Source organism: Crinia signifera, chromosome 2 (assembly GCF_055691185.1).
Source record: "Crinia signifera chromosome 2, ASM5569118v1, whole genome shotgun sequence".
Taxonomy (NCBI): domain Eukaryota; kingdom Metazoa; phylum Chordata; class Amphibia; order Anura; family Myobatrachidae; genus Crinia; species Crinia signifera.
In genome coordinates this window covers 385,410,737-385,482,825 of record NC_139218.1, presented here as the reverse complement: position 1 = coordinate 385,482,825, position 72,089 = coordinate 385,410,737, and the positions used below count along the sequence as shown (strand labels likewise).

At 46.2% G+C, this 72,089-nt stretch overlaps 2 long non-coding RNA genes across 2 annotated transcripts; both read left to right on the top strand.

Moving 5' to 3' along the window:
• Positions 1 to 21,828: 21,828 nt before the first annotated feature.
• LOC146059245 (uncharacterized) lies at positions 21,829 to 26,266 on the top strand. The gene is made up of 3 exons (XR_014470205.1): positions 21,829 to 22,027; positions 25,214 to 25,333; positions 26,017 to 26,266. It is a non-coding gene; the product is annotated as an uncharacterized LOC146059245 (long non-coding RNA).
• A 14,604-nt stretch (positions 26,267 to 40,870) lies between these two features.
• LOC146058172 (uncharacterized) lies at positions 40,871 to 49,443 on the top strand. The gene is made up of 3 exons (XR_014469825.1): positions 40,871 to 41,858; positions 47,136 to 47,189; positions 48,927 to 49,443. It is a non-coding gene; the product is annotated as an uncharacterized LOC146058172 (long non-coding RNA).
• Positions 49,444 to 72,089: the final 22,646 nt, after the last annotated feature.

Here is a 72,089-nt window from a genome sequence, read left to right as displayed (position 1 = left end):
CACTGTACATAAGGAGGCCTTTGAGTTAGTCCTCTATGGTGACTTCCTCTGAAGAAGTCATTTGTATAATAAGAAAACGCATCACAAAAATCTCCAACTGATCTATTGAATCTTTATGTGACCATTCGCAATTAAAGAAAACAATCACAGACACAGCTCATCAAGCATGGTCGTACTGTGCGAGCAAATATTCATTTGATGTTTTCTTTTATCTAGGAATTGACTACTTTTTTGGTTTTGCATATTTATGGATATTTATTATCATTACCAGGACTCTAAATCTCTTTTGTTTATGCAATGAAATTTCTGTGCACCATTCTGCATTCCCTCCCGGATTTGCTTTGGATATATGAACAAGTTGTGCGTAATATCTGCTTAATTCATTTGGGATAGTTGTTACATAATCGCTAAGCACAGGAATTTGCATCTTCTTAGGACGGTACGTTCCGTTTGGACTGAAGATATACTAGCGCAGTCTTGCATAACATCTGATATTGTGCATCATTCAACAGATGGGCCCTACACAGTATATGGAACTACACTAAAGTACATTGAGAGAGATAACAGATTAATATTAGTTATCCTGAGCTCTCTGCGTTTTTGCAGAGTCCTAATGTAATTATTTGGTCCTACTTAATCTGTGCAAGCATTTAACAGCATAGGATGGTGCCATCATTATCTCAGGTGCTTGTGCTGTATATTTACCAATACAGTATTACCTGACAGGGCCGCCGCTAGTAATGTTGGGGCCCGGGACTGACCTTCAGCCCGGGCCCCCAGCGGCAAACACACCCCCCCTCGCGAGTGGCACCCCCCCTCGCGTGCTGACACCCCACCAATTACTATTACTTACCTGCGGCAGCGCAGCATCGCAGCATCTTCTCCCTCCAGGCGTCGGGACTCGGACGGAGCACTCACTGCACAGTGCAGCCTGCAGAGCGCCGCCGGGGCCCAGGACAGCTGTACCCCTGGCACCCCCCTGCCGGCAGCCCTGTTACCTGATTCCATGTGTTCAGGTTTTTTTTAACCCTGTGATTTTATTAGATGCATTGCTAGTTGCTATCAGTGTCAGCATTATTGGTTTACTACATTTTGCTTTCAGATATGTTGGTATTATTTAATATCTATTATAATTATTAAACCATCATTATAGATCTGTTTGATCCGCAGATGTACAGTCATTATACTATAGATTAACCATTATATTTATAAACAGTTATTATTTTCCAGCTTGCCTTGCAGTCATCTGTATAACTGTTCGTGTTCTGATTATATACCTTTTTCAGGTCCGTTCGTAGCAGCGCTATGTTCGCACGTGGACCGATGTTGTCTTACGGCGCATGCACATTTCTGCGGATGTGCACACGCACGGTTCGTGCACTCAGGACAGCGGTCTGGGGGCAGCCCCATAACCATATGGGAATGCCCAGCGTTTCATGGACGTTCCCATGAGAATGCTCGTTCTTCTCATGCTAATAAGGCCATGGCGCGAGTGCGGGGGCGGGCGGCTGACCACCGGATGTCAGCTGCCTACCCATTTCCTTGGGCTTCTTACTGCATTATTAGGAGAGGGTTCTACTAAGATCCCTCCCAGTGTCCCTCGTGGCTTGATTATGGGCTGGCCAATGTTCATAAACCTGGCAGTCCTCACGCCACCAAGGACAGCACTTATTGTTAGGTTTTGTAGTTTGCAACTCTTCCTGCATATGGGAGGGTTGGGGGGAGCAGGGGGATGGGTAATATACTTACCTGACCCCTAACAGATTCCCTCCTTCGGGATGGTGGTGTTGGTATTCTACATATGTATTCCATCTGGCAAAGCGGTGGAAGAACCTAGTACCTAACCTGGACATGTATGAAATACACTCAGTAATAATATTTAATATTATAGATGGTCTGTATAAAACATATTCAACTAATATGTTTTTGAAAAGTGGTCATGAAAAGGTTAAATATCCCATAATAAATAAATACAAAAACATAATAGAACCAGTTGGAGACAGAACTACACTTTCTAAGCTCACATTCTCCCACCTCATGGTAAGGCTCCTGCGTCTTCCTCCTAGCAGCTGCTCTCTGGTCCAGTGCACTGATTGAGGACTCAGATCCACATGCACAGCAAACATGGTAGAAGAAGCTGCAACCACTGGGCATGTGCAGTGTAAAAAAAGGATAACAAATGATTCTCTTTTCTTAACATCTCACTTATTTAATGCAATGTCATAGATTAATTGACCACAGGATGTTGTCCCAATGTATAAAAGGAAATATAAGTGTGTTATTTACTGTGGTATTTTATTTTTCTATTTGACATAATGCGTGGGAAAGTAGAAGTAATAAGGACAAGAAAAGGAAATTGGAACGCTCGAAGACACAACATAAAGGATGACCCCAAGGTGAGTCCTTTCTGAAATTTATATATAAAACGTTGGATGTAATTTAGCAAATGGTGCGAGAACTGGGAAAAGGAATCTCAGGGAGTTGCTCTTGGACCACACTTGGCTACCTTCCCAGAATGGCTCTCAAAAATCGGGTGGCCCTCCTGCCCCACGGAAAGGTGGGCAAACCTCCGGCATCCCCCTGGATACACCCCATTCCCTCACTTACAAGGCACCAAGTGGATAGCAGAGGGGGACCCGATTCATGCTAAATCACATCATATCATGCAGAAATTCTTTTATGGCACTGTATGTTGGAGGCGGAGCCACAATGACGTGATCATTCAGCCACACCCCTGACTGGCCCACATTCTCATCAGCCACGCCCCCAAATTGCAACCAGGCTTCCCGCAGGAGGGAGAAGAAAGGTAGGTAAGCTTGTGCTGGATTCTTTAGCATAGGATTGCCATCGTTAGGGTGTTCATATTATTGCCTGATTAAATAATTCCCTGCAAATATGTTTGGCCTGAATTGAAACATGTATTTTATTCTCTGAAATTTTGTTTAGGTGCACTTCCATTATGGATGCAAATAATAAAAAATGTCAAAGTGCCTAATTTGTCATTAAGGGGGGTGTCCAAGGAGGTTTGATTCCAACATTTTTGCCCAAAAATAGGGATGTAGCCCAACTTTTCACCTGCTCAGAGTAGGCAGAGAGATGTTTTTGATAAAATAGCAGCAGGGTTTTTGAGCGCTAGGGACAGGTGTGCTGTGATGTGTACAGATAGCTGCCCTCTGGTAGAGGGATGCCGCCCTCAATACAAGGTGCACAAAGGAAAAGAACCAGTAGGCGCCTTCTGTACACTTAAAACAATTTATTTACCAAATATCACAAGAAACCATAAAAACATATGTAAAAATAAACAATAAAACAATGATGCATGCATGCACAATAACCACAATTATTTTAAAAAGCCATTCAGATGCAAGTGCATAAGGTTTGTAACTATAGTTACCAGTTCCTTTTTAGGACAAGTGGGGCGTTGAGGTTGGCAAGTGTTTCCAACAGATCACACTCAGTGGTGGTGTAATTAGTGAAAGAAAAAGTCCTTTCCAGCAAGCCTTAGGTTAAGTCCTTTCCTTAAATGCTGATGTTTTTATAAAGGTCAGTCTTTTATTGGGCAACGCAACCTCCTGTGACCATCTGACATGTAAATTGCCTTTATAAAAATATCAGCATTTAAGGAAAGGACTTTACCTAAGGCTTGCTGGAAAGGACGTTTTTGATAAACCCTTATTGCATGCAAGCAATCGGATAATTGCGATAAAGCGTCGTAAAAAGTGTTTAAGTGGCCAATACAGTAGGATTCCCCCGAGTGTTCTCAACTTCGCTGACTTCTCTGTGTTTGTTTGTATAGTTGTTTGTGTCTTCTTAGTTCGATTGCCCTAGAATTGGAAAATGATAAAGATGTGCGCGGACCACCGTATTTTGGCTTTGGTTCTAATTCATCATTGTGTTTTGGGAGGTGTTAGGTTTAGGCAGCGGGGGGTTGGGTTATGCACTAGCGGCAGTGGCGTATTTATAATGGGTGCAGTGAAGAACCTGTTTTTTAATAATTACCCTCTGAAGTCCAGCAGCTTTGACAGAATCGCTGCCAAGATCGCACACAAAAGTAGCGCGGCGGCCATTTTTCGGGTGAACTGCACATGCCGATGGCAGCAGCGATTTGAAAATCGCCAGAAAAATTGCCACCACCTCAATTTTCCAGAGATCCGCACATGTGCTGTAGTGCTCATTCCCTACTACACACTGCGCTGCTCCCGTTAGAGAGGATCGGGATGCTGGCATCGGTATTCTGACCACTGGCATCCCCCTGCGGCATTGCTCCTTGCATCCTTAGCCTGGGCACTCGGGGTACTGCATGGGAAGCCTGCCCACTTCTATATAAGTCACAGGGGACTAACTAAATAACCTAACAATAATAAATAGTTGAGATTTAGGGGGTAATTCATACCTGCTTACTAGGTTGCATATATTCGCTGATGAGAAATCATTTGATGGTTCCGACGGGCCCGCCCAGCTGTTCTATGGGCGCACCCACCATTTTTGTGGCCATGCCTATGAAACACTGGGTGCCCACCCCGTAATGCCCTTTGCCTGCTAACCAGGTAGCGAGCACCCCAGTAAATGAAAAGTTTTTATTATTGTTGGTTATATAGTGACTGCAGAGGCCCTGTGGTTTCTACATACCTCCCAATATATGGAAATCACGCAGCGGATCCCCTTAGCGCATCCCCACATGTCCCCTGTCATGTCAGCCTTACCTATCGCGCTGGTCCCGGCGGCTCCGTTCTTCTGCTGAGGACCACCAGAAAATAGCCGCCCCCATACAGCAGACAGTTTCAGAGAACTGTGTGCTATATGGGGGCGGCCATTTTGTGGTGGTCCTCAGCAGAAGAACGGAGATGCCGGGACCAGCACGATAGGTAAGTCTGCGGGGGATTGAGGGGGGGTTTAACTATAGCACCGCAGCCCCCGGCGCCCCCACATGCACAGCGCCCCCCGCGGTGGCGGGGGCTGCGGTGCTATAGTTACGCCGCTGCCCTCCACCCCCCGTCACCGTGCATAGATTTATTTCCAAAACGTGGTATTTACCAATAGGTAAATGAACCGGGCGCTGATGTGAGGTGTTTTGATTGATATGAAAAAAGAGAGCAGCTGCCAGTTAGTGGTTAATAGTAAACCATTGACATGATATGCACAACAACAAGAAAAAATGGCAGCGCTAAATAAAATTAAACATATGGGATTGCCTGTAATTTCATTATTTAATAATACAAGTAATTAATTATACACAATAAAAATATTGATTAAAAATTGACATTCAATGTACCCTCCCCTGTGGCTGGCGTGCTGATTTGGGACAGTCCTCCTTGAGATAGAGCAAATTGGGCAATTGGCAAAGTCAGAATTTATGAGAAATTATATAGATTGGATCTCACCACTTTGAAAAAGGGATTTTTCCGGGCTTGGGTCCGTGGTCCTCACTAGTTGTGCAGAATTTGTAGATGGATGTATAATGACCGCTGGAGGATGTTCAAGAACCTTGTGGAGCTTTCCCAGTTCGTGGTTTTCAAAGAATCTTTTTCTCACATGGATGACAGCTTGCCAGATGGATTGGAGCGATTTCTCTGAGAGTCGCCAATAGGAGCGGAGGATGATGTTGTCCTTGGAGATGTGCCGGGGGGGGGGGGGGGGGAGAGAGAGAGTGCAGAGACCCACCGACGCGTTTCGCTGAGTGTGCAGCTTTTTCAACACTCAGCGAAACGCGTCGGTGGGTCTCTCCACTCTCCCTACCCCCCGGCACATCTCCAAGGACAACATCATCCTCCGCTCCTACAGGCAATCCCATATGTTTAATTTTATTCTTGTTGTGCATAGATTTATTTCCTGCTGCTCTTCTAGGTGGAAGAGCAGTGTCAGGGGATACTCCCAACCGCCACTCACTCCCCGAACCACTACGGGACACTGGCGGCCCCAGCTGGGATGTGGGACAGTCACAAAAACATGGTACTGTCCCATGGAAATCGGGACAGGTGGGAGGTATGCATCGATTTAATCAATGTGGTCACATACTGTGTTGTATCACAGATCTAGAAATAGTGAGTGCCATTATATAATGTGGCAGGGACAGCATCTTTACACATGAAGGTAATGTGGAAGATCCGGTCCAGATTTTAGAGAGGCAGCAGCAAGAAAACTGATGAGATCAAGGTTGGGCTGGTTAGCAGCACCTGTTCTCTCTTGATATAAGTGTTTCCACGCTGATGGAGACAGGAGAGGGGGTCTTGATAAAGGTCTTGAAGAGACCGAAACGTTGACCATCAAACCCACTGTCATGATTTGATTGTTTCTCATGTTGTGATATTAAAGTGCAAAAAGAAAAAGAAGACCGGTGAGTGCGTCTGTTTTCGGACATTTTGTTGTATTACCTGGAGCACCTACTGAGTAGGCCTTCTGGACTGACACCCCGGCTGTTGTACAAAAGGAGCAAAGTGTTATCCAATGTGGATGGATATATATATATATATATATATATATATATATTACGTGCTACAGTGCAAGGTCACTTTCATGCATAGCTTATTCCTCGGAGGGGACGCCGGGGAAGGTGCTAAAGAAGCCTTTTCACACTTGGTTACATAAGCAGTGGAGATATTTCCAGTTCTGCGTCTCCTGGGCTCTTACTGTTTCATACATCAGAAGAAATAACTGAAGGATTTTTCAGAGGCGTTAACCCCTTCACAGCTTCCCATTAGTGAACCTTACTTGGTAAAGGCTCAAATTATAAAGAAAGCAGCTTTATAAATGCCCATCTTATATAATTAAAGGCTAATGCTGCTCCTCAACTCTATGGGGGGGGAGTTAAGTGTTTTTTTTTTCAAATCCAGCAGCCACCAGATGGTGCCGGGCCTTTAATCTGATACAGGCTGGTCCATATGGGTTAATTGGTTCTAGAGATATTGCGGGTAAACCAATTTTTTCATTTCTGAAATGTAATTTCATGGCTGTTCATGTTGTTGAGGGCAGATTTCTCTGGAACCAAATGGCGCAGTTTCATGGGACCAAACTCATTGGAAGCCCACTGAAAAGTTCTTCAGTATGATACGGTCTCTTGTAAATGGGTCAGTTGGTTCCGAAGATACAGTATAGCCGGTTGGTTAAAGAGGGGGGGGGAGAGGGGGGTGGTTTTTTTTCCAGAAAATACAGGGACTAGGCTGTAAAAGGGACCAGCCCGGGAATACCCCTGCATGATCCTGGGACCATAGTCCTGGGTAAATCCCTGCATTTTAAGGTGTGAAAGCGGATTTATTTCAAATGGCCAGGACTTGCATTGCTCGGAATAAAGCCGGGCAGCCCCCTGCTCTCTGCCCGGCTGTCACTTCTGTCCGGCGGCGGCTGTCCCCCAGTTACCTCGGGCATGTATTCCCCCTTGGCAATGAGCATGTAATCCCACATGGTGATGAGCATGGAACCCCTGGCAATGAGTATGGAACCACTGGCAATGAGCATGTATAGTGTTCATGCTAGCACCCGCTATCTTAGAAAACCCATGCAGTTCCTCTTCCCTTCCTGGGGTGTCGCTGTCTACTGTTGTGTTCTAGCACAGTGTGGTCTGTATATCAGCACTGATATGCAAACCAGACCTGTGCTAGAAACACCACAGCAGACAGTGACACCTCACATAGGGAGGAGGAACGCAAGGAGGAGGGTTTTCAAAGATAGCGGGTGCTAGAATGAACACTACATGTAGGTAAGCAGCACATATGTAGCATCATTTTTAATAGGCATTATGGTGTTTGGCATAATAAGTAATGGACATTATGGTGTGTGGATTAACATGTAATGGGCATTATGGTGTACATTTTTAATTCACGCACCTTTGGCACGCAATGTCCCTGTTTATGAAGCATGTTGTGTATTTTGGCTCAATCCATGTGGCAAAATGTGAATTTTGCCTTAATCTGTGTGGCATAACGTGACTTTTGACTCAATCTGTGTGCCATAGTGTGAGTTTTGGCTCAATCGGTGTGAATTTTGGCTCATTCCATATGTCATAATATGTAAGAGGCAAGTACAGTATAAGGGGTTACTATTGTGTTGCATGATTTGTATAAGGGGTATATGGTGTGGTAAACTTAGGTGACCACATAAAAGGTGCTGACATATTGTCTACCAAGTTTCGGCTTTCAGTATTTTTTTTATGACTGTAGTGCCGCCTCACCCCGCAAGTATCTTAGGACATCGGCATCCTGCGGGTTCACCTTTAGAGGGCACCCGGCAATATATCTCCCTGCATTCTGTGAGTGTGAATTGAAATTTGGTACACCGGAGTGCCGGGGAAGATATTGTGTGTGCGTGTGTGTATGTATGCATATAAATGTGTGAGTGCGTGTGTGTGTGCGCATGTATGTAGGTAGGACGGGGGGTTCGACTTTTTGACTTTTGACCTTCCCCATGTCAACCTAATGCTTGTGTCAAACTGTCTGACCTAACCCCATGTTGACCTTCTTGTATGTCGACCTAGTTGCTGTCTACCCAATGATCCATACCTCTTCTATGTAACAAAACCCCTTCCAGGAATTCATTAATAGAGTGGGACTGCGCTGCTGTCTGCTATACTCTGCAGACAGCAGTGGCGGCAGCGGAGGAGGTGAATGGATGCCTGTGTGTGTGCCATCCCTTCACCTCCCGGATGACGGCTGGGGGGGGGGGGTGCACGGAGGCAGCCCAGCAGCTTACCTTGGTGCTGGGCTGCCCCCAGCATGGCGATCAGCGGTCCCGGCGCTTGGAGATCATATCATCTCCAAGCACCACCTCCGTCTACACTGCGGGTGGGCACCGCAGTGTAAATGGTGTAAATCCTGGATCCGACCCGGCTTGGATCCTTCATCCAAATGCCGGGTCGGATCCTGGATTTTTGGTGTAAAAGGGGTATCAATCATGCTGCATAGGCACATCATAACTTAAATCCAACCTTCTTAACCTTCTTTGGGGATACAGTCAGGGCCGGCAACAGGGGGGTGCCAGGGGTACAACTATCCTGGGACGACCCCAGCCTCTGGAGGGGCCCGGGAAGCTGCCCACAGTGGCACGGCACCACCCACCCCGCACCCGCACAAATGCCCCCACCCGGCGCCGGCAGCCAGGCTCGCACAATACACAGTGCAGCCTGCAGAGCGCCGAGCCTAGGATACAGAGGGGCTCGGCGCTCTGCAGGCTGCACTGAGCAGTGAGTGCTCCGAGTCCCGGGAGAAGATGCTGCTGTGCGGCCGCCGACACCACCGCTGGTAAGTAATTGGGGTGCGGGAGGCGGGGTGCCGGCGCGTGAGGGGGGGTGCCAGTGCGCGTGAGGGGGGGGGGGTGCCGCCTGTACTAGTGGCGGCCCTGGATACAGTCACTAGGAAGACAAGCATTAGGCTGACACCACTAGGTCAACAGGCATAAAGGTCGACATGACTGAATGTCGACATGTCGACTTTTTGACTGTTGACCTTCCCCATGTCAACCTAATGCTTGTGTCAAACTGTCTGACCTTCAGTCACATCGTCCTTCATGCATGTCGACCTAGTTGCTGTCTATCCAATGATCCATACCTCTTCTATGTAACAAAACCCCTTCCAGCAATTCATTAATAGAGTCATGTTCAATTCAAAATGGAGTCATGTTGTTAAAATGGCTTCCAACTCTATCACTGAGAACAGGTGACATCACTAGGCACTCTAATTGTAATTGTAAATGTGCACTCTTGCAAAATCTAAAAAACTCATCTGAACGCAATGCATGCTACTGTATGTTTCAACCTCATATTTCATTTATTTTCATTTTAAGGTTTTCATTTTAAAATACTGCTTATTTGAAAACAACTATTCATGCAGTGCTCATACATACTGGGTGACTTTGAGCTGAAAGTCGCTCAAAACAGCAGGTTTGAGCGGCTTTCAGCTAAAAGCCGCCCAGTGTGTATGGCCCGGCGTTGAGCGGTGAGCATTGCTGCGCGCTCCCACCAGCAGATGGGCGGCTTTCAGGATGGCTTGGCATAGCGCTCCACTATGCAACGCCGTCCTCCCCCTCCATCGGCGCCGGGCAGGGGTAGAGCCGCTTAGTGTGCATGCACTGTGCGGATTTCCCCCCCAGTGATGAACGTTATCATCGCTGTCCATAGTCGCCCAGTGTGTATGGACCTTCAAGGTGCTTTACAGATGAACATAATCAGAGGCGTAGCTAGGGCGGAGCCGGTGGAGTGTGAGCTCCGGGCGCCGAAAGTTGACAGGGCGCCGGAGCCACGCACCACGAACAGCATCCCTGCCCTTCTGTATACCGCCTGCCTTCTTCTGAGTTGCTCAGAAGTCAGAGTCTAATGGACACAATCTATAGAAAAATGGCCGCTGGCCTCCTGCACTGAGGACATGTCTAGTGCAGGAGGCCGGTACAGAGGGTGGGGTAGTGGGTTTGTGGGCCGGATGTAGGCGGCTAGCAGGAAGTAGCTTGTGTCGGACACAGGCTGTGCTTCCACCTTAGTTCTGGCCTGTGCGTTCCACCTACTTGACTGCTGCTCGCTTCGGTGTCCACTGTCCGGCGTCGAGAATCAGGTAAGCCTGTGGTGTCCTGTTAATAGACAGGGGGAGCAGCCAGTGGGGTCCTGTTAATATACAGGGGAGTAGCCTGTGGGGTCCTGTTATTATACAGGGGAGCAGCCTGTGGTGTCCTGTTATTATACCGGGGGGAGCAGTCTGTAATGTCCTGTTATTATACAGGGGGAGCAGCCTGTAATGTCCTGTTATTATAATAAGGGAGCAGCCTGTGGGGTTATGTTGGTATTATTATTATTATAATACAGTGGGATCAGCCCGGGGGTGCATATATAATAATGTAATAGCGTGGAGAGGGGGGGGGGGGGCAAAGCATGCCCTTGCCCCGGGCACTGTGGCACCTAGCTACACCGCTGAACATAATAAAAATATGGAGCTGCCATTATGGGTTATTAGTTCCCAGGATTATTCATCCTATCCACAAAAGGAAGCCATTTTCTGTGTACTCCATACAATTTGACTGGGCGGAGCTTATGCAATGCCTAAAAGAGATAACACATAATATAATTAAGAGACAACAAATACCAGGTGAGATAAACAATCCTTTAAAGATTATCAGAACTATGCAGTAGTCATTCTACATCACAGTACCAAGTGAGGCAGCCATCTTGGTTGTACTACATGGGGAGCATAATCAATTGGCCATGAGATTTTTGTGGTAAAATATCCCAGTGGAACTTTTGAATTTCTACTGCAAAAACCCACGGATAATTTTTGTACCCCAGAAAAATAAATAACTAAAAAGTTGGGTAACAGTAATAATATTTATTACTGACCTATAGAAAATAGTTTGATATAAAAAAATGCAGAAAATAGCTTATTTTGTGCATTTAAAAAACAAAAAAAACTTTTTTAACCCTTTTAGTGCCAGGTGAATTTGGCAAAATAGCTGTGAAAGTGCCAAGCAAACATTTTAATGACCTTATACTGGAAATCGAATCTTTTTTTGCACAATATTTGTAATTTAAATTTATATAACAAACAAAACAAAAAGTGATGCTGGAATTTTTAGTGGATGTTTTGGACATCTCTCACAGCGATGTTGGCCCATACACACTAGAAGATAATCTATCTAATCTGGCTGGTTGGAATGAAAATCTGGAAAGTTTGGGAGCAAATGACAATTGACCATTTGCTCCTAAACAAGGAAAACAGGCACAAATTGGTCCTACAGACAAATTGGTCCATTTAAGGCCCATACACACTAGAAGATATGAAAGACAAAAGATATTGGTGAACAATTTCCCTTGAGCTGATCATGAAAGATATTGTGCATCCACACTGAGCGATGGGTGCAAACGGCATGAGCAATATTGGCAGATTGACCTGCATGTCCCGAAGATGTCAATATCGTTAACAATGAGCATTAATGATATTAGGCATACACACTAGAAGATATTGCCATCAATATCCTTCAGAAGCCCCTTTCTGAACGAGATTGATGCCAATATCTTCTAGTGTGTATGAGCCTTTATGCAGATGTTGTCCATTTTCCAGCTCTTTGGGAGCAAACATTTGGTTGTAATTTGTTCCCAGAAAATTCCAGATTTTCATTCCAATCATCCAGATTGGAAAGATAAACTTCTAGTGTGCATGGGCCTTAAATGGCAGCCATCTTGGTACAGGTAATGAAGTCTCTACCAAGAACCATCCAGGGAGACTGTGCAGATGCACTTTCCATACTTCCGCAGAAAGCACAAGACTAGGATTCAACTCAGGGTTGCCGACCCTCCCGGAATTACCGGGAGGATCCCGAAAATCGGGTCCTCCTCCCGGCCCCCCAGAAAGGTGGGCAACCCTCCCGGATTCCGGGGGACCCCCACGCCACCCCCCGATTGCGGCGTCTTCCCCATACCTTTTGGATTTAAATCGTCAATCCGCGGGTCTCAGAGGAGGGGGCGGAGCTAAAACCGCATCATTTTAGCCCCCCCCCCCCCTCCACGGAGATCCGTGAATTGGGGGTTTTACCATCCTGGGGGCGGGGCTTAATGATGTAAAGATCAAGCCCCGCCCCCCCGACCTGCAGCTGGAAAGTCTCCTCTCCGGGCTTCTCCCGGAGAGGAGACAGAAAAAGTCGGCAACCCTGATTCAACTTCATTTGGTCCCCAGCGTATTTGCTTCCGGGGACCGATGGCGCGGCTATGCGCATGTGTATAGGCAAATATGCGCATGTGCAGGGCCGCTGTACGAATGCCTTTGGCGACTATCACAGTAGCCAAGGCATTCTAACAGAAGGGGCCGGGCAGTGGGCGAACAGGAGGCTGGTGCATGGGGATTCCCAGCATTTCCTGGGCATACTCACAAACAAAAAAACGGTGGGTTCCGCCCAGAAAAACGCTGTAGTCTACACGGACCGGGCGGCTGAGGTCACATGAAATCAGGCCTGTCCCCCTGTTCTGCCATTTCCGGCCCAGATACCGAACCAAGCTGAATCATCCCCTAGATATGTGTCCAAGAGACCAGGGGAGAATTCTCCCCCACCATCTACTATGAAGTTTCCATCTGAAAGTAAACCCAGCAATATGCAGGCTATCTAACAATGGCATCTGACGGCAAGGGTTACAAAAATGCTTCCGATCCATTTCTTTACTTTGGATTTAAATGCGCTCTGGAGGCCAGTACAACATCAATGCGCAGAAGATGCAATGCATTTAAATTCCTATTTAGTTTGTTCTTCATTTCCAGAGCAGATCTCTCAAAACCAAATACCCTCCCTCTAAAAACTTCCCATCCAAAATAATCTGAGCACGGAAGTAAATTGTTAGCATATGCAAAATAATCTTTTTATCACTCGACCCATACCAGCACTTACCCTTTTAAAAAATAATACCATTTTGATAGAGAAACCATAAAAATGAGAGATTCGCAATCATATGTGGCAATGGCGTGCTTGCAAATGCTATTAAAGTCTATCATTTTGTATAAAATGCTGTTTAAAATCTAAAATATGCAAATTGAATGGTCTTTTCTGCATATATTAACAATCAAACGATGCCAGAGGATATCACGGAAAGTGCCCAAACGCTTACATAAACATAAACAAATAATGAATTTGAAATAAATAAAATGAGCAAAAAGCGATTTTAATATTTTTATATTTTGTATTCTACAGTAACCAAAATATTGGCTGCCGGAGACGTAACAAAAGCATAACTATCCATTCAAATGTAACTTTACGAACAAGAACAGACATTACACTAGCAGCGCTGATTGACACATTGCTGACTGTCCACCTAAAATATTGCAGAATCCATACTCGTCATTACAGCCTTATTATTCCTCCTAATGTCATACTACAGGTCGAGTATCCCGTATCCGAATATCCGTTATCCGAATTATTCCGAAATACGGACATTCCAGAAAGTGAAAATTTTTTTTTTTTTTGCTAAAAACTCACTGGGGACATATGTAACAGCATCACTGGGGACATGATATGTAACTGGCACTATATATGTGCAAGACAATGATTGCTTGGCATTCAAATTCAGTGCTGAGATAGTACACACATTTTGTTTCACGTTTTGAAACCTTGTTTTTTGAACAATTAAAATATGTTTGTGTGTATTTTATGTGGTAATAAAATATATTTGTGTGTATATTATGTGTTTATACAGCATAAATGCAAGATACTTCAAAATACATCATTGAAATATTAAAATATTCCGAAATACGGAATAATCCGTTATCCAAAATTCTCCTGGTCCCGAGCATTTTGGATACGGGATACTCAACCTGTATAAGCAATAAATATTTGTAAACATTCCTATCAAACGGAATCGTTCTAATACATCTTCTATTTTTACTATTTAACAGAAAACATTCTGAAGGTCGGAAAAGATGTGGATCAGCGAATACATGTTTTTTTTTAGGTGGTAACGGACACTATAGCTGGTTTCACATTGCAAAAACCTGCTTTCAACCCATTTTTGCAAACGAGTCTTAAAATGGGTCAAAAGACAGTTAAACCCCTTTCATATTGCATGTTGTAAAGGTATATTGCAGTTTCAATACTGTTTTTGTACCTTCAGATTCAAACCGTTTCACCCATAGAAAGCCATACAATGTCATTTTAAATGTTTTTTTCCTGCTTGTGGGCGGGGTTCATGTGTGGTGATCATTTGTAGCAAATACCGTTTCTGAGCTGTTCAGACTACAGGAAAAACGGCTCAGAAACGTGTAGGATCCTGCTTTTAACACGTTTCAAAACACCGGTATTTTGTAACCGGTAAACTGATTGTGGAGCTTTCATGTTGCAGCTGGTACCGTTTTAAAGCAGTTAAAAATCGGCAATATGCCGTGTTAAAACTGCAATGTGAAAGGGGCTTAATTCGACAATGTAGCAGACATTTCCGCCTAGGCACATTTTGCTTTTTAAAGAGCTTGTACTGTACTTTTGACTATTGGAAATTTTGGCCCTTATTCAGATCTGATTGGAGTACAAATGTGTTCTCAAAATGGCCAAAACCGTGTGCACTGCAGGTGGGGCAGATGTAACATGTGCAGAGGGAGTTAGATTTGGGTGAGATATTTGGTTCTGTGCAGGGTAAATACTGGCTGCATTATTTTTTACACTGCAATATAGATTTCAGTTTCAACACACCCCACCCAAATCTAACTCTCGCTATACATGTTACATCTGCCCCACCTGCAGTGCAGCATGGTTTTGCCCATTTTGAGAACAAATTTGTACTGCGATCAGATCTGAATAAGGGCCATTGTCCAGGATTGAATACCACCCTTAGTTCAAAATGTCTCTCAAAAGGCCCTTAAAGTAGAGGTATATAGACCATAGGGACAGTGGTTATTAATAGATCCCGCTTCCTCTGGAACCATAAGTAATATAAATACGGAGAAGATAGTGTATATAATGGTGTCTTAAACTGGGCTCCTCAAGGTCCCCACTGGTTTAGAAAAAGTTAAATAAAATAAAAAGAGATAAAACACAATTAAAATCGAAGTTAAATTTGAGTAAAATATAAACCTATTTGGTAGCACTACATGGAAGGACAAATAACATCAAGATACCTTTTTAGGATCACCTTGGGGCAGATTCTCTTGTAAACACAATTCACACTTGCCCACTGAATTGTGGGTGGTATTCCCATCTGCCACAAAAACAGTTCAAGTCTCCCGGATCCTGCCCATGTCTACATTTTGCCCACACTGAGTCGCATTGTGGTAGCCGCACCCCTTCCCTTTACAATGCCAGTAATCTGCCCATTGTATAGCATGGAGGGACCGCAATAACCTACGTAATAGTGCCATCATAACCTCACTGATACACAAACTGTACATCATTAATGCTGACTGCTACCTCTATACAGTATAATAGTGGTTACACAAATGTATCACTGACCTGATGACAACAGGCACAGCTACCATGGAATAAAAATTTTAAAATAATTTAGCTTAAACTTGGTGTATTTTATGGACTTGCACTAAACTTACAAATCAGCAATGCTCATGTGAGTTTCGGTTATAACACTTTTGTGCCATCAATATATCATGCATGGCAGTGATATAGAGCAGTAGGTTGTGTTGAATCAGTTATTATGAGTGATAAAGTTTAAAGCAAGCCTAATTGCAGACAACGGTAAGTTGGTTTAAAAAAATTTCAGAGACAGGGCTCCTGATGCTGGTCAAGCTGGCCAGGTGATAGGCCTGAAGGTGGTTAGTGTTAGGGGTTATGGAACATACTGAACTCTGAACCATCGAATGATTTCTACAATAATAATTCTAATGTGACTGTACCTTTAAGAAGCGTCTCCGATAATGTTATTCCCATTGCACCCGCACAATTTAATAGTTGTTATTTTGTACCACTTTGCATTAGCGCTATATATTATATCTGGAAATGCAGCGCAGGAGCTGTAATCGAATTTAATGGCCATGTAATTTCCTTTCCGCTTGGAAGATAAATGATGATCTGGCAGATAGTGATAATTAAGATGAAATAAATAGTAAATATGATTGATCTACAACATTTTTGGACTTTGCAAAGTTGGTAAGGGGTTGGCTCAAGCTGCTGCCGCGGTGCCATTGTGAACTTGTGACAAAGGTCATATTCTAATGACATATTCCAAAATGCTCACAGATGGCTCCGTGCTGTCAGGGTGTTTATTTAACTAATGCAGTCTGGCTGTATGCAATGAATTAAATGATTTGTGTGGCTGTCATGGGGTAAGTCTGCTCACTGCCTACCAGCTCATCACACTTTAGTATTGCATATATATATATATATATACTAGGTGATTCATCGAGCCCTACGGGCGCTCTTCACACCGGCGTAAGGGGCTGCGCCCCCTTAATTTGTGAACATTTGTATATGAGAAAGATGGTTAGAATTGTATGACAGATGCCTGTATTGCAACTTGAGTTATAGGTGAAATGTGTTACATAGAGAGCATATGATTTGGAAGGGGGTGTGTATTGTTTTGTGTAATTAAAAAGCGGTTACAGAGAAAGATGTACATTGATAGTGTGGATGGTACAGTGACATTTGTGGGTGTGGGGGGGGGCTGTGTGTGCGTGTTGTTGAGGTGTGTGTGTGTGCAATAGTATAGTAGGGTGTTTCTGAGTCAGAGGCTCCCCACTGGCGGAGGTCACGACACAGGAAAACAGGAGGCTGGGTAGTGATAGGGGTGTGTGGGCATAAGGGGGACTAAAGAGGAGGGTGGGGGATACTGTGCAGCTTCTGCCAGTGGGTGAGGGTCCAGTGTGGCAGTACAGGAGTACAGGATGGTGGCCCTGAGTCAGTGTCTCCTCCTACTGGGTGGGAGTTAGGGTACATGAGAGCAGGAGGCTGGGCTATGAGGCATGATAAGGGCATGTGGGCAAAACAGCGTCAGCAACTCCCCAGAGGTGGAAGTTACGGTTCAGGAGACCAGGAAGCTGGGTAGTGATAGGGGTGTGTGTGTATACGTTGAACTAAAGAGGGACTTAGGGGTGCCGTGAATTGCGGGAGGGGTGCGGGGGGTGCCGTGAATCAAGGGAGGGAGGGGGTGTAGGTATCCGCGAATCGCGGGAGAGGGTGGGGGTCTGCAAAGTGTGGGAGGGGGCGTGAATCGCTCGAGGGGGGGATGCGAATTTCGGGAGGGGGGGTGCGTGGGGGGTGACGTGAATCGTGGGAGGGGAGGCACGGTAGGTCCGCTAAATGTGGGAGGGGGGGGGCACGGGGCGCAATGAATCACCTAGTTGGTTATATATTCTTGTAGAAGGATGGTAGGATGTTGCTGTCATTCAGAATGCATTTACATAAACAGTAATAGTAGCAGTAAAAGATCTGACTTAAAACACCTACAGTAAAACAGAACAGGTGTTATATATTATACAAAGAATTGGTTGATGATGTCTAGGTTGACGTGCACATAGTTGTCACTGGAAAAAAATTGGCACAAGAAAAAATCAACGCAGAAAGGTCAACACATGTAAATGTTGACATAAGTGTGGCACTTCATTGGTGTCCATGTTGACACATGAGAATGAATATGAAAACATTCAAAAAAAGAAAAATAAATCTTCAAAAACTCATGTCAACCTTTTTCATTGTCGACCATAGCCGTGTCAGTGTTCTGCATGTGCCATTTAATCCTGGGGTTGCCGTGAAGCGCGCGGGGGGGGAGGAGGTGAGGGGTGTCCGCGAATCACGGGAGGAGGGGTTCGTGGGTGGATGCCGTGAATTGCGGAAGGGGGGGTCGGGGGGGGTGTGAGTGCCGCGAATCGTGGGAGGGGGGGGGCGCGGGGGTTGCAGTGAATCGTGGGAGGGTGGGTCGCGGGTGCGGGGGGTTGCCGCAATGACAGGAGGGGGGGTCAGGGGGGGAAATCTCGGTAGGGGGGGTTGCGGGGGGTGGGGGGTACCGCGAACCGCGGGAGGGGGGGCCCGGGGGGTTGGCACGATTCGTGGGAGGGGGGGCGCGGGGTAACGCGAATCGCAGGAGGGGGGGTGTCACGGGGTGGGGCCGCGAATCGCGGGAGTCGCGGGGGGTGCTGCGAATCGCGGGAGGGGGGTCGCGGGGGGTGCCGCAAATCGACAGAAGAAAAAATCAACACAGAAAGGTCAACACATGTAAATGTTGACATAAGTGTGGCACTTCATTGGTGTCCATGTCGACACATGAGAATGAATATGAAAACATTCAAAAAGTGAAAAATAAATCATCAAAAACTCATGTCAACCTTTTTCATCGTCGACCATAGCCGTGTCAGTGTTTTGCATGTGCCATTTGATCCTGGGGTTGCTGTGAATCACGGCGGCTGGGGGGGGGGGGGTGTCCACGGGAGGGGGGCTGTGTGCCATGAATTGCGGGAGATGGGGTCACGGGTATGGGTGCTGCAAATTGCGGAAGGGGGGGCGGGGGTTGCAGCGAATCGCGGGAGGGGGGATCGCGGGGTTTGCCGCGAATCACGGGAGGGGGGGTTCAGTGGGGGGGGTGCCGGGAATCGCGGGAGGGTCGCGGGGGGTGCGAATCGCGGGAGGAGGGGGGTCGCGGGGGGGTGGGGTGCCCCGAATCGCCGGACGGGGGGTCGTGGGGGCTGGGGTTGCTGCAAATCGGGGGGGGGGGGGGGTGTGCCGCGAATTGCGGTAGGGGGGGGTTCGCGGGGCGGGGGAGCGCGCGAATCGTGGGAGGGGCCCCGCAAATCGTGGGAGAGGGGGTCGCGGGGGGGTGCCGCGAATCGCGGGAGGGGGGGTTTGCCGCGAATCGCGGGAGGTGGGGTCACGGGGGGTTGCCGCGAATCCCGGGAGGAGAGGTCGTGTGGGGGTGCCGCGAATCACGGGAGGGGGGACCGGGGGGGTTTGCCGCAAATCGCGGGAGGGGGGGTCGCGGGGGCATGTGCCGCGGATCGTGGGAAGGGGGGTCGCGGGGGGCTGCCGCGAATCGCTCGAGGAGGGGCGGCGGGGGGGCGCTCACCTGGTGTGTCTGGTGAGTAGCTGTGTCTTTGCTGGGTAACATGGGGAGGTTGAAGGTGTCTGGCACTGTGACTGGTTCTCTGTCATGTGAGTCAGAGGCTCCACCCAGCGTTAGAGAGTCAGACACACTTTGAGTGACAGATGTAGCCAAATATATGAGATATATATATATGTATGTATCTACAATCGATGGTTACCATCGGTGGCTCCCGACTTTGCAATGGATGGCCATTGCTGGTTTTACCAACCGGTGGTCATCCCAGTTCTTTGATGTTCTGGCCAGTGGGCCAATTACAACCTTTGAGCCAGGGGGCGGAGCTTATGTTTAGTGTCCTAGCAACGTTCAAAAAACCCTGTTTGGTTAAGCTGTGCTATCAATGGAGGTAAACCATCAGGTCCCCCCTACAGATGGCAAAAGCTTACAACATTGGCCAACATTGGCTTGGTGAGACCATTGATATTTGATGACCACTTAAAAATCTTCATCGATGGAAACCATTGATGACCACCATCGATGAAATCCACACTAAAGGTTATCCATAATATAGTTTTGTTTTAATCACATAGTATGTTTCTCATTACAAATAGCAAATGCACCAGAGTGGAATCATAACAATGAATATTACAGACGTAGCCGCACTTATCATTGCAGCGAAACGGGCGTTCGTGTTTGCTTGTCGGCCCAAATTCGCACCCACAGCACAGAATCACCACGCTGCGATATCGCCACTCGATTCTATGAGCCACGGGAGTGAATTAGATGCGCACATGTGACAATGGGATCACACCGATTGCCGCAAGAGACGCATGTGGAGACTGGCGCGGCAATGAATATGATCAGGTACATCTGTACTTTGGGGTCAGGGTCACGTCTGCCCCAGTGATGGGCTGGGATTAGTACTTTCTCCAAAATGAAACATATGTTTCAGCTGCCTGTGTCTGGGTTTGCATGGCAGATTAGGCCCATACACTTTACATGATTATCTGTCCAATCTGGCTGGTTGGAATGAATATCTGGAAATTTCTGGCAACAAATTACCATAGAAAATGGACAATAGCAGTCATCTGCATAAAGGATCATACACACCAGAAGATATTGGCATCAATCTCATTCAGAAAGGGGCTTCTGAAGGATATTGATGGCAATATCTTATAGTGTGTATGCCTAATATCATTAACGCTCTTTGTTAACGATATCAACATCTTCGGGACATGCAGGTCAATCTGCCAATATTGCTCATGCCGTTTGCACCCATCGCTCAGTGTGGATGCAAAACATCTTTCATGATCAGCTCAAGGGAAATTGTTCACCAGTATCTTTCGTCTTTCATATCTTCTAGTGTGTGTGTGGGCCTTAAATGTACCAATTTGTCTGTAGGACCAATTTGTGTCTGTTTTCCATGTTTAGGAGCAAATGGTCAATTTTCATTTGCTCCTAAAATTTCCAGATTTTCATTCCAACCAGCCAGATTGGGGAGATTATCTTCTAGTGTGTATGGGCCTTTAGGTTTGAAAGATCAGGCTGAATTAACAAATTGCTGTTAATTAGAAAATACAAACTTTCTAATATTAATCAGCACAAATTCCTGATATAAATGAAGGGAGATAATAATTGTAGGCAGTACGTGAGAGGATGCATAGCCCATTACTATGGTATATACCAATGGTTCCCAACCCTGGTCCTCAAGTACCACCAACAGTGCATGTTTTCAAGGTCACCCAGCATGTGCATAGGTGCACTCATTTTTCAGACACATTTTAAAAGATCCACAGGTGGAGCTCGTTATGTCACTTGTGATTCTGTATGGAGACCTGGAAAACGTGCACTGTTGGGGGTACTTTAAGACCAGGGTTGGGAACCACTGGTATATACTGTGTAGAGCAGGGGTAGCCAACTCCAGTCCCCGAGAGCTACTAACAGTGCACATTTTCCAGTCAACCTAGCTGCTGCACAGGTGCACTCATTACTCACTAACACATTTTAAAAGATCCACAGGTGGAGCTAATTACTTCACTTGTGATTGTGTGAGGAGACCTGCAAAACATTAACTGTTGGTAGCTCTCAAGGACTGGAGTTGGCTACCCCAGGTGTAGAGTAATGTAAGTTTGTATATGACACCGTCTGTTGGCTGACTTAAGGGGGTATTTATCAAGGCATGGAAAGAGATAAAGTGGAGAAACATAAAAGCACTAACCAATCAGCTGTCATTTTACAGGCAGTGGTTGATTGGTTAAAGCTTTATTTCTCTTCATTTTATCTCTCTCCAAGCTTTGATAAATACCTCCAGATAGTGATAGTCCAACCCTGATAAATAGCTGGAGGCTACAAATAAAGTCATTGAGGCTGAGAGATGTCCACCTCCAAATGGGTAATAATTAAGGTGTAGCCACCTGCAGCCTCTCTCACCTGGGGAGAAGCTGATCAGTACACAGGTTCCCTGTAGCTATATAACAACTCTCTGCAGCACTTGCTGTGAAGGCCGTGTGCACAGATGCTGGGTACTGGTGCTGCATTATGGGTACGGCTGAAGTCCAGATGTCTACAGACCTAGAAGCTGACCAGTCCAATGAGCTGATGGGCACCTCAGTGAGTGATATAATACAGTCGTTTGCTTTCTATTACCTCTTATATTTCATTTTTGAGCCTTAAACTTGCCATAAACTAGTGTGATTTGGGCTTTTAAAATATTTTTTTTTTACACTGCTTACGCATTGATAAATAGTGGGAACCGGCAAATTGTATGTTTTTGACCTAATAATCTGATTCTGTGCGCAGTCCTAGGTGTTGTAAGTTGTATGAACAGGTTGTCAATGCTCCAATAAGGATTTATTGTAACTGCAGGTGAACTGGTGCCCGTCGTGTGTGTTGATCCTGCTGTACCAGCAATGTATTGTAAGCTATAGTTGCACTTGAGTGACTTGATTTTGTCCGGTCCTAACTAACTTGAGTGTAAAAGCTGGACAATCCCTGTAGGCTAGATGCAAAAGCAGCCAGTACAGTATTCACCCTGCAAATATTGTGTATTGCACACCTTGCATTGCAACATGGCTTGTTCATGACAAAGTTCTTGGTTTGCTTTGCTGTCTAATTTAGAGAATCTACTGATGTGATTGAGAAAACTGATGGCTGACTGCGCACGGAGGTTCCAAAAACCCCTGAAGGCAGTTAGAATGAGGCAGGGAGTGATCTAACCGCCCTCTCTGTGTGTTTCCCCTCGCTCCCATCTCTACTGTATGTTCTATGTTGGGCGGCGGTAAAGAACGGTCGCTTGTTATATGTATTAGTTATTTAGCTGGGCTCTTCCGACATTGCTATGTCATTAAACCCATCATCCTGGACCTCAAATGGGTTACACCACCTGCACGGCTGGGTGCATACCCTCCAACTGTACCAATTTAGCCGGTACAGTAACGTTTCTTAACGGTCTGTAACTGCTAAAATAAATTGTACTGGTTTTTGCTTCTCCTCCTTGGCTTCACAAGTGTTGATGATTGATCAGGCCTGGCGGTACTTGGAGAATGTAATGCGGCCCTTCCTACTGGTTCTGGACCCGTTCCCAGGGGTGCATTTCTGGTTACGGTACGTACATGTACATGGCCCCGAACTGACCCGCTGCTTCCGAAATTCCCGGGCCGTTGACCGCGTTGCACATGTGATGACTTCCGGCGAGGGGCGGGCCCCGGTGTGAGAGAGGAGGGGGCTTTCGGAAGAGGAATCGTAAACAATAACACACGTGACATGGGGGACCGGCCAGAGCCATGAGCACCAGACACGTGACATGCCGGTAAGGGAATGGGCCGGTATTATGTAGGACAAGGGCCGTACGTGTCGTGGTCTGAATGGGAAGGGCATGGTAATGTCGCGCATGTGTGTGCGGGTTCCTGCAGTCTGCGTATGGGGCAGGTGAGGGCGCTACTCGGGCTCCTTTGTGCCTGGTGCAGAGAGCTGTTGGTGACCTGTGTGAGAGCGGGGGGCAGGGTGCTGTGGGTGTCCTATGCGAGAGCAGGGAATATTGGGGATCACTGGTGCAGTATCCACTGTAGTGGGGGTGTAGGGAGCTGCCCTTTGTGAGAGTTCATTGGAGAAAACTATTGGCAGTGGGTAGGTGGGAGCTGGTTATTTTGTATTAAATGCCCAGCCAGTACACATACGGAAAGAGGGATGACCACGCCCCTTTACCAGTGGACACACCCACTTTACTCATGGTCACCACCTTTTTGGTTGTGTACTGATTTCCACCCTTCAGATGTTGGAGGGTATGTGGGTTGCCAGTTAAGAGTTGTTCACCAGTGGCTGTTTGGTGTGTCTGTTACCTATGACCGTTCTTTAGTGCCGCCGAGAGGGTTAGGGCGGGTACTAATGGCCTGGGCCCCCCTTCCCCCTCCAACCCTCCTGGGCGGCGGCAGCAGCACACACCTCTACAGCATGTGCTGTTCTGACAGCAGGCTCAGCATGAGCGTCTCACTGACTGAGGCTTTTTTTCACCCCGATCTAAACACTTTGGGGCGTGACCTAATAGCAGGGGTGGCCATGCCGCAAAAATTTTACCGGGGCCAGGCATATCTCTTGGTGGCCCTGGCTGCCACCACTTATAGTCAGAGCTAACTTGTCAATCAATATATTTGACTTTACTTTGCAACGCCAGCACTTGTGCCCGTGTTGTCTTTTAGTGCTTAAAGTTTTTAAAGTGTTAAGTTATTTTGAAGTATCATGCATGAAAGATACTCGATGGTGAGTTTATAGCATTGAACCCCTGTGTAAGCAAACCTTCAATAATAATTGTAAAGATACATACTGTAGTATGTATGTATATATTTCTCCATACCGCTGAAATTTGGGGGCGTGGCCTTCAAATTGCGGCACTTGCACAAGGCCATGCCCCTGTTTTGCCGCTGCTGCCTGCGGGAATAGATGTCTATTCACGGGTGGCAGCGGGACTCCCAACCCCTGGCAGTGCGCAGGTCATTTAATGCCTGGGGCATTACTGTGGAATGCAGATGGCTGACAATGTGTAAGTCAACGCCGAAAGAGCGACACAAGCAATAGGTTGACACCTACTTTACTGTCCATGTGGACTGATTGATTGGGAACGGTAAACCTGTCCTGATGCATGGGATGTTGTACTCTAATTGAGGGTCCACGGTCTCGGGTGTCCATATTAATACCAAAAAACGTATGTCCACTTTTTGGCGTAATGACTGTCTACTTAGACATGGGGTGTGGTATACCTCACAGATAATTACTGTGTAGGGCATATTATAGTGCCCCTTGCAGCGAGGCAACACACCCATTAACGCAGGCAAGGTTGGGTGGTGGGAGGAGACACCGTGCTGTCACACAGCGGATGATTGTGTAACATCACAGGGAGCATCCCCCCCACCACCATCACTCCAATCCGCCAACCAACTACTTCTATGGGTGACGGGATTCACACTACATTGCATTCGGCCTGTTCCTGGGGTTATATCAGGTTTGTGACTTGTGTTCATGTCCCAGCTGACACTCCATAGGGTTTTTAACAGGAACTGGGTCACCGGTTTACATTGCACCCGTAACCGGGTCTGACCCTGGAAGCTACCCGGGTTAGATTCCTGGGTAACCTATGCCTGGAATATTTTTTTCAGGGACCCTTTTTCACGTCGAGTCATGACCCAGCATTAATGTGGGTTATTGCCGCAGTGGGAATAAAAAGGTTGCTAATTTGACCCAAATTGTGAGTTGGTCTCCTTATTGTAGCACTTCGTCTTCATGTTCACATGTTGCGTTTTCTAGAAGGAAGATGAACCTATGACATTACTGTGCTTGGAGGCCCGGCAGCAGATCTTGCTGGAGAACATGGTCACCTGTGATCAGATGTTGGTTCACCTGTACAAGCTCCGCTCCTCGCTGAAGGTTAGTAACCTGACATGATGGGGAAAATGCTCTATAATTACTGAGGAACGGCCCTTCCCAAAACTGTTGTGAAAATTTCCCTACTGTTGGTCCCGGCTGACGATCCTTCCTGTGCCCCGCTGTTCAGTGATGTTCAAGACCTCGGGAGTGTGTTCCGAACACATGAATACCTGAGCGGCCACAAACAGTTGTAGAAGAAGCAGTAGGTGAGCAGGGGTTCTGCAGAAGGCAGTGACTGCTCCTTCTGTGGTATGTCTGGGTTAGGACAAACCTGCCCTGATAGGTTTGCCCTGCCTCAGGAAAACCCACCACTCAAGGGGTTCCTCCTACCTTAGAGATAATTATTCTGTAGAAAGAGTGTGCTGCTGAGTTATGAAACCTTGCTACACTAAATAAGCAGTGTGCATGTAACAGTGAGTACAGGTGTATCTGTTTTACTTCAGAAAGCCAACACAGCTGGCTAAGTAGCTGAGCTTCTCATAGTTGATCATCCGGTGGTGTGTACCGATACAACTCTGCAAATACCACCTGACCACACAACATTCCCAACAAATTTTATTGGTAAAAATTTTTGGTTAATGGTGTCCAAAATGTGAGGAACTATTGGTCTTTTATAGATGTAGCATTTGCGAGGCATAATGTACTACTCACAATTTTTTATTTTCCTCCTGTTATGACATCAGGAAAGGCCAGACATGGAGGCTGAACCTACAATTGCAGAGCAAGATGAAGGCCAAGCAAGAGCAGGAATCGTGCCTGATGGAACATTGTGTAACTCCTGATCTTTGTAGGGTCGGTCTCAATCTGGTGTTGTCTCCTATGGATGGATAACTACTGAATGTGCTATATGAATTTGTTTAAATCTGTCTGAACTAAGATTATCTTTAACCAGTGTCCTGTAATATTTATAATAAAGACCTTTCTATACAGTAATGTGCACAGTCTTGCTGGAACTCAAAAATTGGTCTTTTTTGGGAAGGGTGACAGTCTGGTATCACTATAGCAGACCCCTATAACTGCTCAGAAGTTTAAAGGAGGACTTCGCATTGTAGCTCCATAGCACAGTGATTAAAATTTCATGATGTAATAAAGTTTTTGGGTGTAGCAGACAAAGGGGTGGGAGAAATTAAAATATAATATTTATATTAAAAAGTTGTTTTTCTTTCTTTGTAGCAGGTAGACAGCATACAGGCTTTACAGCTTGACAAGTAACAACATAGCAGGTTTTCCAGCAGGCAATGCACAGGCTTACCAATGTGCACTCCATAGGTCCCTAGCATAGTCCACAACCCTATTGCCCAGCCACTAACTGGTGTTGGGAACTGTGACTACTGTATCTTCTCTGAACAGATATTTAACAGCAAACACAGGTGGTGTTAATTAGCCAAACCATGATTCACATCCCATCTTGGATAAGCCTGTACTGGATGTCATCAGTACAGCTGCTGGTCTAAATCCTGATCCCGCTGTTCCACATTTCCTGTGGAATTATTGTCACTTCCCCACACACACACACACACACACACACACACACACACACACACACACACTTCACCTGGGTGAACTTTTTAGGTGTGCATTCTGGGTCTCCTTGTGTAATCCGTCCGGGTACACAACCCTCCACCAATATTCAGAGTTCACCTACCTCGCTCTCTTCCTCTTATCTTCACCAAAGAGTTGCTTGGAGGATCAAGACCTACAAACCTTCTAAAAAGGGGCATCCACATTGAGTTACTGTTTACCCGGATGATGCACCTCAAAATTAAATGTCTGTAACCAATGGGTCACACGAGCAAAGACCAACAAGAACTCTCATACCAACCAATTAAAATGTTAAGCACTCCACTACCCACTTAATTGCCAAGCATTCCTGCTCTACAGTTGAGTACTTGCGGTCTCCAGCCAAAGTTGAGGATAGGCTATACCTCCCCATCTACCTCTTTGGAAAGGACTGCCCCGTATCTTGTCCCAGGTGCATCTGTCTCTTGAAGTCAGGAGCTTGCAAGACAGGCTCAGTACACAAAGCTTGTCTTAAATCCTGCCAGACAGTTTCTACTGACCTAGACCATGTTATCTTGTCTGGGGACTTTTTGATCGGAAGCCATTTGATAGTGTTTTCAGACAATATTACTTGGTGTCATTTCTAAAATGTCAAGGTGGTACAAGGAGTATGACCATAATGGAAGAAATCTCAAATATCATGGTCTGGGCAGAAAGGCATTTGAGGTCGTTAGCAGCATTACGTGTTCCAAGCAAAGAAAACTTGGCTGCGGATTTTCTCAGCAGACACCAGATCTGTCCCTACCCGTAACCACTTTCAAAGGCCTGTACCACATTCCTATCCTCCTGTTGGTCTCGCCCAAAGCCCTCAATGATACTTTCTCATCAGTGGAGTTCCACTGGGCCTCAGTCTGTTTCCTCAGATTCAGTGGCTGCAGTAGCTTTCCTGAGCACCAAGCTTTTGATTTCTCTGGTCTCTTGCTCCTGCAACGCCTCCATTAACATCATGCGACATAACCAGCTCCAGGGCCCATTGTTGCACTGTGTGGTTTAACACCTGCATAGCGTGATCCAGTGCGACTATCTCTACAATTTGCAATGCAGAATTTTTATCCAGCTGCAACCAAGCTTTAGCCAGCCGGACTAGTTTACTCAGCTGGATCCTTGGAGGCTCAGATGCAATAAGCATGTCATGAAATTCTTGGGCTTTGCTTGAGCCTGTTACCCCAATCCTGATGAGTATAGCCTTCTTAAGGTCAGGATAGGAGCGTGCCTCAGCCACAATCATGTCCACACAGGCTCTCTGTGCCAACCTTGTTAAACAGGGAGACAGCCTATATGGCCATTCCTCCACAGGACATTTTAAATGTGTGGCAGTGCTCTCAAATTTGCAAAGGAATGCCTCAATGTTTTCAGCTGGGTGACTTTTGGTAACCTCTGTCTCCTGCTCCCTTTTCTCAACTCCTTCATCATGCAGCGCCTTAATTTGCACTTGCTGTCCCTCATGCAGCATCTGAATCTGAATGAAATTGTCTTATCCGGGGTCTTTGCTGTGTGAGGTTTCCAGCTAGGGGTTCAGGCGCCAAATGCGACTGAGATCACTGGATGAATACGTTGTTTTCTTTCTTTGTAGCAGGCAGACCACATACAGGCTTGACAGCTTGGCATTTCACAAGTCACCGCATAGCAGGTTTTCCAGAAGGCAATACACAGGCCTAACAATGCGGGTACGACACTCAAGAGGTTCCTAGAGTAGTCACCACACCCCCAAGCCTTTTGCCCAGCCACTAACTGGTGTTGGGAACCCTGACCCTCTGATCTAAACAGACATTGGTACTTGTGAATTATCACGGCACCCATTGCATCGCATAGCACTAAATGGGGTATGCGATGCGATTTTCGCGTGAAAAAGCCTGAATGTACAATAAAGCATCGCATAGCATCAAATGGCATTCGATTTTGAATTAAACAAGCACCCTGATGGGTGCATACAATGTAAAATGCCTCCCCATTGTCAACACGACCCCCACTATCTATGCCAACCCGAAGCGCAGCGAGCACGCAAGGGGCGGCGGTACGCGTCCTCCGACCTTTTCATACCCCCAGTATCCATTTCGGCGTGCAGTTGATTTTAGATAGTGTGGCGAGCGCAGCGCGGCGAGCGGACGCGGAATACATGTAAAGTAACCGCGTCCCCTCGTGGGGCTCGCCACACTATCTAAAATCTACTCCACGCTGACGTGGATAGTAGGGGTATGAAAAGGTCGGAGGACGCGTACGGCCGCCCCTTGCGTGCTCGCTGCGATCGCCGCGCTTCGGGTTGCCGTTGATAGTGGGGGTGGTGTTGACAATGGGGGTGCATTTAACATTGTAAGCACCCCTCGAGGGTGCTTGTACAATTAAAAATCGGATCTGATCGCATTGAAATCGCATGCGATGTGCTGCAGTACGATCAACATCGTGGGCACCATGATAATACACAAGTACCCAGACATTTAACAGGAAACCACAGGTGGTGTTAATTAGCCAAACCAAGATTCACATCAGATCTTAGTAAAACCTGGACTGGATCTAATCAGTACTGCTGCTGCTCCCAGTTCTGGTCCTGCTGTAACACATTGACTTCCTGTGGATCTATGCTGTCACAATATAAAGGTGCATGCACTGGAAAAAGAGGATGTCCTCGTGGTATGCCATTGTTGCATTCCTTATGGAGATGCTGGGCATGCGCACAACATCTATTAGGGTGTGCTCTCACCAGTGGCAGTTGTAGCATTTTCTACAAATGGCTTCTGCATCCAAACGACACAGCAGCAGTGTCTTATGTGTCAATATCTACAATACTGTAAAGCCATCTGTTCCAACAAACTTAAAATGTATATATTTTTTTTAAACATATAAGCTGTAGACGAGTCTTCAGGTTTTAGAGTATTAGATCTTATTGAGCTACATCAAGCTAGCAGACATTTGATAGTAATCCATTGGCGTATTTATAAACGGTTTAGTGCAGGCGTTGCACACGGGGGCTGAGTCTCAGTGAGACCTACGCCGCACAGGTTGAAACTTTGTATTTAAAAAACTGTTCCTCTCGCGGTGAAGGCAGCAAAATGACGTAATCACTGTAAAAATGGCCGCTGCACCATTTTTCTGGAGATCTGCGAGTATAGTCTGAGTTCAGACCCTATTGCGCTGTGCTGCTGCTGCCAGAGAGGAGGAGTCTGCACAAGGGCCACCTCCTCTCTTAAAGCGCCCCTATAGTGATGATAGCATGGAAAGTAAAGAATACAGTAGATAGGAATCAAATAGAATCCAAAACATTCTGAAAATTCTAAAATCTAGATAAGCGATGCAAGTTTTTATCAATATTACCAACTTGCTTAACTTCTACTTCACTGATTTAAAGTGCAGAAAAGGTCACTTCATGGACAGAAGGGATTTTGGCTCTTACCACCGTTTCTTAATGAAAACTAATAAGTAAAGCGCACTTATACGCTTACCTAAGATGAAATATTGATATCTAGGCCCACGCTGAATGCAAATGTCTGCATTAATCATTTTTTTTCCCCTTGCTGGATTCTTCAGACTGTAGTAGTACATGGTTTGATGGACTAATATATCATTGTTATGTCAACGGTACAGTGTTTAGCTAGGACTGAATGCAAATATATCTTGGCAAAGTGATTATAATTTGTGCATTAAGAGTAAAAACGATTAGATTTGTGTGAACAGAAAGAGGTTTTGTGCAAATGAATCATTCGGATGTAAATTGGTTGCACTAAGAGGAGTTCCAGTTAGAGGTGAAGTTTTCATAAAGCTGGGACAAAGAGATCTCTTCTGCCTCCCGCCGCTAATGACCAGTGGCAGATCCAGGGGAGGGGCTGCAGCACAGTTCAAAATTCAAATAGGGGAGGCACACCCACTGCCAGTGAGTCAGTTTGGAATGGCAGTTGATGGCTCGGGGTGTGGCTCCCCTATTTGAACTGTGTTGCAGCCAGGGCCGGCGACAGGGGGAGTCAAGGGGGACAAGTGTGATAGGTCCGGTCACCACCTGTACTAGCTTGCCTGTCAGTGACCCCCCCGGGCCCGGCCGTCTACAGTTCACCATCTATGTGTGGCTGAGTCTGACTGTGTGCCACTGGCATCTATTGCGTGTGCGCCCTGCCGCCTGTGGCCGCTCGGCACTCTGAGCCATCTACTATGTGTGTGCGCACAGCCAGGGCCGCATCCGCTTGGCGCTCGGAGTCTGTACTGCGTGCAGGCGCACAGCAGTACCCACTGCTGGTGCTGTGGCCTCTCTCTGCCTCCTATACTTTTAATGCGCATACGCGGGTCGTATGTTCCACACTCTGCGAACGGCCTGCCCTGCCTGCTCACAATGCTCTGCGCTCTTTTGTGCAAGTGACAAGTCAAGGCAGGCAGCAGGCCAGTAGGAGCCAGTGGCCAGCAGCAATCAGCAGCCAGGAGCCAGGCCAGCAGGATGGAGAATGAGAGAAGTCCGCACCTGAAAGAGGTATCTGGAGCCGCGAAAGGTTAGGTGAAGCCCATGCTGAAGAGGGTTGTGTGGGTTTTGGATTAGGTGGGGGGGGGATGGGGGGCCCCAGAAATATCAGTGTACAGGGCCCCAGATCCCCCCCCCCTCTGTAGCCACCCTTGCTAATAACTACAAGACTGTCTACAACTATTGACAATTACGTTGATGCCTTAAAGGGGAGACTACTACCAACAAATTAAAGCTCAAACCTCTCCTGGTTTAGTGTTTTTAGCCATAGTTGGGTCTAGTATAATAGAATGCATCTTAATGTAGAGTGTCTGGGACCGGGGCCTGATTTACCAGGAGGCTGTTTTAGGCTGTAACCTGGTGTGCAGGATGTGGGAGGGCCGCACCGCCGGCATACTAGAATGTGCTTGGGCGGGAGTGCTTCCTAGTGCTGCTTTAGATGAGGCCAAGCAAGGCCTTGTGAGATCTGTGAACTGTGAAAGCAGCGGTACCTGCTGGGAATGCCGGCATCACCGAGGAAGGGATGCCGGGAATAGAAGATGCCCGTGAGAGCCGTGGCTGGCTCCACCACCAAGGCTGTGATTATTGCCACTGACACAGTTTCCAGCACTACTAGGGCAGCAAGTGGCGATGTTACATATTTTTAGCTGAATACGACTGAAGACAATGGTGGTGGGTTGGCGAGCAGCCACATCTGTATTTGTCTAGGGCGACTGGAACCCTCACAGCCGCTTTGTGAGTCTTTAGATCGAACACACCAATTTAAACTTGTACTAGCCCTACAGCAAATGCAGATTTGAGAATGGGCAGTTACGCGATATATCTGCGACACTACCATGCCATGCCTATGATGCCACCCATCTTGTTGCATATAAATATATCCACCCCCAATCACTGCCAGGGAATGCCCACACATTTCCAAGACATTTCTAATAGGGTATCTGGATGATAGGTCAACAGTGTCTCAGTCAACATTGACAAATGGCTGAAAAAAGTCAAAGGTTGACATGGTCGACAGATGAAGAAAAAATATTTTTCATGATTTTGGGATTTTGGCATACTTTGTGAGGGTACATGCTACAGGGGGTTGACGTGCTCAGGGATCGACATTGACACAAAAAATTGAAAAACTCTTGTGACTTGATGTTGACCCACTGTATTGACATTTGACCTAGATACAGTTGGCCAGAAGCGGCTACAGTACTGACCGAGGAATGCAGGCGGGATCACAGAACACATACTGTGTATATACAAGCATGTGATCCTGGGGATCGCCAGCGCTGCCTATGAATCTGATTAAGCTATAAGTGTATTAAGCTTCCCCCCCCCCCCCCCCACAACCAATAGAAGTCCGGGAGGCGGGCTCAACATTTCACTAGTTTATGCTGATTCCCAGGCAACTTAAGGTCCCAGACGCAATCAGAGGTGACAATTCCCATGGGATCTATTTAGCAAATATATTACTCTCTCTATACTGTACATGTTACATCTGCCCCACCTGCAGTGCACATGGTTTTTCCCATTTTGAGAACAAATTTGTACTGCCATCAGATCTGAATAAGGCAGATCTGTGTAAAACACAACAGCATTTTTTTTTTTTTGCTTTTCAAAGAAGTAATTTGCAAAAGTGGAATATTTTTTTAATTGAATGGCACAGCGGCCCTCTCAGTCTGCGGAACAGTTGTTAGGTATTCAGAACATTGTAAATTACAGTCTGATTGCTGATTTATTTGTGAATTATTTTTTTCTACCCCTGAAATTGTCCTCCCATTTCACAAGCGACTTTTCCCAGCACCTTAATAGATCATTCGATACTTGGACTGTTTCACTGAACAGATTGGCTATTCATTTAACATAAAGTACAATCCCATTGCTGTAATTCAATGATTTAAACTGTGTCCAAGTAAATGTTTTTCGGCATGCTGTTACATAACTTTGCTGCAGCCAGTAGAGAGAGATTATGCTTTGTAACCGAATTTCATCCTTAAACTACACGCCGGCCAAATTTAAATGGGGTTGGGAATGAATCGCTGTTGGTGTTACTTACAAAATTTGCATTGAAAAGTAACTAAATAAATTAAAGAAAATCTGAAAATAAGCAAAACCTAGGCGTAAAGTAATTTGTGTAGATAAAAATAAAGTATGTTTTAGGTAATACGCGTTGCCGTAAAATGTAAGCGTTATTAGTTTTTGAAGATCTAAAGCAAGATGTACATTCTAAAAGACCCGTCCTATATTCTGATCGTATTTAGCAGGTCTACTGAATTATCTTCAAGAAAAGAACCTTTCACAACTTCAATTCTAAGTGCCATCTTTTATCACTGACTTGTCTAAATACCCCTTATGCACCATTGTGTGGGGACTTGGACTGTGTTGTCCAAGGTTGGGAAGATCTGGTATAGTAGGTCAAAGTAAAACAGAGGAGGTCAGGGGAAGGAGGTCGAGGATGGTTAAAGGAGGTCTGAGCTGCTGTCATCAGGGGCAGATTGGGAACTAAAAGTGGCCCTGGAAAAATGTATAGAAGTGGCCTCAAGTGGGCGGCACCAAATTAAATGAAGGTGGAACCAACACAAAAATAGGCAGGATTAACTACATCGCTACACCAGTGTGGAAGCTGTTGGTTCCCATATGGTTGTCAGTCTAGTTAGTGGTCTTCAGGCCTCTAAGCTGCTGTGACCAACAATAAACCTCCATGTTTCTAATCATTCCCTACCTACCCCCTCTGAGACTGAGCACAGACCCCCAACCTCCGTCTAGCAGACAGACAACTCATTGCCATAATCCACACGAATATGACAACTATCCCCACCCCTCTACCAATGGAGCCAAGAAACACCCCAGGAATTTACACCCCAGATAACACCCACTCCTCTTACTGCCCTGCGGGGAATAGAGAATATGGGGAGGACAAAACCATGTGCACTGCTGGTGTGGCAGATGCAACATGTGCAGAAAAAATTTGCTATGTGTCAGTTATTTTGCTTCTGTGCAGGGTAAATAATGTCTGCTTTATTCCTACACTGCAATATAGATATCAGTTTGAACACACCTCACCCAAATCTAACTCTCTCTGCGCATATTACATCTGCCCCACCTGCAGTGCAGCATGGTTTTGTCCATCTGCAAAAATTGCAGCATTGTTAACAGGTCTGAATCAGGCCCATGGTGTGGCACTCCAGGTCTTTTGGTAGCCATGTCGGACTGGGGCACCACCAGGGAAAAGCAGTCACAGGGGTCCATCGAGGGGCGTGGTCATTTTCTTGAAGGGGTGTGACCACCTGACCAGAGAGGAGAGGCTAGTCATTATAGGTCCTTTTATGTCCTTTTAATATGGACCGGTCCCCTTTAACGGACTGAATTCCGCTAGAACGCTCAGAACGCTTCAGCAAGATCGCTCAACAGGCGCACAACTCTGTAGCTGCATGCTACATGTGCGGAATTCAGAAGTTAAATGGGACCTGTCCATATTAACTTGTATCAATGCATCAATGTTCTAGTGACGTTGTTCACTAATATTAATTTATTTATTATTTTTTATTATTTTTTTAGCTTTGATCCTATTATATTTTTATATTGTGTTACTTGTTTGATTAATTGTTATTTTAAGATTAACTGTTGTATAATTTTGTATCTGCCTACAGTGTATTGACCCTGCTTCTTCTATTACTAGCGCAGAAACATATACAAATATACAATTCAGAATGCAGTTATACTGATTAAAGGAAGTGGACACTGGCCAAGTGGGAGTAATAGTTATTAACACTTAACACTGTCCCTGTCTGTACTCGCAAGTAGCTCGCAAGTAACAGAGAAGCCACCACGGCGAATACACACCCCCTTCCTCCACCATTGTAACCCCTCGCAACCATACGAGGGGGTGTATTATGAAAACACATTCCCCTCGCATGCCACGCAGCAGTGGAGACTGACTTATATTTGCATGTGCCGGGGGCGTAGACCGCAAACTCATGGCCGCAAACTTATTCCCCAGCAAACTCATGGCCACATTTACATGGGAATGCCCAGCGTTTCATGGGAACCCCCTTGAAACGCTGGGCGTTCCCATAGCCCACCATCGCCCCCATCCGACCCCTCCGCGAAGGCGCCCGCACAGAAGCCCTGCACATGTGCATATGAGAATATGCGCGTGCGCAGGGCAGAACCATCGGTCCACGGTGCGAACACGCCGGGGTCCGAATGGATTAGAATTGGCCCCTGTGTCTCATATTATTATGTGCAGCAGGGAGGGAGTACACCTACTTAGCCAGCCAGCCACCGGTTAGCCGCTCACCTCCCACCTCCCCCCCTGCCAGTGTGCATCCTGAGGGGGGGGGGGGCCTCTCCTGTGCTGTGTCCTGTCCTGTGCCATGCCCCCTGCTCCCCGCTCCCCACTGTGTCCGGGAGAGAGACGTGCTACTATGTAAAATTCATATCTCCCGCTGTAACACTAGTCAATAGGCGCTCACGGTCCAGCAGCCACCAGTTGATTGGCTGCTGGACCGCATGTGCCCATGTGTGTTAATTTTACATAGCAGCACGTCTCTCTCCCGGACACAGCGGGCAGGGGAGCGGGGGAACGGGCGAGCGAGAGAGCGAGCTGGCGGTGCCGTGCTGGCACAGCTCCGGCGCCATGCTAGCATATGCTCCACCGGCTCCGCCCTCGCTACGCCTCCGACACAGATATAATGAACTACTGAACAGTGGGATTAATTACAAATTTCAATGGCACCATAGGAACAAACAAAGCTTCCTATTTACTTCTGACAAATACTGTAAGTACCTGATGCAATCTCCCCCTCTCTATCTATCCTAAATAAGACGTATCCATGACATTAAGAAGAATGTATTATTGCATTTACTGTTACCTCTTCCCAAATATACCCATTGGCATTCAAATTCAACCAATCATGAGGAACATTACCTAGAATTGGTTAAATCTTTGGAATCCAGTACTAGGCCACAGAGCAGCCTACCTTGGTAAAATTATGTGTTGACATCTCCCCTCCCATTTGGCCACTTATTGGTTTTGACCCTTCCTGTTCCTGTTTCCAGTAAAGTCCAGGGAAACACATCACGACCAGTGTGCATGTATGTGGGCTCCAATCTGTCAGAAGAGCCATCAAAGGAAATTGATTTATTCATCCAACTTCTACACGAAAAAACAAACAAACACAAAGGCGAGTATTTTATCTTTGTTTACAGCCATCGACAAAGTTAAAACATCGCTCATAGCTTTTGTTATAAACGCATAATAGATTTGTGTAAATTTGCATCTAATTTGGTTGAAATCTGCATTTTATTTTTATATTAACTGCTAATTGGGATACCATTTAATGACCACCTAGAAATACAGAATTTGCACACTGGGGGCCCAGCTTATTTCGCGACCTGGGTCAGCCTGGAAACCTTATTTACATATTAAAGAATCCAGGTGGAAGAGTTCCGTTGTGTGCGTGTTTCATCTTGGCCAACGAGGCGTGATAACGACGGGGACTTTAATGATCCGTGTTGCAGCTTTTACAATAAGTATCACAGTCGGTAAATGTATTCCGTACTGATGCCTTTTAAATCGTGTACTCATTAGGACTGGGAGGGAACATTTGTTATATCGAGTCCAAGTTTCCTGAATGTTAGAATTTACATCTCAATGTTCCTGGTTTTGTGTTCGGAAATGCTAGCGAAATACACAAGGGCTGGGGGTTAGATGAGAATTGCTCCAAGTTCACCCAAAGATTTCGTAATTAATTCACCTGGAGATTCGGGCTAATAAAAAACAACGGAACGTAAGGGACCAAAATCTGAAAGAATCAATAAGTGACATGTCTATAGCTTTCTTCCTATATTGTTTTACGGCAAAATATCTTTCAACCCTACGACAGTAAAAGTGGTCGATCCTATTATTTGCGAAGGGTGATTTAACCGGATCTCGCAAAATTGCTCGCAACCCTATGGAGCAGTGAGCACCTTTTAGCAAATTCCGTCTGCCGTAAAAGTGCATTCAGTGCCGTGACGATGTGCACTCGCGAATCATCCGCAGCGAATAGAATCGACCCCTTAGTGTTCATTCTAGCACCCTGCACATTTCAAAACCCATGCAGTTACTCTTTCCTGCCTGTGGTGGTGCTGTCTGCTATGGTGTCTTTCACATTGTAGCCTGTATCAGTACAGACCAGAATGTACTAGAAGCACCAAAGCAGACCGCAACACCCCAGTCACCTGTAGGTATCCCGATCGCACCACGTCACTCCTGAATAGGGTTTTATACACAGTCTGTGTATCAGAAGGTAGTGACAAGGTTTAGGTTTCGCTGATTGTTATCAGGAGGGTTGAAAATTAGAAATGTGCAGGCTCTGATTTACTCTGATTTCAAAGCAGGATCTTATTGGCTATCAACTGTCAACAACTGTCATGTGATTTGGGATAGCCAATAAGATCCTGCTTTGAAATCAGAGTAAATCAGAGCCTGCACATCTCTATTGAAAATATTTTGTGGAACGTGATATAAGCACAGGCTTTGTTCTGTTCATATGCGTGTAATTCCAATCATTAGGACACAGAGGCAAGGGAACCATTAATGCAGGGCCGTCGCCACCACTAGGCAGCTCTAGTCATTTGCCTAGGGCGCCGGCACCTGGAGGGCGGCAGTTCGCCCCTCACCCCCAGCGAACTGTGTAAAAAAATTGCTGCCCCGGCGTCCCTGCAGTGCTGGGGCGGTCAGAGGTGTCCGTGCCGTAGGAGTACCTGCGGCGCCGTCATGTGTATAAAGCTGGCTGCGGCCGGCGGGGTCCCTGTAGTGAATAGCAAATAACTAGCGCTATGCGCGCGGCGGCGCCGGAAGCGCTAGTTATTTGCTATTCACTACAGGGACCCCGCCGGCCGCAGCCAGCTTTATACACATGACGGCGCCGCAGGTACCCCTACGGCACGGACACCCCTGACCGCCCCAGCACTCCAGGGACGCCGGGGCAGCAATTTTTTTACACAGGTACCACCCCCCCCCCCCCCGGCACCGGGGCGCCCCCACCCCGACTCGCCTGGGGCGCTCCGGTGCCTTGCACCGACCCTGCATTGATGTGCTCTTTTATTACATTGCTACAGGGCCGGCGCTAGCCGCTCAGCAAAGTATGCAAAGCAGGGAGGCGCCAGGCTGGATAGGCGCTCCCTCCCTGCTCTGCACCTTGCTGATGGTGTTGCTGCCGGCCACCGCTGTGCCTGTCATATTGTATGACAGGCCGGGCACTGGCAGCGTAAAGCAGGGCTCCCCTGTCATCGGGGTATTGATGGGGGAGTCTGCACTCTGCAGCATTGGCCCCATCATCCAGTGGCGTAACTAGAAATTTTGCTCCCCCCAGCCAAAAAAAATTCTGGCGCCCCCCGCCCATTTTTGTTAAAAGAAAAACAGAACTGTTTCTTGGCAATTAGGTTCCCAGCGCGAACAGTAAAAATATGCCCCCCCCCCCCCCCCCCCCAAATTAAAGAAAAACACAAAGAATTTATGAAGAACCAATACTTATTAGACAATATGCCACACACTGTATGCTTGCGAGCAGGGCCCTCCTACCTCCACATCGGTTTGTATCTACCTAGTTTGTTTAATCACTGTTGTTTCCAATTGTGAAGCGCAACAGAATATGCTGCGCTATATAAGAAACTGTAAATAAATAAAAACATTATACCACACACCATAATGACCCTTACACATTATGCCACATACTGTAATGTCCATAAGATAGTTATGCCACATACACAACGTAATACCCATTGCACATTATACCACACACCTTAATAGCAATTACAATGCCACACCAATCGACGCCGGGGAAGCCGTCTATCCGTCCGCCGACGCTGCCCGCCTCCGTCTCTGTCCAGCACCGATGACGTCATATCCCGGCGGCTGTATCGTGCAGGAGGTGGCTGCGTTGTCAGGGAGACAGAGACCCTTCTCCCGGGGTCTCCTCAGCAGCATCTAACAAGATTGCACACATAACGTGAATAAAAAATGGCAAAAAACGTGTGTACAGTGCTTTGAAGAAGAGGAGCGTACATGCTCCATTTACAGTGATTATAATATAGGTAAAATTTTTTAAAAAAAGACAAACATATTACACTTAACGCTGACATTACTTGTATATCTTAATCATGAAAAGCACCTTGAGGGGCACAGTATGATCCTATGTGGAGAACGGTTCAGAGTTATGGTTTGTTTAACATATAAAACCAGTCACTGAGAACATTTTATAAACAATTATTTTATAAAAAATTACTCAGCCCTAAAGACTCGTTAAGACCACGCGGCCGCAAGGTGTCTAAACGATATATCCAACGGGACTCTAACTGTAGCATCTTTTTTGCTCTGTGGGGGCACATGGTCTATGATTTTGTATTTAAGCGTGGCCATGTTATGTCTAAAACTGGCACCTTGCGGCCGCGAGGTCTTAACGAGTCTTTAGGTCTGAGTAATTTTTTATAAAATAATTGTTTATAAAATGTTCTCAGTGATTGGTTTTATATGTTAAACAAAAAGGGGGAGGAGACAGCATCAGAGAGAGAGGGGGAGGAGACAGCGTCAGAGAGAGGGGGAAGAAGACAGCGTCAGAGAGAGGGGGAGGAGACAGCGTCAGAGAGAGGAGGAGGAGACAGCGTCAGAGAGAGGGGGAGGAGACAGCTCCAGAGAGAGGGGAAGGAGACAGCGTCAGAGAGAGGGGGGAGGAGACAGCGTCAGAGAGAGGGGGGCAGAGACAGCGTCAGAGAGAGGGGGAGGAGACCATGTCAGAGAGAGGGGGGAGGAGACAGCGTCAGAGAGAGGGGGAGGAGACAGCATCAGAGAGAGGTGGGAGGAGACAGCGTCAGAGAGAGGTGGGAGGAGACAGCGTCAGAGAGAGGGGGAAGGAGATAGCTCCAGAGAGAGGGGGAAGGAGACAGCTCCAGAGAGAGGAGGGAGGAGACAGCGTCAGAGAGAGGGGGAGGAGACAGCGTCAGAGAGAGGGGGAGGAGACAGCGTCAGAGAGAGGGGGAAGAGACAACGTCAGAGAGAGGGGGAGGAGACAGCGTCAGAGAGAGGGGGAGGAGACAGCGTCAGAGAGAGGGGGGAGGACACAGCGTCAGAGAGAGGGGTGAGGAGACAGCGTCAGAGAGAGGGGGGAGGAGACAGCATCAGAGAGAGGGGGAAGGAGACAGCTCCAGAGAGAGGGGGAAGGAGACAGTGTCAGAGAGAGGGGGAAGGAGACAGCGTCAGAGAGAAGGGGGGGAGACGGCCTCAGAGAGAGGGGGAAGGAAGGAGACAATGCCAAAGAAAGAGGGGGAGGAGATGGCGCCAGAGAAAGAGGGGGAGGAGATGGTGCCAAAGAAAGAGGGGGAGGAGACCGCGCCAGAGAAAGGGGGAGAAGACCGCCCCAGAGAAAGAGGGGGAGGAGACAGCACCAGAGAAAGAGGGGGAGGGGTCAGTGTCAGAGAGAGGGGGGGGGGGGGGGCAGCATCAGAAAATGAGAGTGTGGGGTGTGGGCCTATAATACCTATACCACCTCATTATACCAGACAGCAGCCTCGGTGGGAGCACAGGTCAGTCAGGGACTTCTTATGTGGGCGGGCACTTCACGGCATTAGGCCACGCCCCCAAAATGTCCGCGAATCGCGGGACTTCTGGAAGCCGGCCAGGAGGGTGAGAGGATGGACTGCAGCTTGAGGGGGCGGGCCAAGGTGAGCGGGCACTGGCTAAGGAGAGCAGGGAGCTAAGCCAGCGCTCAAGCGCTGACTGAGAGACGCTGCTCTTTGGTGCAGTCAGGAGTACTCCCAGGTGCAGGGGGAATAGCAGGCACGGAGGAAGAGGGAGCTCTGTGGCTGTCTGTGTGGGGACGTCATGGGGCGGATCACTGAGCACCCTCACACAGACAGTCAGAGGCAGAGTAGTACACGATGTATTGGCTGCTGCAGGCAGCCGCAGCAGAGGGGAGAGCTTCCACAGGATGCCTTCCTCCGGCTCTGAGAGAGCCGTGACACACTCAATTGTCCGGCAACCGGCGCCCACTCAGCCCCCGCTCCTCCAAGCAGCGGCGGGGGCTGCCTTACGGTATCTCCGCCACTGCCATCATCCATATAATTTCCGGGGCAGATAGATGCTTGCTGGCTGGTGGCGGGGCTCCCCCGGGAGGTAGCAGCAGCGGAAGCAGCAGCATGAGCTCTCATGTGTGACAGCATAGCATATGAGAAGCTCATGCTGTCACTGTAAGCACAGCACACGCTGTAGTGTGCAGTGCTGCTGAGGAGGACACGGAGGGGGCTGGAGAATGATCAAAGAAGTCTCCCTCTGTAAAAAAAAAAAAATCCACGAAGGGGGCGTGGCCACACCTCCCGTGATTTGGCCACGCCCCCAAATTTTACCGGGGCCCGGATCTCTTGGCAGCAGTGCACTGCCTGTGAGCAGGGAGGGGGGCCTCACTGCTGTCCCTGGCTCACCTAAGCCAGCTCCACTAGTGCTTGCAGCCTCAATGAAGCAAGCCAAAGTAGCCCCAGCAGCCAAACAAATGAAAGGTAAAGGTACTTGGGTCTTATGTTTTGTGTGGTGGTGGGGATCTGTAGTAATAGACATAAAGATATGAGTGGGGAGGAGGTGATGGCATATGGGTAAATGGAAAGGAGGGGGTGGTAGGTATAAGCAGAGGCGGCAGAACTTGGTAAGCACATTAAATGTGACGGGGGGCGCACCAAGCCAGAGAGGTGCTCACTCCGCCAGCTATCACCCGCTGTATCCCCGGTGACTGCCATTTACATAAAAGAAAAAAGTAAAACAGGAGCCAGGATAAGGGAGCAGGGGGAGCTGCACCTCCGGGGCTCTGTGTCTCTGTCCGCGAACAGACAGAGACCATGTGCCCCTCCAAAAATGGCCATCACCTTAGAGGAGATAGATGCTAGAGGTCCTCCTGCACCTCTAGCATCTGTCAGGGCACCCAGCGCTACCTGGAAGTGTAGATTCCAGGAGTGCTGGTGCACTGTATGCCTGCAGCCCCAGGCAAGGAGCATGTAACCCGCTGGCATCAGGCATGTAACTCCTGGCAACGAACATGTAGGTAAGCGACACTTACATGGTATAAATTGTAATAGGCATTAAGGTGTGTGACATAATGTGTAATAGGCCTTATGGTGTGTGGTTTAATATGCAATGGGCATTATGGTGTATGGCATAATGTGTAATGGGCATTACAGTGTGGGGCATAATGTGTTATGGGCAATATGGTGTATGACATTATGTAATGGGCAATAAGGTGTGCGTAATCCTGGCGCAGTGTATCCAAGGGGGCTCTACCTGTTGCAATTTGTCTAAGTGGCTCTACCTGGCAAAGTGTTTCTAAGGGGCTCTACCTGGTGCAGTGTGTCAAAGGGGCTTTACCTGGCGTAATGTGTACAAGTGGTACTGTGGTGTAATGTGAATAACAGACACTACTGTGTGGCATGATTTGAAATGGTACTATTTGGGGCCCCTCCCCATAAAGTCACACCCTATTTTTTTTTGCGCACGTCAAAGGCGTGCACTCTCACTGTATTTTCATGTGTATGTGGGGGGCTGGGGCACAAGTCCCTTTTCTGCCACAGGTCCACCAATTGTCTAGTCATGGTATTGCTGCTACTTGGCATATTATGTATATGAGGCACTAGTACTATGGACATTATACACCCTTTTTTTGAATTATGCGCCTTCTGAACATGCTGTCTTTCTGTAAAGTATGGGAGGCGCAAATTTATAGTTTGCAGGGGGGCGCCGAACATAGGGTTACCACCTTTTTGTTGAGAGATTCCCGGACATTGGCCCGCCCCTTGACACACCCACTGACCCATCCCAGCCCCACCCCCAGACCCGCCCCCAGACCCGCCTTATGTTGATTTTTTTTAAACCTTTGCTTCCATTTCATTCTTGATTTTGCATACCATAATTCCAGTTACATGTTATATCACATACATTAATGGCCATTACAAGTTATGCCACACATCGTGATGCTAATTCCGTGTTATGCCATATACCGCAATGGTCATTACACATTATGCCAGGACTCAACAGAATTTTTGCACAGGATGGACAACATGGACAGTGCGCGCCGAAGGCGCGCGTCAAATTTTTGACATAATCCCGACACACCGCAAACCCATTATATAGTATACCACATGCCATAATGGCCATTACAAGTTATGCCACACATCGTGATGCCAATTACGTGTTATGCCATGTACTGCAATGGCCATTACACATTATGCCAGGACGCAACAATTTTTTTGCAAAGGATGGACAACATGGACAGTGCGCGCCGAAGGCGCGCAGCAAAATTTTTGACATAATGCCGACACACCGCACACCCATTATATAGTATACCACATGCCATAATGGCCATTACAAGTTATGCCACACATTGTGATGCCAATCACGATGTATTATTCCATGTACTGCAATGGCCATTACACATTATGCCAGGACTCAACCAAATTTTTGCACAGGATGGAAAACATGGACAGTGCGCGCCGAAGGCGCGCAGCAAAATTTTTGTCATAATGCTGACACACCGCACACCCATTATATAGTATACCACATGCCATAATGGCCATTACATTTTATGCCACACACCGTAATGCCCATTGCACGTTTTAATGAACTTTGTAATTCCGATTACTCATAAGCCCACACATGATGCCCATGACATACTATATAACACACCGTAATGCCCATTACATACTATATAACACACCGTAATGCCCATTACATACTATATAACACTGCAATGCCCATTACATACTATATAACACACCGTAATGCCCATGATATACTATATAACACCGCAATGCCCATTACATACTATATAACACTGCAATGCCCATTACATACTATATAACACTACGCAATGCCCTTGACATACTATATAGCACCGCAATGCCCATGACATACTATATAACACCGCAATGCCCATTACATACTATATAACACTGCAATGCCCATTACATACTATATAACACTACGCAATGCCCTTGACATACTATATAGCACCGCAATGCCCATGTCATACTATATAACACCGCAATGCCCATGTCATACTATATAACACTAAGCAATGCCCATGTCATACTATATAACACTAAGCAATGCCCATGACATACTGTATAACACACCATACACATTTGACACATAAGTGCCACTTACCTATATGCTCAATGCCAGGGGCTTCATGCCGATGCCAAGGTGGACTGAATTTGCTCGTTGCCGAGGGGGATAGATCTGTGCCTCTGTGCTCGTTGCCGAGGGGGATAGATCTGTGCCTCTGCTCGTTGCCGAGGGGGATAGATCTGTGCCAGTGTGCTCGTTGCCGAGGGGGATTGATCTGTGCCAGTGTGCTCGTTGCCGAGTGGGATTGATCTGTGCCTCTGTGCTCGTTGCCGAGGGGGATTGATCTGTGCCTCTGTGCTCGTTGCCGAGGGGGATAGATCTGTGCCTCTGTGCTCGTTGCCGAGGGGGATTGATCTGTGCCAGTGTGCTCGTTGCCGAGGGGGATTGATCTGTGCCAGTGTGCTCGTTGCCGAGGGGGATTGATCTGTGCCAGTGTGCTCGTTGCCGAGGGGGATTGATCTGTGCCTCTGTGCTCGTTGCCGAGGGGGATTGATCTGTGCCAGTGTGCTCGTTGCCGAGGGGGATTGATCTGTGCCAGTGTGCTCGTTGCCGAGGGGGATTGATCTGTGCCAGTGTGCTCGTTGCCAAGGGGGATAGAAACCCCCTCCCCCGCCTGCGGGAGGCAGACAGGCTTGTCAGTGTGCCTGTGCCTGCCTGCCCGTCCCCTCACGTCTCCCCCGCTGTATTCGCGGGAGAGACGTGCTGCTGTGCTGTATGATTTTAACATTTCTAACTCCCGCTGCTGGACCGCTAGCCAATGGCCGTTCGCGGTCCAGCAGCCAATCAACTGGTGGCTGCTGGACCGCGAGCGGCCATTGGCTAGCGGTCCAGCAGCATATGCAGCACCGCAGCAGCACGTCTCTCCCGCATACACAGCGGGGGAGACTTGAGGGGACGGGAGCAGGGCAGCGGGGGAGCGGGGAGAGGAGACGAGGGGGCGGCGGCGGCGGCGGGCGGGTTATTCCCGGACTATGTATAGTCCGGGAAAGCCACCCGTCCGGACTCCGGACGCCGGTCTTAATTACCGGACTGTCCGGAGTAATCCCGGACGGGTGGTAACCCTAGCCGAACACCCTAGCCCCGGCCCTGCATTGCTAGCTCCAAACACACTGCTCACTGAACCACACCCACTTCCCAGCATTCCCCATGCTCCTAGGGATCATCACCGAAGATTCAGGCTTACACATATAAGTAAGGGAGCATCTGCAAACATGACGCATTCTAATGCAATAACACCACAGGCTTAAATTACAAAGGTTATGTGGCTGAAGACTTCAAGCTTGCATTTCCCTTGGTTTAAACCAGCCACGGAACCTGTGTAATCCATGAGCATCCTGGTTTAAAGCAATGGTACGGCAAATCTATACAATGTAAGCAACTCTTAAACCATACCTTCCAACTGTCCCGATTTTCGCGGTACTGTCCCTTTTTTTTGGGATGGTCCTGCATCCCGCATCACAGTTAGGGGTCCCCCCTGCCATGCACTTCTGAGCAGGGAATAGATGCTGTCCGCATACACACAGTGTCAAATCAGAGAGGCAGAAGGGCAGGGGGCATGGACAGCAACCTATACAGCACTGGCCATGCCCCCATAATGACATAAAATGGGGCAATGGCTGCGGCATCCCCGCACAATCATACACCCTATGAAATAGGGGCGCCTCATTTACGCTTTGCGAGCGTCCCGATTTCTAAAATAAAAATGTTGGGAGGTATGCTTAAACATATAAATGTATAAAAATGTTTTTTCTTAGATGATGTAGAGAACATACAAAAATGGCTTCTACCATTTCCAAACTCTTTTTCTGACATAACGATGGCACTAATGGGCATATTTATCACAATCAGCATCTTGGATGCAGATGGGATGTGATAAATTCCCCCAATTCCGCAATGCGATAATTGATAACATCAACAGGGATGTATCAATTATCACGGCATCCTCTCCCTGAACTGCTCAGGGTTACAGTCTATCTGCACATGCACTGCTGCAGATGTCGCCTAACCGCCCTAGGACACTTACAGTACCTGTACCCAGAGGCAGTAATCAGGGAACTCTGGTCATCTGTTCTCCTGTGCTGCTGCGATCGTTAAAGTGAACAGGGATGCTGGGACTTTGCAGCATCTGAGCTCACTTGACTCATCAAACGATAGGGTCACGGCAGCATTACTGGGACAGCTCACTGGGAAGTCTGTGCAGGTCGAAGGTGAACCAGAGGGAAACACTAATAACTGTATCTGAAGATGGTGTTATTATCACAGGGCTCCCTCCATTATATTTTCAAAACCTTTTTTAGGAAATTTGGGCAGATCGTATTTCCCATTATATAAGTATGGGAAATGCTATCTGGTTACTAAAAAAAATAGACTTGGAGGATAATTTTGTGAATTCTCCAACTGCCCATTAGTACATTCTGGTGATACTAAAGTAATGTGGAAAGGGTATGAAAACTCCTGTTTTCGTATAACTTTAGTAAAAAATATTATTGATGAGCCCATACAGTGAGTGAGATGTGTACTATTCGTAGCTTAGGGTGGTTCTGTGTTGTGAATGCCTGGAACAGATGTGTTTGTGCAGAGATAATGCATATAAATGACCTATATATTATATAGAATGTCATGTATAATTTAGACATCTTGACTGCTGTATGCTTCCTCCACAGGGAACGTCAGATCTTGTGCTATTTTCATCTCTCGTGACTCCAGTTTCTTCTTTGGTAAGTTGTTACTCTGAACAGTTGTGTGGTCCCCTGTGAGCTCGCCGTCGGTGCATTTATCTGGGAAGAGTCACTTCTGCCTTGCACCTGTCAGAAGTGAAATAGTGTTTTGTATGTTAGACCAGTGGTTCCCAACCTCTTTTCTCTCCCGTACCCCCTTGATTAGTCTTTTCATTTATAAGTACCCCTCCTCTCAATTTGAAATTTCCACAGTACTTATGAGTGGAAGTGAGCAGTATGCATGTCCTAATATTAAGGAGTAGCCGTGGACTAGTATATGGTCAGGAATCAGGTCCGTCTTTGTCTGGCCGCTGGCTGTGTATTGTCTCCAGAGTTCCCGCTACCACCTGTAGGATTAATACTTCTTCCACCCATGTCAGTGCGGGGCAGATGTTCACAGGTAGCTCTCAGTGAATTGCTGGTTAGGCAAAAGCACGAGGAGACACTGATGACGCTGCAGATGGAACTGGAAATGACACAACGTGGCTTGTATACATGTCAATGGTAGACTTCTTTTGCCATTGGGAGACTTTTTCTTCTTCCGCCATTACCAATATTATTTCCAAGTACCCCCAACTGGTCTGCAGAGTACCCCAGGTTGGGAACAACTGTGTTAGACCATTAAGCCATGTAATTGGTACAGGAGTGTGGCCGGAGCTTGCTGGAAGGGTGAGCTTTGCTAGGGCATGCTGGCATGGAGAGTGTGGCTAGTGCATGCTGGGAGGGGGGGCATGTCCAGGGCATGCTGGGAGTGTGAGCGTTGTGAGGCATGCCTGAAAGGGTGAGCGTGGCTGGGAGGGTGACTGTGGCCTGGGCATGCTGGGACGGTGAGTGTGACCAGGGCATGCTGGGATGGTGAGCATAGCTGGGCATGCTTGGAGGGTGACCGTGGCTGGGGCTTGCTGGGACAATGAGCGTGACCAGGGCATGCTTGGACGTTCAGTGTGGCTGGGGCATGCTGGGAAGGTGAGTGTGACCAGGGCATGCTGGGATGATGAGTGTGTCTGGGGCATGCTGGGAAGGTGACCGTGGTATGATGGGAGGGTGAGTGTGGCTGGGGCATGCTGGGAGGGTGAGCATGGCAGTGCATGCTGGGAGGGGGAGCATAGCCAGTGCATGCTGGGAGGGTGAGCATGGCAGTGCATGCTGGGAGGGTGAGCATGGCAGTGCATGCTGGGAGGGTGAGCATAGCCACTGCATGCTGGGAGGGTGAATGTGGCCTTCACTTTATGATTGTTGATCTTTAATGTGTAGTTTATTTGCAGCTGTGATATCACAGCCATTGTCATTGTGAAATGTATTAAACTGTACACCGCTGACTAGAGAGATCAGTCCATGCGTGTTTGCCGCTGGCTAGCATGTGTCCACCAGGATTCCAGGGTCTGCGGGAGGCAGAGGGTGTCTGCGGGCATGTGAGCGGCACCAGGTGGATGGTTGCGCTGCATTGCAGTCTGACTTTGCTTGGTGGTGCTGTGAGGCCGGTGCCACCATCTTGGTTTAGGGCAAGTGAGCTATTGGGACAGGTCAGGGTCTTTCCTGTATGCCTGCCATGTCAGCCAATGACAGTCATCCACTAGGTATATAGGGGATCTGCCTTCGCTGATCTGGGTCAGTGCAAAACTCTTCTGAGCCGGTTGCATCATTTGGGAAGACTCCGGACTCCTAGTGCCTGTTGCTGCTCCCAGCCTAACCTGTTAGTTCTCCTTTGCTGGCCTGATCCCATCGCTTTATTCACAGCCTGGCCCGGTCCGTTTCCTCCAGTCCAGTCCAACTGGTCTCCTGTGGTTTGACAGTGCTCTTCCGCTCCAGTCCCGGATCCACCTCCAGTCAAGTTCCAAAGTCTTTCATCGTCTTTAATTGGATCCCAGTCAATCAGTTCACCTCTTTCCGGATATCATTACTCAAGTCTTCATCACTTCTTCAAAACAACCCACTTCATTCTTCAGTGTCCTTCATCACCCCTAAAGACTTCAGCTACCATCACCCCGAATTTCCTTTTAAGAACTTTTGCATTAATTATCATTGACTTTTGTTTTCTCAAAGAAGTATTTGAGTACTACCGTTCCTGTGTTATATATGAATGTATTTCATTAAACCAGCCCGTTTTAACCCTTCATCTCCTGGTCCGTCCTAACGGTTCCTAAGCACCACACCGCTCCATCAAATCCTACTTCTGTGACAGGAATGTAATTGGCGGTACTGATACTTTTTTATGGTTATAAATAAATTACTCCTTTGTGCTTTGGAACCACAAGATTGGATCGGTCTATTATTTGCAGTGAAAGTATACGGTTTAATGCTTTTTTGGGCCTGATTGTCAGAGAGAGTTAGATTTGGGTGGGGTTTGTGCTTCAAAACTGAGATCTATATTGCAGTGAACAAATAAAGCAGCCAGTATTTAGCATGCACAGAAACAAAATAACACAAACATCTAACTCTCTCTGCACCTGTTACACATCTGCCTCACCTGCAGCGCAGCATGGTTTTGTCCATTCGAGAGAGAATTTGCTTTTGCAAGTGAACCAGACTCAGGCCCTTTATGTGTTTCTTTTTCTGTTAATTAATGTTTTAACATTTAATTTAGACATGGTGAAAATTTAGAGTTGTAAGATCCAAGTTGTACTTAGACTTTTGGTAGTGTCCTCGGCATCATGGCAATATTGTGGCTTCACCATCCTCACAGGGACAACAGACACCTCCCTCTGGGAAAAGGCAGTCAAAAATAGAAGGGGGGTTGTGAGTCCCCGCTGCCACCCGCTTGTTATTGGGGAATATTCCCCACAGAAAGAGGGGCAGCAGCCGCAAACCAGGGGGGCGTGGCCTCACATGAGTGATGCGGTTTGCAGGCCACACCCCTCACTAAGTGGACACCCCCCCCCCCCCCAAAAGTTTAGGTGCAAAGGTCCCTCTAGTCCGCAGATGATAGTTGGGAGGTATGAGGCACCACATTATTATAAATCAAAGTCTATGTTCACTTTTATACTTACATAAATATGGTGTGTGTAAAACTCCTCAAGGTACCTTTTGGCTTTCTCCGTACTGAACCTCAGAGCTTTCTCTTTGTAACTCGTAACCAAAACAAAACAAAGAATTCTGTATGAAGCAATGCTAAAAAAAATGTGTTTAACAAATATAAAATCACATAGTTACCAGATATGTACTGTATATAGATAAAAAAAAGTTCTATAAATAATTGAACACTTCAATACATTACTATAGACACCTGTAATAGGGTCCGACTTTGCTGGTGGTTTTTTCAAAGCGGATTTTGTGTTCCCAATTCACAACTAACTTATACAGCAGTGAATCCGGCTCCTCTGTCCATGTTGGCGCACATGTTGGCGCACACACACAGTGCAGACCCCACATGTGCAGACCCCAGCTGCGAGCACCTTCGGTAATATCTTCAGTCATTGGGGTGCTCGCTGCCTGATTGACAGACAGAGGACTTTCCGGAGTGGACATCAGGCATTTCATGGGCACGCCATGAAAAATGGGGGGTACGCCCATGGAAGTGCTGGATGGGCCCCAGGGAATTGCCTGCCCGCCTCCAATTTGGACAAGACCGTGCAGCTTAACAGTAAGTCCTGGGCTACCCTTCGGCTGCGAGCAGAGGAAAAGTAATTCAATGGTAATTAATGGGCGCTTGCGAGCGTATGTATAAGTGTACACATCTGCTCGGAGATTAGCGAGGGGAGTCAGGTGGCAGCGGGGGCGTGCGTTCGGTGGGGCAGCGTTAACCTGCCCGCTAAGGTCAGAATTACCCCCTAGAGCAGGTCTGAATTACCCCATAAGCTTGTAGATCGCAGCTGAAGACTATGAGATGTCATTTCTCAAGGACCCAAGACAATTGAACCGCCTGTGTTTTGTGCAAAAATTCAATTTCACCCGACCGATCGACAGCTACATTGTCATCCAAACATTCAATGATCCAAATTTGAATTGTGATTTACACTCTCAATCCAATGAGGTTTGTTTTTTATCACTTTCTTTAATGAAGTTGTACTAAAGTGCACTTGGCAGGTGTTTCACACAATTCCCCCATGTGCAACAACAACAAAAAGGGATACAGTATGTGGAAAACATTTCCTAAATACAGACCCATAAAATTGTAGCTTCTTTAGGATAAGATGTTAGGTCATTTAATTTAAAGGTCTCCTTGAAAGAGTTTGAAAGAGTTTTTAAAATGATTTAAAGCACAAAATGTTGAACTCCTAACAATCTTACCCATTAGAAAGATGTTTCCCATAGCAACCAATAAGATTCTTCTTAGCATTTATTTAACACCTTCTAGAAGTTAATAGCTAGAATTTAATTGGTTGCTAGGGACAACATTGAAAATTCTAAAAACCCACACTTCGTAAATATACCTGTAATAATTTTCAAAATAGATTTCTTTTAAATTGTGCAACGTAGGAAATGTGCAACTTTTTAAATTTTTATTTCAGTAAGAGATTTAATTTTTTTTTAAAAATCCTAAAGATTAAAACTTTTTCGTAAATGAACCTATTTAACAATTAAAAAAGTTGCACCTCTCGACCAAAACTAGATTTACTTTTTTTTTTTTTTTTGTCAGTGGTGATTAAATGATGATTAAAACTTTGCAATTAATTAAAAAGTACAAGTTGAGCAATGTTCAGTGTTGCTCCTAAATTAATTAATTAGTTCCTTTTAGAGATGTCAAATGTGACCCCTCCTGCAGTTCTTCTTAATGCTTTTGTTTCATGCCAAATACCATAAACTGTAATTAATTAAGTAAGAGGCAAGCGAGCATTTATCATGGCGGAGGCAACCGTCAGGATATCAATGGGGGAGCGATGACATCCACACAAAGACTGGTGTCCAACCTCATTAAGTATTGGTGTTGGATGGAATGATTGGAAATTTAGAAAATACTTTATTATACTACTAAATAACAAAAAAAAAAACACATTTCCTTACAATATCGCCATTCTCTGCTTTTAAGGAGACTTTAATTGCATTAAAGTCAATTTAAATTTTTTTGCAAAATAGTGTAACACAATGAGGGGGAAATTTACTAAGATGTGTATTCTACTTCACATGTGCTGTTGCTATAGGCAACCAATCAGATCCTGTCTACTATCTTCTAGAGGGTGCTAAACAAATAAGAAGTAAATTCTGATTGGTTGCCAATATCAACATCACATGTGAAGTAGAATACACATCTTAGTAAATTTCCCCCTGAATGTCTAGAAAAAAGGGATTATCACTGAATATTTACCCTTCCACCCTGAAGACACTGTGACCACTTCGTTGTGCATGAACCAAATAAAATGGGGTTCTTCCTTTTTTTTTTATTAATCTTTATAGGCTCCCCACTAGTTGTGCAAATAATAAGAGTTATGATATAGTGCAGTGGTTCCCAACCTGTTGGGGGTACATTTTGGTAATGGCGGAAGAAGAAAAAGAAGTCTCCTGTTGCCATGGGGATGAACCACGTTGCGTCACTTCCGGTTCCGTTTGTATCATCTCCTCGTGCTTTTGCACCACACTGCACTCAGATATCGGCAATCATCTGTCCAGTGCTGACAGAGAGTGGAGGAAACAGCGGCATTAATCCTACAGGCATTAGCGGGAACCCCAGAGACAGTACACAGCCAGCGGCCAGACACAGAGGGACACAATTCCTGACTGCACACTACTCTTCCGCTACTCCTAAAGGACACACATAAGAACACGCATACCACTCACTTACACTCCACTTATAAGTACTGTGGATATTTCAAATTGAGAGTCGGGGGTACTCATAAATAGAAATCCTAGACAAGGGGTACGGGAGAGAAAAAAGGTTAGTGGGTCATTAATGTCTAGGACTAAAATGGTCGACAGTTCCCTAGGTTGACATTAACAGAAGGTTGACATTGGCCTGGTTGACCTTCCCTACGCTCGCCATGCTTCGGGCACATTGTTATAATCTAACGCAATTCCCACTTGGATGGTAAAGTATGAACCAAGTCAGTCTAAACAAGAAAACCATAAAAAACGTGTTGACCTTCTGCTTGTGTCGATCTTCTGTTAGTGCCGACCCAGGGTATGTCGACAATGTATAGGTGTCTACCTAGGCACGGTCAACCATTACTGATCGACTTAGACATTGTGGACAGAGGGACCTGATACCAACTACCAAGTACAAGGTAAAAAAGTACAGTACAGAAGGTCACCGGCCAATACAGCAGACAAGTAATTAAAAAATAGCACCACGGGGTACATTTAGTAAAGCTTCTGAAGTGCCACATATATCAAGCTTCAAAAAGTGATTAAGTGGAGAGTGATAAACAACCGGCCAATCAGCTTCCAACTATCATTTTAAAACCCTGGCAAATCAAACGCTAAATGGTATGTAGCCCTCCCGGGAATCTGCCAGGTGAGTTACAAGGAAATTAGGTCCAACTTGTGCCTCCGACAAGTCGGACCTATGCATGGGGGGACCTTAAGTTCCACTCCTCTCTGTCGACTTTTGATAGGTTCCGTATGTTTGGGTAATACTATGACATACATAAAAAAAATGTCTTGAAGAAGACAGATTTCAGGATCCATGGTTTTCTGTGTGATAGGAAGGAAGACTTGATGATCATTAATGAAAGGGTAATGTCTTGCTAAGGAGTAATTTCCATCCATACTATTTTAAGATTTCTATGAATAATACATAACAGTATTAACTTTTTTTTTTTGCACTTAAGAATCATTTCATGTCTAATTTACATAGGAGAAGGGTTCATGTATTGTATATCTATTTGAACCAAAGTGCTACCGACTGTCAAGAAATGAAGGCAGTCATTTTGTCGGGCTCTAGAAGCCTTTTATTACCATAATAGACCAAGCTGTTCGTCTTTTAAGAGAAAAAAAATCCACTCTTCAAATTCCACTCCATATTGGGGGTTAATTAAAGAATGGCCACGTTAAATTCTGCAATCACTTCCAAACGCATAAAGGCAATTTTGTAAGAGCGTATAATATTAGGAATGTATTTAGCAATTGCATTAAGGATAATTTACGACTTGTCCTACCTATCCGTAGATGTGCAAAAGTGGCTATTTATAATCATTTATACACTTCAATCAAGATCCTGATAAGACTCGGGATCCTACCATAGTAGGTTAAAGCGAGCTCTGATGTTGGAGTGAGGCAAGGCTCGGCGTATTTTTTTGCTGATGCTCGTGGTAGAATTGGGTTTGTGTGGTTTGTCTAATGTGGCCAAAGTTTTATACAATTTATGAGATTAAGAAAAAAAAGAAGTTATGCCCAAAAGGTATTATGACGTACAACACGTGACTACACTTCAATGCGGAGACAATGTTATGGATTTTATACAGTACAGAGAACATTACAAAGACCTCTTTTCAATACATAGAGCCTTACAGTGACAACTATACATTGCAAAGAGAATTACAGTGACCTTTATACAACACAGAGAGCACTACAGTGACTGCTATACAATACAGAGAGTGTTGCAGTGACCTCTATACGATGCAGAGAACATTACAGTGGCCTCTATACAATACCAACAACAACCTACTGTTGTCTACAATGTTGACATTGATCATGTCTTCACCAATGTTGTTTTGACATGATAGAATGTCAATCTAATGACCAGCATCGTCTTCCGGGTGCCAGGGGTCAGTTGATCAGCAGTTCCAGTTGAATGTTGGGCTGAACCAGCATTCTCGTAAGTATTTGCCCTCTATCCTTAGCTCAAATCACTAAGTTAAAACAGAAGTTTTTCATATGGTCACATCTGGTTTCTTACTATTTGTATTATTAAACAGTGCATACAGTATGATTCATATCAAATACTACTGCTACTCACCTCTACCTCTTTTAGATAGTGTCTTTTAGATAGTGTCTGATGAATCAATTCATGTATTCAAGTCCATTCCAGCAGTGGCGTAGCTAAAAAAATGTCTCCCCCCTGCCAAAAAACATTTCTGGTGGCCCCCCTCCCCTCAAGAAGGGGCGAGGCAATGGACCACTGGCTGAGCTGACAAGTGACCCAGGCAGCAGTGAGCGTGAGCTGGTCCCGCTCCGTGCATATCTAATGAGCGGCGACCCAGCACAGTGCATATTTAATGAGCGGGTCCCCGCCCTGTGCATATGTAATGAGCAGGACCCGCTCATTACATATGCATGGGGTTGGGACACACTCATTCATTATGCACTGCGCCCCGGGTCCCCGCTCATTAGATATGTACAGGGCGAGACCAGCTCAGCGCTCACTGCTGCCTGGGTCACTTGTCAGTTCAGCCAATGGGGCCCACCACAGACCCTGCTGGTGCCGTTCCCCCAAGCCACCGCAGGGTCTGCCACATATGTAGCTACGCCACTGCATTCCAGCGCAAACAGCTAATGGTGCTGACATTACTGTTATGTTGTTCTGTCATCTTGATGGACTTTTAGCTAGTCAGGTAATAATCCTACTGTACATATCCCTATCTTATTGGACCCTTGTTCCATTGACAATTGCATAACTCCTTGTAAGGGAACTCTAGCCTCTGTTGTTGGCTGACTGCGGCCAGTGACAAACAATGTGTATTCTAGACATTGTCTTATATAGTACTGTATGTCTGTGAAGGTTATGTGCAAAATCAAGGGTGATGTGTCTTTTACAACTTTGCAAGCTCTCTGTCAGATTTTTGTTCCTTCTTGTACCTGATTGGGCCCCCCCGGTGATGCCACAAATTTACCTTGACCACAGGACGGATCCCCAAGCTCTTGTAAAATGCTATTCACAGTTCGATAAGACTGACAGGAGTGCCTGGGGAAAGGGATTCTTGGAACAGAAAGTAAACAATGACATTGTATTAATTACACAAGGAATCTTGCAAACATTCTGCTGCAGTGCTCATACCGTAGCGCCGTACCGGGAACCAATCTACAGAAGGTTGCAACCGTTCCCACATTTTACCCTCTTCTCATTTTATTTATTTCCTTTTGGTTTCAATCCAAACAGTTCATTTATTCCACAGCTTCAGATGTTAATCATTAATTATCAACCATAAAAGAGTCTCTATAGTAAAATCCAGACTGCACTAGAGACATCTCATCCTTTTTCCTTTTTTTTTCTAAACCATGAATCATATATGAGATAAGTAGCATCATAACAGGGGAGAGCAATACAAAACAGGGTTGCCTCCCCTACCAGATTGGCCGGGAGGATCCTGAAAATCGGGTCCCCCCCCCCCCCGGAAAGGTGGGCAATCCTCCCGGATTCTCCCTCACCCTCCGCAATCTGCCTGGCCGTCTCCTTGAATTTCGCGATTTGCAGCTTTTCATGGGGAGGGGACGGGGCTAAATAGGCAAATCGCGCCATGTAGTCCCACCCCCTCCTTAAGGTCCCGCAAATAGGGGGTATTTTCAGTGCTGGGGGCGGGTCTTGATGACATCTACATTAGGCCCCTGTCCCAGAAGTGATGCTGTCAGTCTCCTCTCTGGGCTACTTCCGGAGAGGAGAGTTAAAAAGTTGGTAAGTATGATACAAAAAGAGATTCTAGTTAATACAAAACTAGCAGTAAATATATTGTATATGAAATAAAGATTAGTGCGGGCCATCCAGTTACCCCTTCCCTTTCATATTTGAAACTTTTGAGCATGGGCAGAGTGTCTGGAGCTAGAGAGGAGCGGTTCTGGATACACTTACATATACTACGGAACTGGTGGCTATCCAACACAGAGGTACGGAGTCTAAACCCACAGGAGAACTTCTCCAGAGACCACCCGCAAGGGGATATGGTTTTGGCAGCACCTGATAGGCAGGCAGCAGCCCTCTGCTTGAGATTCCACACAGAGATAGTAATGTAAGACAAAGACAATCACACTGAAATCGATGGTGTGACTATTGGACTGGAACCGATGAGTTGAATATAGAGCTGGAACTGATGGACAGGCTAAGTACTTCCACGTAGAGCCCAGGGATGTGACTAGTCTAAGAATGTTGCTTAAGGCAATTGCAGTTTGTTAGAGCAGGGCTTATATCCCCCCTGCAGTGCGATGATTGGAGGACTGAATCAGGTGCTTGCTGCAATGCCTTGGGATTGGAGAACTAAGGTTCAGCAGCAGATTGGTGAGCTGAATCAGGTGACTACTGCTGAGAGTGCCATTTGTACCTATTGAATGGATAGTAAGCATACAGAAGGTGTCATATTGATGAAAGGACAAAGGTCGGACTCGTGTGGCGTAAATCACTTTGTACCACACAGTTGCTCCTTACAATAAGCGTGTATTTTTCTGCCCCATCATTGTCATTGCTTGACTATTACTGGTATGGCGGCCCAATTCCAATACACCCAAGATATTATCATACACAATGCTGGCACAGATGCCATCAATGTGACATATTGTACGTGGCACCTACTACCATGCTCCAATTAAAGTCACTTGCAGATGTTTAGTTACTCAGAAGTCATCTGAATTGCAGGCTCACCACCTGCTGGTAGCTGCTTCCCTCTGTTAAACAGCATTCTTAGTGCATATTGTCATTATCTTGGAAACTATACCTAATTAACTGAGTGTCTCTGCTCATTCCAGCTCCGCAGGAGAAGCTATTTCGGTCTGCGTGTTTTATATGCTAAGACATTTTAAAACTGACAGGGAAGAATTAAGTTTGCCATCCTCCGAAGCTCATGACCATTGCAATTAAGCAATGACAAGGATGTTTTTTTTTTTAAATCAAACTTCGCAGGCCATACTTTAAATCAAATGTTAAAAAAAGGGGTTGCCGAAATTGTGTCCTTGCATCTATAAATGTCTTTTAAAAGTGGCCTCACATGGGAGACACCAAATCAAATGTAGGCGGAACCAACACAGAAATAACTGAGATTAGGATGACCAATCCTGGGATTGGGATTGGCGGGATCCCGGGATTGGGCCATAACAACACTGGGATTTGAATCTCGGGATTGGAGCTTCCAATTCTGGGATTCCGGAATTGGCCTGTGCATGCGGCGGTCTAATGCCGGGCAGTTCTCAGATGCTGCACGGCTGCTCCTGACCACAACCGTTTGCTTTGTGCAGTGTCACCTGATCAGAGGTCACACTGGGCAACCCGCTTACCGCTCTGTGCCCACCCGCCACACCACCGCCCGGTACACAAACCGCCACATCACCCTCCAGCACTTGACCTCCTCACCACCGCTGGACTCCCGACCACTGACGCCTGGCTGTCTATTTCTCCATCCAGTGATAAATGAGAAAAAGCCTTTTAATTCTTACATATATCACAAAAACAATATGAATAAAACCCTTCTTCTACCCCTTGCCTTTCCCTGGGAGTAAATGATGGATCTCCGGGATAGCTCACCAGTTCAAGGTATGGATGTTAGAGAGGACAATTAAAAAATGGCACCAAGGCACCTCACCAACGCGTTTCAACCTACTGGTCTTTTTCAAGGTGGTGCCTCACTCATCTCACAAGCAGGTATATAAACCTTTCTAGTAACTCCTCCCCTTCCTCCCAGTATTCTGTGCTGAGTATCCCAAAATCGTGCATATCAACATTACAATGAGTAGCTTCTAAGCATGGCAAGGGAAACAGTAAACTAATTAGGGTATCAATTGCTGAAACCAACAATTTGACACCCAAAAAAACATAAAACTCACATTGACCTTTTTGCGTTTTGACCATTTACAGGTCATCCTTTTCACGGTGTCAACCTTTTTCACATGTGCATGTCATCCAAATGAACCTAGACACTGTCTCCTTTTTTTATTGTCAACCTTTTGAACCACTCCCAGTTGCAGGAGGAACTTCAGGTGCATACAGCAGGTGGCATTGTTCTACCCATAGGTGGAACCTTCAGGTTGTATTATGTAACTGTTGGGATGAGCAGCTTCTTAGAGGACGGTAGAAGGTCTGTCATAACCACAAGGAGTTTGTGCATTCGGATAGCTTGAGCTGGAACAAGATGTGGAAGAGGATGTGCTGTTTGGTCATAACCTCCTTTATTAGACAGATGCTTTGAGGTAAGCACTGATTATATTGGTACAGTACTTGCTGTTTCAGTTGTGACAGAAATGAAAGTCCTGGTGGTGCATGACAATGACCACTGGGCGGGTGATGGTATATCAAATCGTGATGGTTTCCTAAATTAAGCTCAGCTGCAAACATATTGATTTAATCGCGTGTGCAAAGGGGCGGACCCAGAAACAAATGACAGTAGGGTGGCACAATGACAGCGGAAGAGGTGTGTGTGTGTGGGGGAATCTTGGCGTGCATGCGCCCTAGAAACCTACAGTATGCGCAGTCACGAACAATCAGTCCCCTGTGAAACGTGCAGGGAACCGATTGAATTAGAATAACCCCCATTTTCTCCGATTCACTTCTGTCGTGAATTAAAGGCAGCTCACAACTGGTGTAATTGGCCATGTCAGAGTATTTCTGACTGAGTGTCAAACTGAAGAAAGACAAGGGATGGGGACCTGTCAGAGACAGAGCAGGGGCCACTGTGTTCCTGTCTCCACCAAGGTACATGCCCACTGTTCTGCTTACCATGTAGGACATTGTACCCATCACCCACTGACTTCCCCAGTCACCCACTCTTTCTCTCTGTCACACTTTGCCTTTCCCTGCCTTACTCTGTCACCCTCTTCCTCTTCCTGTCATCCATTGCCGTGTGGCATGTTGTGCACTTGGGTTGGGGTTCAAATGATATTTTTCCACCTAGGCCCACAAGCTCCACCAGTGATCTCCATTCAAAGTCATCTGCAACAGCGAGAGACCAGGGCAAGTCCGGATCCTCGCAACACTCCTGTGCACCCACCAACCATCGGAAAACCACTATAAAAATTTTAGAAATGGGCCCTTGTTCCTGGATATAGATTATGAGTGATTTGATGCATTGTTGCCCATCTCATAACCACAGTTACACGCTGCCTCTTTAGGCTTTTTGAGAGTACTAAGGCCAGATTCTCTGCCACAAGAGACTTTTTGGTAGTAGCTGTCATGGCAGGATTGCTTGTCCCATGGGTCATGGTGTCGCCTGATGGTGTTGCAGATTATCTGATACTGCTTCCTGCACTCGACCACAAATGCATGCAGAAGGCTTCTACTTTGCGGAGATGGAATAACAGAATGAATGAGCACAATGCAGTACAATGAGTGCGGTGGGCTGTCTGTAATTTGGAGCCTCATGTCTGCAAACAAGAAAGGACTCAGCGGTACTTCAGCCTACCAGGAATTTTCCCTGTTGGCACCAGGGCCGATCCACCCAAGCCAAGTAAGCAGCAGCTACGGTCAACACAACCACATCTGAAGCAAGCCCTGTATAAACTGATTATGGTGACGGTTTCATGCTTATTGGAGGGATACGGTCACACTACGGGATACACTTTGATGGTGTCCGTGTTGACTATGTCATTGACATTCGGGACAAAAAGTGAAAAAACTTTTTGACTGTTGACCGAATTCAGGTGTCGACCTTCCCTGATCGACCCAATGCTTGTCAACCTCAATTGGGTCACAAACTAAAGAATATACAGTATGGGTCATTGGGTATCAATGACCAATTGGTCATTGGGTACCAATGGCCAATACCCCATGGTCATTGGGTACCAATGACCAATACCCCCATACCCATACCGTATATTCTTTAGTTTGTGACTAAGGAAACCTCAGGCCATCCTTATTATAATTTATTAACAGTTTCTTATACAGTATAGCGCACACATATTCTGCAGTGCTGTACAGAGAGTATTTGAACATTCACATCAGTCCCTGCCCCAGTGGAGCTAGCAATCTATATTCCCTACCACATGTACATGCACACAGACATTCTAGGGTTAATTTGTTGTGAGCCAATTAACCAACCAGAATATTTTTGGATTGTGGGAGGAAACCAGAGTACCCGGAGGAAACCCAGGCAAGCACGGGGAGAATATACAAACTCCGCACAGTTAGGGCCATGGTGGGAATCGAACCCATGACCTCAACGCTGTGAGGCAGCAATGCTAACCATTACACCGTCCGTGCTGCCCATTCATTTTCTCTTAGTTAAAACTGACTTCTCGGTTCCAGGAAATGTTTCCTAACATAGTTCCAGACCTCGAGGCTACTGCGCGATAACTTTGCTGCCCTGTTTTCATTTACACACGTTGTTACCGAGACACTAATAAATCTTGCAGGTTTTACGGACATGTCTGAAGGGATAGAAACTATTTTTGATGCAGACATCAATCATGTCAGTTACTGAATGACACGCCGAGGCTTTCAGCAAGTTTCTCTCCTAAACAATGTCGCCAGCGGATTTCAGCGGCCCCACCGAGGAGAGGGGGGGATTTCTGTGGCAACGGCTCTCTGAAGGAAGCGAAGGAGAAGGTTTTAACTTAACTACTGTGAAGACAAGAGAATTGATGACATGATTAACTGGAAGGCGGGTGGGGAAATAGCAGCTAGACATAAAAAAAAAAAATGAATTGAAAAGAGGATTGAAGCATTGAAAAAGATGTGTCCGATGCAGTAAATGAATACACACCGGGATTCCGGAATAACGGCAGTAACAAAAAAAAGGATTCCATTAAATCTATAGGGAGCACGAACTACAATGAGAACAATTGGAACTGCTACTAAGGGCCTAATTCGTGTTGACTTGGTTAGCAGCGGAAATCGCTACATACCTAGCGCTTAAACGCCACCCGTCGGGCATCGGAGAGCCCGCCCCCCCTGTGTTTGCTGAGGCACCCTCTCTCATTCGACCGTATGTGTGAAAATTCCTTTGGTGAGAATGGAATGATTTTTCACATGACCGCATCTGTGCCAGAGATGGCCAAACACCGGGTGGGCGCTGACGTCCTGAGATTTCAGCCGCCTGTTAGTGCATTGTTAGTCCCCGACATGAATACGCTGGGGAACGAGCAGGGTTGCCTACCCTCCTGGAATGGCCTGGAGGGTCCCGGATATCGGGTCAACCTCCCGGCCACCCGGAAAGGTAGGCAAGCCTTGCAGAATCCAGGCAGCCTCCCATGACCCCCCCTGTGGCTGGTGTGGGGGGGGGGGGGGGGGTATGTGGGAGCAAATGACAGGATTTTTGTTGTTGTAGCCCAGAGACCAGGAGTCATGTTGGCCATGCCCCCACATTGATTATCCGCCGGCCACCCCATCCCGCCCTATGAGTGGCCGCCGGCCGCCCATCCTGCCCTCCTGGAGAGGGCAGCCAGGAAGTAGGCAACTCTGGGAATGAGTGATGGTGAATTAAGCCCTAAATTAGTATTTTTTTTTTAAAATTTTTGGTGATTATAAATATTTCGTTGAATGTTCAGACCCCCCATAAATTACTGCGACTTCTCGGAGGGGAGACGTTGAAGCCGACCCCCCTGAACCATCTTAGGAGCAGAATCACATGTGACCCCACCCAAGCAAGGGCGTAACTACCATAGGTTCAAGGGGTGCAGCTGCTATGGGGCCCAGAGGTGAGGAGGGCCCATCTTTGCTGTCTAAATAATACATTTTAGATACATTTATCAATATCAGTTGCTAAATAGGGGGCCCTTACAAACATTTGCTATGGGGCCTAATAATATCTAGGTACGCCTCTGCACCCAAGCCTCCAGCACAATAGTTCCTTAGTGCAGCAACAGCGATCTAGGGGCCCTGATCCGATGTGCACAGGACCACGCATCGGATTGGATCTAAAACACATCCAATTTGCCAGTTTTCAGACAATTTATCGGCCTGTTGCATAGAAATTGCATGAAATCGGGCAAAATAGTACAAGTGTATGGTCAGCTTTACTTACGTCCTTGCTGAACGAGACATTGGGGTAAGTTTATTAAAGCTTATTAAAGCTGGCCATCAGATCAGATGATTTATTTTTCTAGGATGCAATAGAGAAATGATAACTAGAATCTGATTGGTTGAAATGGGCAACATCTCCTTTTTTTTTTAACTTTTTCCCATTAAGGGCCTCTCCACAGATCCCCGAAAATCTCTACTGCGGCCTCGTCGTAACTGAAGTTTAAGACATGATGGGGACAGTGATGTACCATTGCGGGGATGATGAAGACGGGGGGTGGGGAGGGGGGTGTTTGGAGCAGAGGTGTCCTATCTCTCCATGTTCTTGGAGGGATCCGCTTGGATCACTCTGAGTGGGGAGTTGAAATATAAGCTCATAGGTTTCTATAGAACATAACTATCTGTGCCCACCACATCTTAGCCCAAATACCCATCACATTTTAGGGCTTGGTGTATAATGTACAAAATCAATCAGCATTTTGGAAGGGTTGGTTACATATTTTAGCTGACTACATCCCGCACTCTGGGACAGATGTATCAAGCTTCAGAAAGTGATAAATAACCAGCCACCCAGCTCCCAACTGTCATCTTTTTAAACCAAGTCTGTATTCTGGTGGTTTGCAGCTGATTAGCTGCTTGTTTATCACTCTCCCATTTATCACTTTTTGAAGCTTGATACATCTGGCCCTTGTGGAGATATAAAGAGATATATTTTCAGGCTGTCTCTGTAGTAATAGATAATTTCACGGATGTGTCCAATTAAAATGATTAACTATTATTGGATATCCATAGAAAACCGTTTTACTAAAAATATATATGTAAAACATTATAAAAGATACGTAAAAAGTGTATCATCTTAGCAAGCACCTTGAGAAATTTGTGTTAAAACATTCAAAATGGCCGATCTTTTATTTTGTCCTGCGGGAAAGTTTTGTTCAAATTCTTCACACGGAAATTGCAAATTATAATTTCAGTTTACTGTATGTTAATCTTTAAACGTCCATTCATTATAAACTGAGAAGCCCTTATGGTTAAACAGTGTTATAGAAAATATTAGTAGGAGACGTGTTAAATCAGTATATTTAAAAATAAATGCTCTCATTGGTCTTCGTGGTCAGGCTTGATTTTATTTTTGAAATTGAAAATAGTCCATCATTTTCTAGGATATAGAAATGATTGACCGGTATCTAATTGGTTGCTATGGGCAACATCACACCTTAGTGGGAGACTACTTGACACTCAAACACAAATTTTAAGTTGGCTCCTCCCATGCTCACTAGCAGCCATCTTGGTACAAGGAATGAAGCTTCCCCCTAGGAACAGCAGAAGAGCACTCGTCTATAATATATTATCAATATGTCGACATTTCAACAACATCAACCAACTGACATGGTGATTTTTTTTTTTCAGCAAAAAATTATTATTTTCACAAAAAATATTTTATTGTGTTTCTGAGCTATCACAATCAGATGATAACACGATGACTTCATGCGTAATTAGAAGATATCTTTGAGCAGGTGTTGTTTGCGAAACGGTCCAAACGATCCATTTGTGAATACGGAAGCTCCATACCGCGGCTCTCTCTCCCGAAATGTGATTCAGAAGAAGTGAGATGCCTGGGCGCAGACTAACAAGCTGATGGTTTATATTTCCATATAAATGTCATTTGTTCATGACCCTATAAGGAGCAGTCGTCATGGTCTATTTTACAGAGTGATATTAACTCTGTATTTGGTGGCCTGAAGGTCATCCTATTATACGCTTCTTTATTACTAGTAAAAATATTGCACGCCTCTCTAAGTCTCAGCCCAGAGTAAGGCTTCAGCCGGAATAATAGGGATTTACTATCCATGGCCACAAATGCTGCAGACAGATAGATACAGTACATCCGTATGCGCTCACAAATGTCATATTATTATTCTACCTTTAGCAATTAAACAACTACTATTGGATCAATTTCATTGTTTCAGTTTCAATAGGGTGTGATTTTATAGATAGCTAAATAATCACACCATATCGCACATGATTTTTTAGTAACGGGAATGTGTGTTTTTTTGTAAAAAATTTGTTTACAAAAAAAATGTTGGTACTTGTTTCCTAGCACGGCGCACATCGCATCGCATACCATAAGGCATACAATGGTATGTGATGCGATGGTCCCAGATGTCATACAATGTTAAAATTGTATACCATTGTATATGTCATACAATGCCATGCAATGCGATGGTATACAATTTTAAATTGTATAAGCACCCTAATGGGTGCTTTCAATGTTAAATGCCCCCCCCTATAAGATTATTAATTGTATAAGCACTGTAATGGTTGCTTACAATGTTAAAAGTACCCCCACGACACCCTCACTATCAACGCCAACCCAAAGCGTGGCGAGCGCAGCGAGCCCGCAAAGGGTGGTGGTACGCGTCCTCCAACCTTTTCATACCCCCACTATCCACGTCGGCGTGGAGTTGATTTTAGATAGTGTGGCGAGTGCAGCGAGCCCCACGAGGGGAAGCGGAATACATGTGAAGTAATATGCGTCCGCTCGCCATGCATCGGGCTCGATGGCTCGCTGCGCTCTATATAAAATCAGCTCCACACCGACTTGGATAGTGGGGGTATGAAAAGGTCAGCGGACGCGTACCGCGCCGCTCGCCACGCTTCGGGTTTGCGTTGATAGTGGGGCTGGTGTGGGGGTGTATTTCACATTATAATCACCCATTAGGTGCTTATGCAATTTATAATCGGCTTATAAAATTTTTAATCGCATCGCATTGCATATGCCATATGCCCGCATGCGATGCGATGAGGTGCCATACAATGTAATATAGCGCGCGCCGTGCTAGGAAACAAGTACCAATTTTTTTTATGCTGGGCCCCCTCCCCAGCATAACCAGCCCCGGGCTCATTGAGTCAGTAATGGTTTCCCAAATACGGGGGGGAGGGGGTGTGTTTGTGTGTGTGTGATTCCCCCCCCCCCCCCCCCCCGTATTTAAAAAAACAAGCATCGGGCTCTTGGACCTGTCTTGGTTCCAAAAATAGGATGGACAAAAAAACTAGGGTTGCCCCGTATTTTGGATTCCATTGATTCTGACGGCCTCGTGTCCAGTCCCACTTGGCGTGTCTTTTTTTTTTTTACTAAGGTGTGATGTTATATAAGGTAAGAGTGTTATTGAAACGTTGCTTCGTTTAACTATGCTTTAGGCAACCGAACGGATTATTTATGGAGTGCCACACCTACAGCTACTTGTATACCAGGGGCGTAACTATAGCACCGCAGCCCCCGCCACCGCGGGGGGGCGCTGTGCATGTGGGGGCGCCGGGGGCTGCGGTGCTATAGTTAAACCCCCCCTCAATCCCCCGCAGACTTACCTATCGCGCTGGTCCCGGCGGCTCCGTTCTTCTGCTGAGGACCACCACAAAATGGCCGCCCCCATATAGCACACTGTTCTCTGAAACTGTCTGCTGTATGGGGGCGGCCATTTTCTGGTGGTCCTCAGCAGAAGAACGGAGCCGCCGGGACCAGTGCGATAGGTAAGGCTGTGGGGGATTGAGGGGGGGTTTGCATGGGCGGCGGGGTAGGGGTGCTCGGCAGGGCGGCGGGGTAGGGGTGCTCGGTGGGGCGGCGACGGGCGCCCCCCCCCTAACGGCGGGGGGGGGCGCCCAAAACGTAGCTACGCCACTGTTGTATACCTTTTACTTGTGTGGGCACCTGCTGGTAACTAAAGACTAAGAGGCTGTGCCAGACCGCTGTGTTGTGTGTATGTACAGATAGAGCCATCCTCATCTATCCCTTTAATTGGATTAATTGAGCCAGAGCTGTCGGACTTAATCCTATGATAATAAACCTTGGCTCACCAGAGAAGGCTAGTTGAAGAAGGCTCAATCAAAAAGTTGATCCCCCTTGTGAGCAAGTTCACACCAGAAGACTTCCTTGAGGAAGTCTTCCGATGAAACGCGTTAGAACGTGGCCTGCGGCATTCACAGCTGTCCTTTTTGTTTGAACAAGGAAAATTTGTACTTTTATTCCAATAAAAAATCTATGGTTTTGCAGTGTAAATGATTGCCGCTTTAAAAAAAACAAAAAAAAAACTGGAGATTTCCAAATCTCTCACTTTCTGAATCTCTCATCCTTTTAAATTTCACCCATACATTGAAAAAAATTAGATGTTGTACATAAATTATTACTATTATTTAAATATTACAAATATTAAAACCAAGTTATATTAAGTTATATTCTGTTGCAGTTATTTCTTCATGTAAATACAGTAGATTTATATCCTGCCTGAGAACAATATAACCTCTGTCGTGTCATTTTCAGTCCCTATAACTCCAACGATGTTATTTTCAGAATTATTCCCGATGTTCTGAGAGCCTGGTTTCCCACTGGGGCGTTTCACGGTACGAGAGTCCTGAATGTGTGCCAATAGATCGGGCTCCACTAAAGGGACAATGTAATGCCTGAAGCTGGGATTGTTCCGTAATAAATCAGAGGAAATCTCAGAACGTCCCTTCCCAGACGGTTTATATAAAACACTTGGCCAATCCGTTCTTCCCTCGCCCAGTGGTCTTATACATGTACATTAAATACAATTGTTTGTAAAGACCTACGGTCTATGAGCATACAGGGGCCCACAGCCTAGTTTCCAGGGGCAGCCAGCTTCTCTGAAGATGCCCCGGAGGAAGGTAACTAAGGATGGCCACCGACCATCAATGATTCTAAATCATCGATGGTTTATGGCCGATGTTGAATACTTTTGCCATTGATGGGGAGAACAAGATGGTTTCCCTCCATCGATGGCACAGCAAAACTGATTTTTTTTTTAAGGTGATGGGACACAGCATAGCTCTGCCCCCTGACAACCCTGGAGGCCCTCCTCCAGGTTCTGATTGGCCCACGGGTCAGCCAGTCAAAGAAAATGGATGACCATTGATAGGTAAAACTATCAATGGTCATCCATCACATAGGCACTGATACTAGCCATCAAATCCAGCGATGGTTTAGGACTGCGCATGTATGTGCATGTGCAACCACTTGGTGTGAGTGGGTTCGCGAATTGCTTATTCGCCATCCCTGTGTTGCGCACTCAGGGACGCCGCAGATCTAAGACACCAGAGAGGTATCTTAGATCTGCGAGCGCTGAAGAATTCATTCGATGGTCCGTGAGGGGGGGCGGGCGTTTTTGCAGGCGGCGTTTAAATGTCCCACAAAGCTGCAAATTTCACAACTTTGCGGTCAAACAGAATCACCCCCTTAGTGGTTACTATCGATGGCTGGTTGCCGAATCACCATCAATGACAACCATCGATGGTGACTGCATCGATGGCCATCCCTAGGTGTAACAGGATTCATCATGAGGCCACTCCCCTTATATTAAGCCACACCCCTTTTGGTGGTCACACCTTCGGGTGCCTTTTTAGATCTATCTAGCACAGACCAGGACACATTACTTGACCAACATAGCTTATAATTCCTGTTTGCATTGTACGTGTTGATGTCAACCCCCTCTGCGCAAACAATTACAAATCCCAAAATATATGTTTCAATCTCATTTTCATTCACAGCTTAATATCACAGCAAAATGCGGCTTTGCCGTCTCACAAAGCAGCGAGACTTGACTTTTAATAAAATCCCAAATGAGCTTTGCAAATACAGGAGCAAACAGATGTCAGCAATAGATAGCGCCCTGGGGGTTCCTTACCTGGCACCGAAATTGGTAAAATATGTCACTAAAATATAAATTATTCCTCCAAAGCAGCTAGAATGTGAGTGGTAGAGAATTATCCTTCAGAGTACAGAGAAAAATAAAATTCTTCCAGTATCGCTATATTTAATCAGCCACTCACCGCAACGTACAAATGATATGATAGAACATTCCATCACGCGGTGCCTTGGGAAGCGGGCAAAAACATAGGTATCACAGTTAATAAACAGGGTATTAAAAAATGAAAAATCATAAAAGAAAAAGAACAGCGCATCGGTTTAAAGGATATACGGTATAAGGATACATAACGGTAGTACATATCCTTTGTTTGTGTTAGAAACGCAATCATTATTTTTTTAAGCTTTTACTGTAATTTATTATTTAAAACCGGCGTCCTTTTTTTAAATCTATTGTTCCACATTCTTGAAATTTTGAAAGAAAATATTAATTATTCAGTAAGACATCCAGGTTCTAGCTGGTGAAAAAAAAATAATAAGGTTTTTTTTTTTCCTATTTTTTAAATTTTAAAAAGAAAAATACATCATATTTCAGAAATAAATAGTATATATAATTCATAAATAAGTATAAATACTGCTTATAGATTATACTGTAATTATTGTACAATATACATCTGTAGCAGAGCGCATTATTGCCACAATGTGTAGACATATTCCTTGGCATCCCGGGAATGGCTAGCTGTGCCAGGGTACTGATATTGACATGCGTAGCTGGGTAGTGCATAACGATAACGATGCATATTACACTATGGCTCGCTAGTGTAATATGCATCATTATGGGGCTCTGCAAACTTTAAAGGCATCCCGAACGATTCAATTTCAATAAATAATAAATTAAATAACTATAAAAAAAAAACACCACCGTCACTCTACCCAAAATGCCCCCACAGGATGTTCCAAAATTTCAACACGTCACAAAACGCACCCACAATCACCCGAGTAATAAAATGTGCCTACCCTCAGATATCATATCTCAGTGCTCCAGAATACTTCCACATGCCTTTTTACATGCCCTTGATACCCCCCTCCTTATATTCAACCCTCATACTTCTCAGAATCCATCACCTGCTGTCCACATGCCATTAACACCCTACTAGATGCCTCTAGGAATAACCTTTGAACATCCACAGTTAACAACCATCGATGGTCTACTACCGTTGGTCTCCATTTTTAGCATCGAATGCGGAAGTACACAAAGCAACAAGCAAAGTCTTGGCAGTCCACTGGCAGCCCACGGACCTCATTCTGCCACTAGCCAAGACTTCATTAGAGTTTAACTATAAAGTTTACAGTGACAGGAAACAGGGTTCCAGATGGCATCAGGAGATAGCTTACAGTGCCAACGCCAATATCCCAACTGTCAATATCCTGAACATAAGTACAGTATGACTTGATCAGGGCCACCGAGAGGGGGTGGTACTAATTACCCATGCCCGAACTTGGTTGAGGGCCCGGCGTGGGCTGTGGTCCCCCCTCCCGAGTAGCACACAACTACAGCATGTGCTGCGTTGACAATGCAGCAGGCTCGAATGGAAGGCAGGTAACACTTGTGGCATCCAAACGACTCGTCCGGAACAGGGGATTGCATCCAAACGATCCGTCCGGAACAGTGGATTCGGAGACCAGGGATACCGCGCCGACTTGTAGCTCTCCGCCTCTCGTGGAACCGATCAAGACACTCAACGCGTTTCGAAAGGATTCTTCTTCAGGAGTGTTAAGTTCAATGGGGCACTCATGGGGACTATATAACAGGGCTTGAGTGCCCCATTGAACTGAACACTCCTGAAGAAGAATCCTTGGTACTTGTTTCCTAGAACGGCCACAACGATTTAGATCGTTGTGGTCGTAAGATAAAAAATCGGATCGATCGCATCGCATGCGATTTGGTCGCATACGATGCGACCGATCCGATCTGCCGATTTTTCACCCGATTTTTTTTTTTTTTACACCAGATTTGTTTAAATTGCCCCCCCAAATGTTAATAAGTGTGCTAGACCCCACGATAGACGTGAACCCGAAGCGTGGCGAGCGCAGCGAGCCCGCGAGGGGCGGCGGTGCGCGTCCTCCGACCTTTTCATTCCACTACTATCCACTAGGGCGTGGAGTGAGAATATAATAGTGTGGCGAGCGCAGCGAGCCACCGAGCCCGAAGCGTGGCGAGCGCAGCGAGCCCCGCGAGGGGACGCGTCTAACTTCACAGGTATACGCGTCCCCTCGCGGGGCTCGCTGCGCTCGCCACGCTTCGGGCTCGGTGGCTCGCTGCGCTCGCCACACTATTATATTCTCACTCCACGCCCTAGTGGATAGTAGGGGAATGAAAAGGTCGGAGGACGCGCACCGCCGCCCCTCGCGGGCTCGCTGCGCTCGCCACGCTTCGGGTTCACGTCTATCGTGGGGTCATGGCGGGCACATAAAAAATGTGAAATGGGTCATATTGGCCCATTTCACCTTTTTTATCATTTTTCCCTATGTGAGATGGACTTAATGAAGTCCATCTCATCTTGTGCCATTATAATGGCACAAGACCGACCGATTTCAATGTTAAAAGATTTTTTAACATTGAAGTCTATGGAAAAATCGGGTCAATCGGTCGGTCGCATCGCGGCCGATTTTAATTGGTCGCGACCGACCGATTGACCCGATTTCTGTCAATCAAATGGAAAAAAATGTAAAAAATCGGCCACATCGTGAGGATCGTGTCCCTTAATTAAGAGCCACGATCACTCACGATTGTGGCCGTTCTAGGAAACAAGTACCGAATCCTTTTGAAACGCATTGAGTGTCTTGATCGGTTCCACGAGAGGCGGACAGCTACAAGTCGGCGCGGTATCCCTGGTCACCGAATCCCCTGTTCCGGACGGGTCATTTGGATGCCACAAGTGTTACCTGCCTTCCATTGCATCCTGTTTTGCTGTATTGCCACTGTGGAAACCTTTTATGCTGTTTTTACGTCTACAGATTGTAAGTGTGGACTTTTATAAAAAAATTGTGTGTTTAAAGGATAATTTGCACTATCCCTTTTTTCTTGTTATACCCCCTTGTCGCATGTCCTGCAAAAGGGAGGTTATCATTACAGGTTTCAATCAAATAATCTGAAACAATTGGATACCTATTGGTGATATAAAAATTTTTTTTCTCATATGGTTATCCACTGAGCGCTCCTCTGTTTATTATACCACTTTTGTTCTATTAAGGTTTTCACTGGATGTTTACCTTTGGTTTATGATGAACTCAGCTGCACAGTGTATTTAATTGCGCACCATTATTGTTAACTACACCCTTTTTGCTTCTACTGCAGCAGGCTCAGCATGAGCATCTCACTGACAGCATGAGAGCTCATGCTGAGCCTGCTGTCAGCAAAGCACATGCTGTAGGTGTGCTGCTGTCGGGGGAGGGGGCGGACAATAACACACCCCCCTCGATTTTAGAGTGTTTTTTCACA